The following is a 71,268-nucleotide window of genomic DNA, read 5'->3' on the forward strand; positions in this document are numbered from 1 at the left end:
GCTTGTTCTGGCAACTAACTGAGAAACCGATGTTATTCCATAGCTGTTGAAGATGAACCTCACTGCCTTATTTTGTACCCTTTCTGCTTTGCGAAGATTAACAGCAGTGTAAGGATCCCAGATGATATTTGCATAGTCCAGAATTGGAAGAATAAGGGTTTTATATGCCAGGAGCTTAGTGTCACTTGAAGCATGACGTAATGATCGTTTTAAATAATAAAGTGTCGACATTGCTTTGCTGGATATGGTATCAATATGTTTGTCCCAATGGAGGTCACTGGATATGATAAGACCGAGGTATTTGAAATCTTTGACCCGTGTTTATGTATTACCATCGGCGGTGTAGTTAAAAAGAAGAGGGTGTTTTTTGTTAGTGACAGACATAATAGCACACTTATTATAATTTACGCACATCTGCCAGGTATTGCACCATTGCATTATTTTACCTAGGTCAGTGTTTAGTTTTAGTTGGTCGCTGGGGGACCAACACAGTCATCTGCGTACAGTCTTATATTGACGTCACATTGGTCTACAACATCATTTATAAAGATCAGGAATAGTAACGGGCCCAGTACTGAACTTTGTGGTACGCCAGAGCACACATTCAAAACTTCTGAAGTAGTTTCTTTGTATATTACATATTGCTTACGACCCGTGACAAAAGAACTAACCCAATTACAGAGCTGGCAATATTTTAGTAGGTCCGTGAGTTTAATGAGTAACTTTGGATGGGAGATCTTATCGAAGGCCTTCGCTACAAATGAGTAGAGTACAAATGAGTACAAATAGTACAATAGAGTACAAATGAGTACAAATGAGTGTACTCACGAGTGAGTGCGCCGACCTATGCTCCCAACAAAATGTCGCTTTGCTGGCGTGCTGCTGAAGCCAAGCTATGGTGGCTAGAAGGGCCACCCTTCTAGCCACCATAGCCAAGCGCAGCGCTACATTGTCAACAATCCGCACACTGAGAACGTCTAACTCACCGTGAAGAAAAGCGACACGGCCCTGCGTTTCCCCCTTCCCATCGGGAGGACGGAACTGTCTTTCAAGATCCCAACCCCTATTGTAAACAATAGTTGCCAGACAGGACGGCCAACAGTCCGATGTCGACGGGCGCAGAGCCGAGCCAAGCCCTTAAAAAAATCCTCACTGGGGGCCGGAGGGGGTTCTGCCCCCCCGTAAAGCCGTCCGGGGGGGGGGGGGGGGCACGAGCCCCACTGCCCCCCCGTAGTTGGCGCTTCTGGTACGACCGACGGGAAAGCTGCCCACTAGCCCGATTGCTTGGAGCGGAAGACAGCTGCAACATAGCCCTTGTCCCTCTCCAGAAGGCGCTGCATTGCCGCACGCTAACGGAAACCTCCCGCGACTGTACGCAGGGAATTTACTCGTGCCTGCTGGATGAGCAAACTATGCAGGATGAGGGTTAAGCGAAATAAATTATATGCGATTTCAAAGTGGCGTGGTCGCCTGGCGCCTGAAGGAAAAGAGAGGGATGACAGGCGTCCTCCGACATGGTAAAAATTGAACTTACTCAGCCTTAGCGCTCGCCCTGTGTAAGTAATAAGTATCCCTCTTTGTGTCCCCGTTTTGTTGCGTTTTTTTTTCGTGTCGAAGCCGTCGCACCAACTAGCCGAAATTTTTACGTTGGACACCCACGTACTGCCAGTGGCGGATTCCGAGTAACGTCGCTGGGTGTTCTGGGATTGTACAGAACACGCCGTAGGGGTAGCATTCCGGACGCAGTATTTTACTGCGCATGAAACCCCCCTCGTAACGATAACATGCATGCTTTCAGGGCACTGAATCAGAAGGCACATTGGGGAAATGATTACCCTCCCTCATTTCTCCCTTTCCCTCCTTGTATCCACCGCTCCATATTTTTCCTGCAGCGTGTGTGAGTTAGTCGGGAGTATGACCTCGACTCTCATGATGTAACTTAACGGGGTAACTTGCGTTGGCGTTCTCGGTTCACATTCTGCTACTTTTAGGCTTACAAGCGTCCCGTGGGAATCGCTTAGGTTATCTGCGAGCAAACCATAGTTGATGTCTCGGGCAGTACTCGTAGTGTCAGGTGGTTCAAGCAAAGGAAGCGTTACCGAACGCTCGCAGTCACACCGTTTTGGCTTTCGCATCTTTAGAAATTTTAGGGCTGCATTGGATGGCAATAAATTTGATTTGCAAAAATCACGCACTTTAAATAAGTCATCATGTGAATGTTCTGATTTAAATCTGGCGCCATTTTAGGGTCGCTGTTCTTAAACTTGAATTTGAAAGCATCACATCGTAAATTTTTATGACATGTAAAATTTTTGTGCCTATTAACTTTTATTGGTTGTTTATGCCCACAATTTGTATATTAGGCTGCTATATTATCTCTAAAAGCGCTAAATCTAGCCTCGTTCTCTCAACCTCATGGCAACATTGGTCAGCCTTCATAAATGGCGAGCATGGTGGCCGCACGTTCGCACGCAGACTCCAGCATAAATGAGAGGCGATTGCGTCCTATTTACGGTAAGCGGCTTGTTTCGCACAATGTTTTTCGTAGCAGATATCTGCGTGCGATGCCACTTGCCCTGTCTCAGCTTCGGCGTCAAAATTTCTTCCCTGTACAATGCCTCAAAACGTGCTGTCCGGGCCGATCACGATCGAGCACGTTACTGACTGGTTTGTTAACGGGGCCTTTCGCTTATGGGCGTTGCTTCTAGAAAAATAATTCACACACGTAGTCGCAGTTCCTGTGTTCGCGATCTGGTATTGTGCAGACGAGCCGAATGTTTTAAGTTTTGCAGCAAAACCGCGGGCGGACGCGTTGGTGTGGTCGTGCACGCAGCGTTATCGCCCTGCTTTTGTAATATATTGACAGATTGCCTGGACAATGGGAATCACAAGAAAGCGCTGCAGGAAGCGGAGAAGCTTCTCAAGAAACAAAAGGACTTTTCCTGCGCAAAGGTGAGGGAATCGGCGCGCCGCTACATTGCGGCAACCGAAACTGTTTTCTTCCAACGTTTACGCCGCCGGTGCGAAGCGTCTCGTGTTTCTAACATTACGTAAGATCTGAAGAACACCAACGATTGATTTTGACGTCAAGTAACGCTTATTCGCTGTTTTTCCAGAAAGCTGCATCAACTAGCGCGTTCCCTTCACCGCGCTACGCTTACGCTTGTTGTCAGAGCATGCCGCATGAATGGGGTCATTGAAGAGGAGTGCCATTTCTCTCCATGTGCTTTTGACCTTATTATTTACCGGAAAGTTCTGGTAGGAGCAGCTTAGACGAGCTTGGTGGGTGTTTGGTCTATTGATGCGAGATGAGATTAAGGCGCTTTACTGAGCTTAGAACAGTCTTAAGAGAAAGTAGTTGTGCCTGCTGCTTTGTTGAAGAGAACCAAAGCAACTCTTGTTAAGCTGTACACCTGATTTTACCTCGGTTACCAAGCCTCAAAGTGCATGCGTAAGGGATGTAGTGTCTGCCTGAGGTGTCTAGACATGTAGCAAGCTTGCTGTGACCTGTCTGCTGAGGTCGAAGATATGTGCGCAGTCTTCTTCCATACATTGATTCAGCACTACTACTGTGCTTCCCTTCTGTTTTCTTTGGTGTAGAAACAAGGGGGTTCGAGAGCTGACGCTAGCAGTGTTCATTCAGTTGCGTCATATCCTTTAGTGACTAGGATTGTTTGAGATTACAAGAGAATTAGGTGCAGTAACTCTATTTATGCATTTTTGCGGTAAATTGACGGCAGATTATTTTTAGGAACATTTTGTTGTAATTTTGGCGGCAATTTATTTAGGTGCGCAGTCCTTGGTGGAGAAAATTGCTGACTTTTTTTATCGCTATTACCCTTATTATTGTTTTATTGGTGGGCTGAAGAGGGCAGTGGGAGCATTGTTGAGTGGCAAAAGGTACAGCATTGCCCCTCTGTTGTTCCGCTCAAATGATATCTGCTGTCTTGCTTTACACATCTCAGATGAGCGAGCATGAGGACTTGTTTCCTAGAATTAGCCTCTGATAGCCCAGCCAACTTTATTCTTGCCTCAAAGGACCCTTTTCGCACACACAAAGTGCAGCTACTGATGAGCTTCGAAATTTCCCGCTGCGCAACATCAGCGGTGATGGCATTGGCTGCCAAGATGCCAAAAAAAGTATTGCTTTTTGCCTTTATTTTTTTTCTAATTTGCTTTTAGTAAAAGTAATCAGTATGTTTATATTTATGCGCATGATCTACCACAACCAGAGGCTCAACTACAATTGCTCAGTCCTGCAGATTGGCTAGCAGCAGCTTTTGTTAGCGGCAGTGTGAACTTCTCCTCATGGTAAAAATTGGGCGGTGTGAGGAAGTTGCTGGTGCAGTCGCCATTTTGCACACCTTTTTATCTAGCCGAGTTGCTTATTAAAGGGGCCGCGAAGAAGTAATGCAACCTTGTTCAGTGTGAAAGAACTAGCCTTTCGTCATTTGCTCAGCTTTATTTGAGCCATGAAAGTCGTTTCTTGAACTGAAACCAAAAAAATGCGAGGATTATTGAAAAGCTTACAAATTTTACGATACATGGCATCAGCAGGAACACAATAGAGGCCAGCAGTAAAATATTCCACTGTTGGTTACTTTACATCCTAATGCGAAATTCGTGCGCAGTGCGAACTGCAGTCTTCTCCGTCACGGCGCATGTCTGCTGTGTCTCAGGAAGTGATCGCGTGCTCAGCGAACGTGTGATGGTGCGCGCTACTGTGCTGTTATCTTGCAGCGCGTTGCTGCTGTTGGCAAGCACGTTGTTGCGAATTGTGTTTTAACGTCACCTGCTTCAGATGAGTGGCGTACGGAGCAGCATCTGGGGAAAGTGAGCAACGCCACCCAAGGAGCGCCCTCACTCCTTGGGTAGCGTTGCTTCCCTGCGATGATGCATGGCGAAACTGCGAGGGGAGGCTGTGAGAGAGGTGACACCATTGCTGCATGTGCCGTCCTCCCCTTCACACTTTCCCGAAACACTCCTCTGCGTTTTCTTTCTGCCTTCGCTGCTTCATTCATTCAATTGGTTAAGTGGATGCCAACGGATGCCTACGCCGCCGCGAATCCCAGGTACCGGGCGTCACAGGGCTCCATCATCACTGTGTTGACTTCGCGTTACCATTCCAGTGATACGATCAAACGGAACTACAGGCCCCACTACAATCTCCCAGTCCTGTTTCTTACTGGTGGCTTAGGTTAGCGGCTACCAGGCGCACCAATAAGATTCTGCGATGTCATATAGAAATGCCTGTAGAGTCACTGGATAGTTGCCACTGCTTAATCTGTTTTCGTTAGTATCCCGATTATTGTTAGATGTTTGGTGTAAAATTGGTGTCGTTATATGGACGAAGCAGTCATTTGAATGAACCAAACTTGTATTTTGTCTTCGCAGCGCCTTTGTAGTATGTGCTAAAACTGGTACGGCTTTAATTCTGACGTGGCAGTCTTCGGAATCGACTGAATTTTTCTTTGGGGTCCCTTTGCGTCTTACATCTCCCCGTTTCATGTCTAGGCGCTGAAGGCCCTCGCCCTGGTGCGCCTCTCGCGGTCCGACGAGGCCCTGTCTTTGCTGCGAGAGCTTCAAGTGGAGGCCCCGACAGATGACGCCACTCTGCAGGCGATGACTCTCTGCTACCGAGAGATGGAGCGACGTGAGTGTGGAGGACGATTGCCGCCTCGCTTTTTTGGCTGGGTTATCCAGCACTGCAAGCGGAGATTGGAATGCGGAGCGTGGCATAAAGTATTGAAAGTGGCATCTCCGTTTTACCTCAAATTGCGGCAGCAGGAATAAGAAAGATTGCAGTATATTTTTGTTAAAATGACACTTAAGTGATTTGTAAACACTGTGAGGTTACTTCCACAGATTGTTGTCTGGAGTTCCTAGGCCATGTTTAGACCGCACTCAGTGCGTTTACGCTACTTTATTTAGTAAACAAAAAATCAACTTAGAAGTGCTGTCCTCCCCTCTGCAACCTCCTTGCCGATTTCCTATGACGTTTCGTACGACGTTCGAGATGGCTTGGCTTGACTGTGCTACTCCACAACTCGCTGACCGGTCGGCAGAATAAGCAGGCCAGCCATCGACAAGTCGTTGCAGTTTGTTAGCTAAGTTGGAACTAAGCCACGACTTGATTTGAGCCTGGAAGAATGCGCCTTTGGTTTGTTAGTTTGTAGACTGTGTCAAGCTTAGTAGAGTCTATAAAGTAAAAAAAAACTCCACGCAAGTGCATATGCGATGCTTCGTTGACTGATACGCTAGTAGGAAAGTTAAGGTTAATTAAAGGCAGGAGAAGAGTCAGTGAAGTTAATATAGGTACTAAGCAATAAAAAACAATGAAGATATTATTGTAAAGCGCAAAACCAAGTCGTGGGAAGCGCTTTTTGCGCTGGGTGAGCTAGCACAGCGTTCAGCAGCATGACCACAGATTTTCGATCACTTTTGCTGCCTGAGGAATGCAGTCGCTAAACATAAGATATTCGGGGGGACGCTTACTTCACAAGCATTATTTTAAAAGTAGTCAGCTTAACTTTGGAATGCCGAAACTAAGAAAAATAAACAGGCTATACGATATATTCTTTGTATTTTGCTCTCCGACAGCACTGTGGCTATATCCGAGTGGAATGAAGCACTGGGTGCATTGTTTTGCAATGAGCATGTTTGAATCCCTGATAGGCTTGCTTTTCTTTTTTAGTTGACTTTTTTGTACTTATGTAATGTTTTCCATACGGAATTCGCCATTTTGCACTGCAACCTTCAATGCTCCCCGAGCGAGTTGGCATACTGCGTGCAGACTGACACTGACGCACTGGCGAGTTCTCATTGGCGGGATATTGACGTGAGCACCAACTGCTTGCGAGCCCAGTGCCAAATCAGCCAACTCTCGGCCTGGCGTGAACATGCCTCTAAAGACACAGGGGCGATCCAGGCAAACTCCAAACGTGGTAGCGAAGCGCCTCGCAGTTGAGCGTCTCTGGTGACGCGCAGGGTGCTCAGCCACTGCGTACGCCTCAGCTAGCCAGTGAATGGTTGCAATTCCAAGCTGGGCTGGCGGGCTTATCTAATGCATTCTACAGGCGCTAACGTGGCAGAAATGTGGTGTGCCGATTCCTGAGATATCGGGAACGCCCAACCAATGACGACGTCGGATACCAAGCCTGTTGTTGCACAGAACCGAAACCGAACCTGGTCGGAATTTCAATTTTGGGCATTGTCCAATCACATTGCAACGCGAATATGTGTCACTGCTGTTAGTGGTTGCAGCTGCTGCATAGGTCGCACGGTATTTTCTTCTTTCAGGATTTATAAATTAAATCCTGCTTTACCGACCAGATAAACGATGAACAGTGTGTTTATCAGAGTTTGTCTATGCAAGGAAAACGAAAGCAGAAGTTTGACAAATTCACTTCTGTAACTTGGTTATGATGAAGTTCATGGTTAACATGAACAACACTTCTGCTCTCTTGGGGAGTTCAGAATGTGGAGAGCATCTGCTTAAGGTGGATTTCTGATTATACGAGCAAATTTTCATGGTTTCTTGAAGTTCACCTTAACGGGAGTCTATTGCACTTGATTTTGTTAGTGCTTAAGCCTGTTTTGTGCTGCAGTCAACACCCCAAAAGAAAGGGTGGGGCAGAGGGGGACTGCGGAAAGTTCCCCATGCACCTTCGCTGGATGCAACCCCTCTCCCACGTCACCTACCGTTACGCTACAGGGCCGTCTTTCTCAGAACTCCTCCCCCCCTCCCAAACCCAGCGGAGCTGATCGTGGAGGCGTACGAGCGTGCCACCCAAAAGGAGCCCTCGAATGAGGAGCTGCTGTCGCACCTGTTCATGGGCTACGTGCGGGTGGGGCGGCCGCGGGAGCAGCGGCACACAGCCCTGGCGCTGCACCGGCTGCGCCACAAGAACCCCTACTACTTCTGGGCCGTCATGAGCCTCGCCCTGGAGGCCGCCCTGCCCGGCACCCCGCCCTCCGACCGCTCCACCCTCCTGCTCCTGGCGCAGCGCATGGTGGACAAGTTCGCCCGCGAGGGGCGCATCGAGGCCGAGGCCGGTGCGTCCCTTTTCTCTCCTCCTCCTCCTCCACCTCCTGTTTTTCTTCCAACATCCTCATCACCATCCAACCCTTCCTCATACTCCTCCTAATCATCATTGCGATTTTCTTCCTTGTCATCTTTCACCTTTTCACCATGGATATCGACCTTTTCTTCACCTCGTCATTGACATTATCTTCTTCCTTATCGTCCTCATCATGGTCACTCCTCCTCCTCCTCCTCCTCGTCATCGTCATCGTCGTCGTCATCATTATCAGCCTTGTTTGGCCTATGTCCGTTCAGTCTTCCCAGTTCCGTGAAATTAGGGGTCTAGCAGGGAAGGCCTCGCTTAACAGGGGGCCATGCCCAGATAGGTCACTCAGTGTTGTCTGATCAGTTTACGAATATTCCAGGTACGGCTTTCTTTTTTTGTAGTTTCAGGAATTGATAGAGCGCATGTGTGGGCAATGTGAATGAAAGTTCAGGTATCGACCTATGTGCTGACTGACAGTCTTTGACTTACCTTTTTCTCTTCATCTACAGCTACGTTCTATAAACACATTTTTGCTACCTTTTCACTTGTCGTACGTGCTTAACCCAGCCCACTGCCACATTTGAGTAGTGCCGAACACTGCCCATTCTGCACCGTTCAAAAAGTAAAAATTCGTCCTTTCGCTGCCCTGGCCTTGGTCTTTTCCCTCTTCTCGAAAGTTGAAAAGTGGCACAAAGTTTTTTATTTTTTTATTTTTGCAGGTGTTTCTACTGTAGTGCTGACTGCTTTCTTCTAGCTAACAGCCACCCCCAAAGTGTACTCATTCACTATTCAATCAGCATGACATGACCTTATTGCAGCTCTGTGTGACTCCCTCATTAGCATCCTGTGATGGAGCAGGGCTGATGGCAGTGTGTTCTGCTGTCTGGCCAATCCGCTGATCGTAGACCCTACGTTGGCGAATGCCTATCCCCACCTCCTTCTTCCAACTTGCAGAGGTGCAGCTGTACCTGCTTGTCTTGGAGATGCAGGAGAAATACCAGGAGGCCCTGGACGTCCTGCATGGGCCGCTGGGAGGTACGGCAGCCCTCTGTATTTTCTGGCTGGCCCGTAAGAGCCCGTTGTAGTGTGCACTGCAAGCTGAAGAGTTGAACATGAGGACTGTAGGGAACCCTCACTGGGGTGAAAGTGTACATCGCGATGGAAACTTTGTTGCGCTTGCTTTGTTATGAAACTTTGTTGTTCTTGATTGCTTGCTTTGTAACAGTGGAGCTGTTTGCGCTTGAGTTCCATCCGTGCCTGTCGTCGCTCATAACTTGGCACAGCAAAGTAGAGAGAAGAAAAATTCTAGGCCAAGAAGTGTGAGGGGAAGTAATGAAGAGGAAACGAGCCGAAGAGCAGGTGTGGGGAGTGCGTGTCGCGGCGCAGATGTTCAAGTGAAAAGGGCCGCGTTGGGTATTGGCTGCGCCTAGTGATGACAGCTCTGACGTGTGGGTGTTCTAGTTGAGAGAGACGGCGTGTCCTTCTTGGCACTAGAGTCCAGTCGACCGATAAACAGGGCAGACCTCAGAAAAGTCAAGTTATAGCTATAGTGAAGACCACCAGCTTTGCTGTTTCCTCAGTCCTCACATCTCAATTGCCAAGGTGGCCGAATATTTTTAAGGAGCGTTTATGCTTCAACTGCGCCGTTTGTTTCTTGGGCTCCCAAAGCTTTGCGTCTGCAACCTTATGTGTTGTAAAAGAAAGACAAAAAAAAACTGGTAATCTCAAAGAAAAGGCATTAAGATTTGTGCTGGGAAGAGCGAGAAGTGGTCTTGGCAAGGCTGCGGATGCTAAAGATCTTGCAGCGTATGAGATTGTCTGAGATTCATATATAATTGCATACTTTTTTGCAGGGGGGTGACTTAAAAATGGCGGAAAACAAGCTGTTTCTGTCTTTTAAACTTGCATTCTCACGCCATTTGCATTTGTCAGGTTCAAAGAGTCATTTTTTTTTTTATCTTCGGGGTGCGCACTCTTTGTGCAGTTGTTTAGTGCATAGGTGAACTCAAAATTCTACTTGTGTCTGTCCAATTTTATGCAAATGTTTTTATATCTGCACGCACTCAGTAAAAATGTAAAAAGGCAGTCCTTGGGTGACATTCGCGGCTTGGTCACCATCTGCTTTACAAAGTCCCGGTGTAGGATGTTGTATCTAGCAAAGTGGCTTCTCATTCTGTTTTTGAGCGGGTTACATTGTATATAGTGGAATCGCGTTAAACTGTTGGAATCTCGTTAAACTAAATAAGCCATAGTTTGTTTTTACATGTAGTTAAGCCAATCCCGGACTTGGTTTCCCTTTAACCTAATGCATTCGTACTTTCGTTGCATCCCCATCAGGTACAGCTTAACGAGGTTTCACTGTATATGTAGCTAAGGGCTTTTTGCAGCACTACTTTGAGATGCCATAACTCACACGATCGAATGCATCCGTTCTCCCTTCCCAGGCTTTTTGCAGGTCTGTGTGGTCCCTTCAAACGCCTCACCTTTTTGCATAGTCCTACTTGTTTATCGATATCGCACGCCAGGATCTCGTCGCCCCGTAGCTTACCGAGTCAGCTGTGCGTCAGTTGTGAGAATCCTCAGTTGCTGCTCCGGTGGTGTGTGTTTGCCTCCCCCTGCAGAGAGCCTGACCTCATATTTGGAGTTCGTGCCTCAGCATGAGGTGGAGCTGCTCACCAAGCTGGGCCGCTGGGACCGCGTCAATTCCGTCTGCAAGTCCCTGCTGCTGAGCAAGTATGCCCCCCCCCCCCCCCCCCCTCCCCTTTCTTTTTGAGTGTGGAGCACTATAGGGGCTTGGCTTGTCGTCATATCTTGTTCGAGGTCACAGTATCTAGCTACCATGGTAACACGTAATCCAGTGTCATGTGCCCAAATAGGGGTTTCATAAAGATCACCGTTTCCCGTAATTGGGATAGAACCTTGGTCCCTCGTGTCACGAAGCCGATGTCAATTTTATTGCATTACACAGGCACACGCTACTCATAAGCAAAGTGCTTTGTGTTGCATTGTTGACACGGAGGATGCTGTTGCTAGGCTGCAGATAAGTTGATTAATTGATTGATTGATTGATTGATTGATTGATTGTAGTGTTTAACGCGCCGACGCAATGCAGGCGATGAGGCGCACCGTAGTGAAGGGCTCCGGATTAATTTTGATCACCTGGGGCTCTTTAACGTGCGCTGAAATCTCGCACACGGCGGTTTTTGCTTTTCGCTTCCATCAGAAAAGCGGCCGCTGCGGCCTGGAGTCGAATCCGCAACCTTGTGCTCCACAGCACACTGCCTTAGCCACTGAACCACCTCGGTGGATTAGGCTGCAAATAAATACAGTGTAGACCATTTATAGCGTAACCGCTTATAGTGCGGGACCGGATATAACGCGGGTTTTGGTGACCACCGGTTTGCCTCCCATAGAACTCAATGCATAAGCATACCACTTAAGATGCGGTTGGCCGAACCACAATACCGTTTATAGTGCGGTTTTTCGGCGGGTCTGCTGATCGACCGGCGCAGCTGGGGCATCGTTTTAGGGTAGCAAAAGAAAAAAAGAAATGATGAAATCGGCCATCTGACGCAGTGCACACCCCTTGCTCTCCTCTAACATCGACACGGAAGAAAAAAATAGGCACCCTTTAGTTCGCGCGTACGTGATAACCACAGCTGACCTTGCTTGCACCTTGGAAGATAGCGACCGACTCCCCGTCCGCGCGTGGCAAGTTGTTTCTATTAATCATGAACCGCATGGCCCGTTTTCGCACACGAATTGTGCACCTCGGCGTTGCGCGTGCGTTTTTTTCATGCTCGCGTTTACGATTCCGCGCTCGCGGTGGCTTCTTCGCGTGACAGTGGGAGGAGCCTGACAACTTGCACCAATGGTAAGACGAGCACCAAATGGCGGGAGATTCGAAGCGCCCTGAGCCGGCTAGCCGTGTCAGAGGTGTTTAGGCTGAAGTCCCTTGATCAGATGAAGGCTGTGGTATTTTTTGATGGGTGCTTTCACAAGCAGCGTGGATGGCAGTTTATATTCAACTTTGCGGTCACATTATCAGCCCCTTTCTTCCATGAGCATCTTTGCTTGCGCCTCGTGCGGCATTTCAGAGAGCGGTTAGAAGTTGTCGCTGGAGCTGCCTGCACCGCTTCATGGCCAGTGCCGACGCCATGTTGCCGCCTCTTACTGCGCCGCACACATTACGCCAGTTGTATCCGTGGCGGCGTCGCCGCGGCTGCGGCGTGCGCTGCACGTTTTCGCTAGAAATCGCTCCATGCGGTTCACGCTTTAGAACATTGTCCAGATAAGCCACCGCTCTTTCCGAACAAGCAAGCCGCACGTAGGTTTCCACCACCAGTACGTTGCGCTGATAAGCAGCCGCCTTCGGCATCGTGAACACAAGGTGGGGTAAAAAAAAAAATCCCGCTGGCCTTTCTTATCATGTCCTGCGGCATCTTCATAGACGCAAAAAAACACAGCTATGGTCTTTCAAAACACAAACACAACGGAAGTTAAAGCGGCACTCGCCGTTTGTAAGACCGCGCTTTTGCAATGCGAGACCCTGCAGCAGCGGCTGATGTTAAAAATAATACGAAATGAAGGCCCTGCCTTCGTTTTTAGGTGCTGTGCGTTTGGGTGATAAAAATTTAGGATGACTTGAGAGGTAGGTGGCGATTTGGTTGAATTCGCGCACGTTTTGGTTATAGTGCGGATTTTTGCGGCTCCCGCGACATACGTTATAAGCGGTCTACACTGTACACCATAACACAAAATAAAAAAAATCATAAATTTAACCTTAATTACCCCAACTTAATGAAAACTCAATGAAACGTCTCTTATAGGCATTCTTGTTGGCCGCGGCGCCCTCTCTTGACAACTTTTGGTATCAATGCTGGGTTGATACTGAAACTAGTCAAGAGAGGGTGCCACAGCCCCTGTGGTGAATCAGTGCTCCTTACTTGACAGCTTTCACGTTGAGTGTAACTGCTTTAATTTTTTTCAACAGCACTCGCTGTGTAACGTGTTAAATGGGAATCAATGTGCCGCGTTTTTGGGACTGTGGCTTTTCTTCTGCGGAGAAGAAAGGTGTTTTTCTGTCTGTGTGTCTTGCACGTATGTTGATGCAGTGGCATTTGGCATGGCCGCCATTTCTGGGAGCATTTTAGGCTGGGTCCGCGTTTGCCTGCCTTGTGGGCACTGCTCTTAGGGAGATCCCTCAAGGGAATCCAGGATGGGCTCTGGTGCTAAAACTAACATTTTCCTCCTCTTTCTATTTCTCTTCTCAACGTCCAGCCCAGACAACTGGCAGTACTTTGAGAAGTACCTCGACAGTGTGGAAAAGCTGCAGTCGTCCGGATGGACGCCCCCGGCGGATGGCAGGTGAGTTGCCCAACGCCGTGGAATCCTGGTCAGCTCTGATCCATCCTTTCAGATAGCATCAAGCGCCCAACGTTTTTTATCATCACTCCCGCACTTGGTGCTCACTGCAGTCATGCACTGCTGTGGCATTTCCTGGCTTTCATTTAAAGGAGTACTGACACGAAATTTTCGTGTTATGTGTTTTTTGTTGCTATCGATGGACAATTAGGGTAACGGAGTGGATACCAAGAGATGGGTCTAAAAGAAGAGGAAGGCGATTAAGGGGGGACGCGGCTTTTAACTTCGGAAAAATGACCAAAACATCGTTTTTTTGAAACCCGCATATTCGGCTTCTATGTTTCCTATTCTGTGCGTCTGCCAAGTTTTTACGCTGAAAAGCGTCGCAAAGTGGCATAAAAAAATACTTTTGTCAGGCGCGGTGACAAACTATCAGCGCAAAAGGGCGAAAAAACAGCAATTTTCGGAGCGCTCTATCTCCGCAACGGTGCCACCGGGCGCGGCCATTTTGATATGGTTAGATCGGCCGAGCGATCGTTTTTCCGGTTCCGCTCGTCTCTTTTATCTTCGTTCATTCACAAACGCACAAACGGCAGAAAAGAAACGACGCACAAACGAAGCTAGAAATAAATGCTGAAGCGCTATTGGTCCTCCGGTCGGGGCGCAGAACGTCGACCCTCCTGATTGGATGTCGCGGGCGCAACGCAAGATGGCGGCCGCCTGAGCTGCGGAGCGAGCGGATTGAGTTCATTTTCGCCGCTTTGCTCGGCTGAGTTTCTGTTCAATCTGTGGTATTCAACACGGACGTTATCGCGATGGGAATGCCAGAGATAACGAGCCAGATTACGGGAAGTTGTGTGGCTCGAAAGGCGGAGGTCATCGAACGCTTCGTGGTGCGCGTGACTCTACCGTCGCCAGACCCCGGAGGGTGACGCGGTGTGCGCGCTTGCGATAGCGGTTCGTGAAGTGAACTTTTAGTCGGATTTGCGATGTTTACACGCTTAGTTAGTGCTGTGTTTTGACTGTGGGCTCGCTAGCCTTGAGAAAGAAACGGTCGACGCGTCAAACGCTGCGGCGCGCACGGCATAGCCGACGCGCATTGGAGCATCACATGACTGGGCAACCGGTTACGATTGAACGCCAGTAGTTGTAATTAATGCCTGCGACGTTAGTTTTAATCTTAAAAGCGACCTGACCAGCCATATCAGGTATAATCAAAGCTCGATATGTCGCGGTAAGCGTGCGCTGCGATGCGCGCGAGCCATATCGCCTTTCTTGCGCAATGTTTCCCGTGCACTTGTAATTTTCATGCAAACAGGTTTGAGTTAGTAATATAGGAATAAAATATGCTCTCTGCGTTAAAAATGTACATTACTGTGGCAGCATTTAACAGTGATTTTTTTAGGGAAATTATTGATACCATTGCTCAGGGCATACTGGCTGTGCTGCGAGGAATATTGGATGCCTTTAATGTCAAAAGTGGTAAAAAAAAATATGCTCTTGCATTGAAGTTGGGAGTTATGCAGAATACTCTACCAAGCTTCAAAGTAGCTCATTTTCAACCTTGTGGTATGCAAACTTTTGGCAATGAACACCTGCACTATGAGTACTAAGTTGCTGTGCCAGGCAAGATAAAACATGAAAAAAAGCCAAAAATGTTCAAATTTAAGTTAAAAAAATGCTTAACTTGTTGCCATGGTGACAACACTGCAAAAGGAGGTTGTCCAGTGCGATACAGCCAACCTACTTTGCATTGAAAGCCCATTGAAACCCATCTCCCCTCCGTTTGGTTTGCAAAGGGGGGTATGTACTCTTCACGGAGGAGCTGAAAATGATGTTTTCTGGAAAGAGAAAGGCTGAAAAGGCACTCCAATTTCAAGGCAAGGCCTTCCAGAAGCCCCATGTTCAAAAGGACATGAAAGGCTACAACCGTGACGACTTTTGATATGTGAAACCTATGTTGCAACTTTGGAAGCCGTTTTCTCAAAACATTTTTTTTTGCCACCTGTGTCGCTTGTCCCAGGGATTTCTTCGTGACTGCTGGGTCTATTTTGATTCCGTTTCTTGCATTACATTCCTTGATGAACTGTTCAGGTCGTGACACTTTTAGTTTTCCAGATTTGTTTTTTGTGATTTTTTTATTCAAATAATCGTTCACAGTTGACATGCCTGTTGCACATTAACCTCTAAAAAAATGAAAACTAAAAAACATTGTGTTGTAAAAAAAAAATTCTAAAACTGTCACGACCTCGTCCATTCATTTGAGAATGCAAAGCACTTCGAACAAGTTTTCTATCGTGTGTTATAAGCCGCTCAAGCTCGGTACAAGCGGAACAGAAAGAAAATTTCATACATAAAAAAGTTATCAAAATATTAACTTCAAATTTTTATGGTGTTATCACAGAAGCATTTCCAGTTGCTGTGCCAATTTTCATCAAAATCCACAAAGAAATAAAAAGGTTGATTTTGAAAGCCACGTCCCCCCTTAAATGATCTGATGAAGGGATGAAATATGAAACTTCGGGGGTAAACTGGGAACTTGAGCAGTGCAGGACAGCAGCGGTTAGAGGTCAAGGGGAGAAGAAGCCTTCGTCCTGCATTGGACCGGAGGAGGCTGATGACGGCAGCAACAATGATGATGATTATGGATGCCTGAATGGATGAAAGCTTAATGATTATGGATAAAAGCTCAGCAGTCATAGAATGGCACATTAGGTGGTCGATGGCAGTGTAAATAATTATTTACGGCCTTGTTGATTTGTATCACTTTCGGTTTTGACAAAACAAACACCATGACGGCCACGATGACAGGAGGGCGCTCTTGACATTACTGTTCTTGTCGCACACACCCAGGCAGCGCAACGTCAGTCCCAAAACTGACGTGATACGCAAAGGAGAGCAGCACGCGCCAATAGCAGCCAGCGCCTTGTCTATGTCACGGGAGCTTTGACGTTCGGGGCGAGGCACTCAACGTGTCGTGCTGATGCGAATGTCAAAGGGGTATCCATTCTGAGCATTCTCGTGTGGGCAAAGATGACAATTGATTTAAAATATTTTATACTGTACGGCTATGGTTGAAACTTCCTGGGAGAAATCTCCACATACAAGTGAAGCTTTTTACCTAGCATTTTATGTCAGTACTGCTTTAACACCGTATTTTCACGCGTTCAACCCGCCCTTGCATATAATCCGCACCCACACTTTTGGTTCACGAAATAAAAAAGTAAATATCCCCGCATATTTCATGCACATTTTATACCGGAAAGGCTGGACCATAGCTACTAAAGCAACATGGCACATTTGTTGACGCAAACAAACTTACGTATAGTTTGCATATTCAATACATTCTCTGCACGATTTAAGCCACAATCACTCATTGTCACTCTCTCACTGGGCGTCTATGTTGAGCTTGGGCCACAGCCGTCACTGTCATTTACAATATCATCTTTAGTTATGTACATGCTTTCTGTAACGCAGCATTTCTTAAATCTCTTGCGAACTGTTCACCTGGATTCACCTTCCATGCCTTGATTGATCCTCTTACAAAGCAGTGCAAAATCAGGCCTACGAACGCGGCCTGTTGGAATTGAGGGATAGAGAGACCTTCAGCCATCCATTCAGTGTAAAGATTCTTGACATGTGCTTTGAATGGTTCATTCAGTGAAACATCGATAGAAGTTGCCACCTACCATTCTTGTATGAATTCAGAACACAATTATTATACAGCAAAAAGCTAGAAGTTAGAGACAGTCTACAGTAAAATAAGCATATAAAAATAGACCAGTGTGGCGTCGAAAGCCACCGTCTCATTTCAAACCAAATTCAACCCACAGCTATCATCATCACGGTGTGGAGCGGTGTTTTCATGGTGTTTTTCAGTATTGGCACTCGCACTATTCACTCTTGGATGCAGCTTCTCCTTTGCAGCGAACTCTGGCCGAGTTGCCCACTATTTTTTCTCAGGTTATATTTTTGAGCTCTGCGGAAAATGCGCACTATCAGTGGGATAAGCGCAGCTTAGTCGCTATTGCTCCTGTAGGGACCTCACGGCAGGAATCGCATTTCCATGAAGGGGCACTTAGGGAAATACTTCGCATATAATTCGCACCTTTACTTTACCGCGAAATTTTTGCATTTTCGGGGCAGGTTAGAAGCGTAAAAATATGGTACCTCCTTCCTTCGCTTTCTCCCCCCAGCTGTTTTTTTTTTTTTTTTTTTTTTTTTGTTAGAATCACTTTGTATGTCTGCGTCTCAAGTAGCCAACAAGCCGTTGTTCTGGTTGTTAAGCCCCCTATTCTTTTGTGCTACTGCATGCTTTTGTGCTACTGCATGCTTTGTGCTACTGCATGCGTGCTACTGCAGGCGCACCACTACCAATTTGTCATATTTCCCTCACTGTGCAGATGGTAACTTCAAGTGGAGAAGGTTTGTGTTCGAATGAGCCAAAACGAAGCCGGTTAAGCGCAGCTAATGTCTTGCGAATGTTTGTGATGAGACATTTTGGCATTGCGAGCGAGTTTTTTTAATAAGAAAAGGTGGGTTTGAATGGAACGTTGGCACTGTAATATTCTCCCTAGTTGCTGCCAGCTTGTTTTGAGTACAAATGCACCCTCCCATCATTGTCCCTCAAGAAGAAAGTATATGACAACTGCATCTTACCGATACTCACTTACGGGGAAGAAACTTGGAGGCTCACTGGAAGGGTTCAACTTTTAAATTGAGGACGACTCAGCGAGCAACGGAACGGAAGATGATAGGCGTAACATTAAAGGACAAGAAGAGAGCGGAGTGAGTGTGGGGGCCCTGCCCGGCCCACAAATGGACGTTGGCAGGGCTTGTAATGCAAAGGCAAGATAACCGTTGGTCATTAAGGGTAACAGAGTGGATCCCTAGAGAAGGCAAGCGTGGCAGGGGGCGGCAGAAAGTTAGATGGGCAGATGAGATCAAGAAGTTTGTGCGGATAAATTGGGCACAGTTGGCACAGGACTGGGATAATTGGAGATCCATGGGAGAGGCCTTTGCCCTGCAGTGGGCGTAGATTGGATGATGATGATGATTTACCCTCAGTTAAAACTATGCCGAACATAATAGTGAAGCAAAGTTCAAACTTGGGCTGGTGCCTCGTAGGTGTTTTGAAATCCCCCCCCCCCCCCTCCCCTACCCCAAGACGGCCGCCGCGAGAGCAGTCTGTCTTGATTTTACCTAACCGGCCAAACCGCTTCCGCTCACTGACTAGCCAGCGTCACTATCAATAATTAACAGTGACTCTGGCTAGTCAGTGAGTGGAAGCGGTTTGGCCGGTTAGGTAAAATCAAGACCAACTGCTCTCGCGGCGGCCGTCTCGGGGTAGGGGAGGGGGGGGATTTCACAACACCTACGAGGCGCCAGCCCAAACTTGTGCATGGAAGGCACTGCCGAATAATGACTCGCCGCTTGAAATGATGCAGAGATGTTCTCCTCCTTTGATGATGATGATGATTGGATGCTTATGACGCAAGGCCAACTGGGGCAAAGAGCGCCAAAACAGTGGTTATGTATGAAGGATGAAGATCTAAACACTAAAATCACTCAACAAGAACGAAAGTAAAATCAGTGAATGCCAATGAGGATGGCTGGTGTAGAAGGCCAGGTTGTGATGTGCGTGGTATGAAATTAGGTCCAAAAACTTTACCTCTGCTAAATATTAAAAAACACGCTGGAAAGAAAGCATGGGATCGTCAGAGAGGAAAAGAGTTGGATGTAATGAGATGTGTAGTCTGTAGTCTGTACAGTTGCGGGAAGTGCTTGCGTCGTGTTGTGTGAAGTGCCTTGCATTGAATGGGTACGTGAACTACGGATAGGGCCTCTCCGCACCTGTGACACAGAGGTCTTGAAGACCCCGTGAGCAGGTAGGAATGTGTTGCATGCGTGTGGCCTATCCGTAATCGAGCCAGGGTAACTTTATTCTGTCTGTTGTGTGTGTCAGTGGTGTTTGCTTCCAAGAGGAGTGGCTTTATAACGTGTAGTTTGTTGTCTGCCTGTTCATTCCAGTGTGCTTGCCATGTTGTGCGAAGGTGTTTTCTGATGTGTGACTTAAGGTCAGTGTAGGGTACAGTTGTTATGTCAACTGTTGGATGTTCTCCTCTGCCGTGCAGTGGCGAGGAGGAGGCCCTGAACCCCGCAGTGGACTACTCCTACTCCATGGCCCTGGCGTTCATCAACTCGCTGAAGGAGCTGCGCAAGGGTGGCCTGCTCCGAGGTCCCTCCATGGCTCAGGTGGTCGTGCTGGCTAGGGACAAGGCCAGCCCCGACGTTCTCGGTGAGCATTCAGGGGAGGCGGGATTGGCATAGTGGTGAAGCACTGTGTCTGAGTTGTATGCTAATTTCATAGCATTGCATAGCCTTACTTTTAACAAAAACACTGTATATTCAGAAATACAGTTAAACCTCGTTATAACGAAATTGAAGGGGCGCCGCGATTTGCTCGTTATAGCCAATATTTCGTTATAGCCGTAGCCGACATTTACTGCAAATAATATGCATAGTAATTACCTTAAACAAAAAGCGGGCGAAATAGCATCTTGCTGCACGGCGATAGTCAGTAAAATAAACACATTCCGGAGGTAAAAAGGAAAAGTCACGAACCTACTTTATTGCAGTTCAAAACTCGTATTTCAAACAGACTTGGCTACGAAGAAGTCCGTAAATGGACATTGATGCACTTTCCTGATGCGAGCGATTGCTCCCTCAGCTGCGGCCGCTACGTTCACGCCATCTTCGCCGCCCTCGTGCGTGCCGAAGTAGCGACGCAGCACGTCCACCGCATCAGCCTCCGACGCCGTCCTTAGCGCTTCTTTTCAAGCCATGTGCAACAGCGCTGACGATGGACTCTCGGTTGCTCACGATGCACGATGGTGGACAGTGTACTCGTCCACAAGTCAAAGTCTCTTTGCCACCTTGACGGGGTGCACCTTCCTTCGCGCCCTACGCGACGGCTTTTATCATAGCCGTGTTCTGTTCAAGCGTGATAGTCTTTCGCTTTCGCTTCCCGCCTGTCGCACTCGCGTTGTTGTAATCACGCCGGCAGTACGATAAAAGATATGCCAAAACCCACGCACACACAACTACGCAGCGACGCCGGCGATACGAAAAGAGGAGGGGGGGGGGAGAGGAAGGCGACGCAACCGCGCGCGCCGTGTGCATTGGGGTTCTTCTCGGGCTCATCGCGGATAGTCCGCGGATTCCCCGCGGATTCCCCGAAGCCATAGGGATACGTGGGAAAATCGAACGTCGAACTGCTTCTCGGGGAGCCCGCGGTGAGTCCAACACTGTTAATCGAAGGGCCCCATTGTCTGCGGGCGCAGCGTCCGCATGGCGCGCCAGCCAGCTTCGCGCGCGTGGCGGGAGTTTTGAACTGCTAATACAGTTGCCGCGTCACGCACTGTCTCAAATCCGCGTTGCGCACTGTTGTAAAATTAGCTCAAAATTTGATTTCTCAACTAAATTTGTTCGTTATATCCCGTAATGGGGAAATTTTACCTCGTTAAAACGAGGTTTTAAATACATTGGTTTTTATGGGGACTTTCAAGGGGAATTACGATTTGCTCGTTATATCCATTATTTCGTTATAGCCCTTCTCGTTATAACGAGGTTTAACTGTACTCTTTTTGTTGTGTAGGGCTAGGTACAATTGATTTGGGCCATTGTATGTTCTTGTTCACATTATTGTTTACATGCTGCTTCTTTTTTATCGCCTATATTTGTCATTATTTCACTCCCCACTTTAATATACTCAACTGAGGGTATTCACTAGGGATGGACGAATATAGATTTTGAGGTTCGAAGCGAATTCGAAGCGAATAGTGATTTGGTCGAATAATTTCGAATCGAATAGTTCGAATAGTGCACATTGCAAATCACTAAGACAAATGAGCAACTTGTGACCTGACTAATGTACACAATTTTTTCTAATAATTAGAACTCACGTAGGCACAGCATTGTGTAAAACTATTACCAGTTGAACATTTATTGCAAAATCTTACACACAGCTTTCCTTTGCTGTATTCACAAGTTTTCATGAAGAAACGCCTGTTGCGCCACATGCTCTAGGTGCAGCAGTTTCCGCCGGCTGCTCATTCACAAGTTTAGGCGCCGCCTAGAAACTCGCAGAGTTAAGCGCCGCCTAGAAGCTCCGCTAAAAAAAGAAAAAAAGAAGTATTGTAGCCACTAGTATCCTCGGCCGTAGCCAAGCAAAGCGCAAGTGGCTGGTCGCCATTTTGAATAGGCTCGCTTAGTGCGGCGTACTGCCGCGCTGTGCGAGCCTATTCAAAATGGCGGCATGCCTATTCAAAATGGCGGCCTGTACAAGTCTGCTGGCTTGGTGCCGCTATGTTCGGAGCGGTGTCGTTTCAGTGCCGCCTTTTTTTTTTAACCTAAAGTGTGCTGGTGGCCGAGAGCTTCGTCGAACCTCCAGGCAAGGCAGCAACTCGGCAGTGCCGGCACTGATAATAGAAATGTCCGCGTCGGTGGGTCTTGAGCCAAGCCTGGGGTAACTCTCGGAAAGCTTGATTGAAAAGCTTGGCTTTTAGCTGCCTATTCGGGAGCATCGAATAATTCGAAAATATTGAATACCTGCATTCGGATCGAAGTGAATAACGAATAGAGAGCTATTCGATCGAATATTCGACAATACAGCTGAACCTCGTTATAAGAGACACTGATGTAAGAGACAAATGGGTATAAGAGACACTATTCACCCACATGGTTGGCTGCCCTATCTTTCCCATTAAATCGACCTCTTTTATAACAGACATTGGATGTAGAAGATTGGTTATAAGGGACAAGTCATCCTTGAAGTTTAATCAATAATCTCGCTTGAAACAGACATTTTAACTTCAGATGCAGTGCCACCAGTCACCAATTTCAGTTGCTTCCACTGTGGAAACACAGGTGGACGACAGACAGCTGCAGTCGCTATTTGTTATAACTTCAGCAAACACAAAGTGGTTCAGTCAGCTATGAAATGACAATGAGAAGCCCTGCCAATGGAAATGCAACTGACAGAAGTGGTTGAAGCTTACTGCCATTCATTGGATGGAGTGCGATCACACATGCGGGCTCTCCTACTCGCGTAGCTCCCAATCAAGAAGCACTGCAGACGTCGAGTCCTGCAAGCGTAATGAATAGCCTGAGCACACAGCGGAAGAAACTGTGCGCTCTGGCTATTCATCAGGCTTGTGAACTCAACATCTACGATTCATCTTCCACAAACAAGGAAAGGAAAAAAAGCTTGTAGAATCGGTTGTAAAAAACAGTGTAAATACAGTCATGAAGCAAACAAAGTTTCATAAATTCTGGGACCAAACAATAATTAGAATGAATCTTTTGAAAAATGCTGTGGCGTTCTTTTGAGCTTATTTTAGTCATACGGTGCCCACATTGAACTAGGGTCTGATTAGTAAGTGAAAACATGGTACCCTGCTTATAAGAGACATCTCGTATAAGAGACAGAAACTGCTCCCCGGTACGTGTCTCTTATAAAGGGGTTCAACTGTACCGAATATTCGCCCATCCCTAGTATTCACAAATAGAGAAAAAAGAGACGCAAAGATCTGAGTTACATGATTTAGATGTGTGGCTCTTAAGGGGGGACATGTTGCACTCCGGAAGCACTTGGCTTGGAATTGGTGTTAATTGTGGTTGGGTGCTGTTGAAAATTAACCACCTCTGTTGTTTAAGGGGGTACTGCTTTGCTGTGTGTATATGTCGACCCAAACATTGTTGCGGGGGTATCGTCTGTGGTAAGATGCAGACCTCCTTTTTTTGTTTGTTTTGTATTGCTGGCAAAGCCTTCATTCCTCGCTGCCTCCCCCTGTCCTTATTATAGCATGGTCAGCCATATGAGAGAGGTGTTCTATACTACCATATTTTCTCAATTCCAAATACCTTCCTTCCCCCTTTATTTATTTATTTTATCATTTTTTTGCACCCATAATGCCTTAGTTGAAGGGGGCAGGGGTGCCTGCACTTGAAGGACATCACCTTAAATTTCAGGGCCGTTCTGAAGTGTTCTGTTTGTAACAGTAGGGGGTGGGGGAGCTTAAATTAGGGGTGTTGCTGCCTCAACTCGACAAAATATGTAAGTGGACCCCATTCACTCAGAATATGGCAAGCTCACGTGGTTGTTGTAGTAGAAGTGGTCAACACCATTTCTTTTAGTTTGTGTCTACATTATTTGAATTGCACAGACATCATGCATCTCTTCACTGTAACTCCTACAAATGTTGAGAATGAACAGTTCTTTTCTTTTTTGCTTGACACGAACATTTTTTATACTTTGGAGGAATTCAGGGCTGATCAGTGTGTTTACACCTAAATGCCGTGACAGATCCTCTTCCTGCGTTTAGCATATTGAGATACTGCATCAAAGAAAATTTGCAGGAAAAGTTGTTTGCTGTGTAAGGAAGAGTGCAGCCAGTGAATATCGCGTGGCACCTGCCAGGAGGTGGAAGTACCTGCGCCAGCCGATCGCCGGAGCGTATATTTGTCGACATTGAGCGAAGAGTATCATCAGCTCCAATGACGCCCCGCTGATGGATACAACACAGTTAGCCGTGTAGTGGCCGCTTGTCTTCTGACGGGATACTGCCAGCTGTCTCGGCCAATTTCTGAGCACTGCTCCAAGTTCTACTCTTGGCCATCAATGGGCCCAGCGTCACAGGATAACATTACAGAGTATCGGCACTCTTTTCTCCTGTTGTTCCATGCCGCTGCCATGATCACTGGTCAGTTTGCGTTACGTGACATTTGTTTACAGGGCAACGGTTCATGGATGCCGCAATTTTGTTTGTGCGTTTTAGTCGGTCAACTCTGCTCTGCAACTGTGCTCAACTGACGTCATTCCGAATGTACCGTATAATGCGGAATATAGGTTGAGGCGGAATATAGGTCGACCCCCTTACCTTGTAGCTGAAAAATGCAAAAAAAAAAAACTTAGGTACCAACCATTGTTTTATTGAGACTATAACTTGTTTCGTCTCAGATTACTCATTTAAAACTGTCTGAAGTATCGTCAGACGACTGCTTCTGGCTCGCTGTCGCCCACACAGCAGGTCGTCCTCGGTGCAGTCCAGGGAATTGCTTATGCAGCACTTCTTAAACACTCGCAAGACCATGTCATCGTGAAGCGAGCGCAAACCATGGGACACTCGTGTGCAGACCAGAGCGGCATCCAGTTTGTGCAGGCGGTCAGCAAACATCTTGGGGTATCCATTCGTAGAGACATCGCACGACGCTAGCGGACAAAATTTGCCCCTTTGTACAGCAGCACAGGTGCACAGAGCAGCGCCCATGAAACAAGGCCTTCCGAGTGTTGCATACCGAGAGCTGCCCCTTCAGCTAACGCCGCTAGCAACACTTCTTTTGGTGATACCGAACTGGCGCAAGGCGGACACATCGTGGGCTTGGGAAAATCCCCACCTTTTCTTTTAAATGCTGCTGTAAACTGGCGCCAAGTGCCTAAACTCATTTTGAGCAAGAAGAAAATAGCACGCACACATTCGCCGACAGCGAGAGAAGCAACAAAACAAAGATGGCGTCGCTTCCGATTGATGGTGGTGGCGATGGTGCCTTTGGCGTTTGGATGGGCTTGATGGGCTGCCCGGTCGCCAGATGACAACTGCCAGTGACTGCAATATAGGTCGAGGGGTGACTTTTCGGCAAATTTCTCTGTAAAAAATCTCGACCTATATTCCGCATTATACGGTAAATCAGGTACTGAGCTTCACAGAATTTCGGCTGCAGGAGTGTGTCCGGAGATGTTGGTTCGCTGCCTGTTTGGCGGTGTTGTTTACAAATGGCCTGGTCAAAGATAGCATGTAGAAAAGCACTTTATATTTTGGAAAATAGCGAAGGCATTCATATAGCCATTGCAGTGGGTTGCACGAAATCGCGTGTGTAGCCTCAGTCTAGCAACAAAGTGGTTTAAAAAGTAAAGTCAACAAAGGCGCGAAATCCTTACCAAACACTGCCGACCTCTCCTTGTGGAAGCGTCAGCGGCAACCCCATTCGGTCTTCTGCTTTGCAGCCGACCTCCTGATGGAGTTCTTTGAGCGGACAAGCCACAAGCCGTCTTGCCTGCTCGATTTGTCGTACATCATCAGTACGTGTGGCTTCTCCAACCAAGATGTTGTCAAGGTAGGTGGCCCTCGAAGATTTAAGGGTGGACAAAAAGAAAATGCAGACGGACATAAGGAATTTCTTCTCCCAAAAATAAATTTATTTCTTTAATTTTGTGTATGTTTTGATGATACAAATTTTGGATTATATGAATATTTCACGTGACGCAGTAAAATTCATATAATTGAGATTGTACTGTATGTCTTGCTTTTTTTTTGAATAAACAGTGGCTGAAATGGAGCTGATTAAATCACCAAAGGCCAGGAATTTGAAATCGAACTAAGTTGTATTTTGTCTTCATGGCCCCTGTAAGCACTGGACACCTGCCCTTGTCTTCTTGCCCGTCTTTATTACCACTTCAGGTGGCGCATTGTGTTTGCTGCTTCACGACAACTTGCCTTTCTTTCTTGTTTCAGCTGGTCGACAAGATGGAGGCATCGCTGCAGGCATCCTTGCCCGACAGTTGGCAAAAGCCCCCCACTGTGAGTGCGGCAACAGCGTTTGGCAGGCCTTGGCAGTGACGCAGCCAGGATTTAATTTTGAGCGGGGCTTTTTCAAAAGTTTGGAGCAAAGGGCTGGGGGGGTCTCAGGGCTGAGCTTTGAAATGTTGGGAGTGGGATAGCCACAAAGTGTAGCAGGTATTGTGCAGAGTTTTGGCAGCGATTGAGTTCGTTAAAATCGCGTCCTGTCACGTCTTGCAGTTTTATTGGGGGAACCAGAGAACGATGCTTTTTTAATAAGGTAATATCATCCCTGAAGGCACTTCTGATTATACAAACTGTGGCCACTCAGATAGACAGCCTTGAGCTTTCTGTGCACGATCTGTTCTTTTTTGATCAAGTTTCGCACTGTCACGGCGTCCTGATTAATGTTGCAGGCGAGATGAGGGAGGCAGGAGCAGGTTCTGTTTTGCTACACTATCGCACTGGTTCGCAAGTGGAAGCCACTTACGGTGCTTGTCGTCGTCTCTGTCCCCTCTCTTCTTCTGGGCGCAGCTGGGTGCCATGCAGCAGCACCTGACGGTGTGCCAGCTGCGACACTACGTGACCGATTGCAGCGCCCTCACTCCCGAGGACCGCCTCCGGGTGGCCGAGGGGCTCTTCGCCAGCTACCTCAACGGCCTCCAGTTTGGTGCGTGTGCGGACTGCTGTTTCTGTAGTCATGACACATTTGCGGGGGCTCACAAACGAGAGGAGGGAATTGGGAAGGGGGGAAACAGTAAGGACCGGTTTGGGTAGAAAGCTTTCACGTCTTGTTCCACCCCATCTGAGCCGATTTGATTGTTGAGTGTTATTAGCACCGAAGCTACCCCTGGTCTGTGAGGTGCGCCAATTGCAGAGAGGCCTCTGGATTAATTTTGACCACCTGGAATCTTTGTAACGTGCGCCAAAATCTCTGCACGCGGGTGCTTTAGCCTTTCACCTGCATTTGAGAAGTGGCCGCTGTCGCTGGGAATCGAACCCGCATCTTTGGGGTCGGCAGCACAACACCTTAGCCAGTGAGCCGCCGGGGTGAGAACCCCATTTGCTCGCATTGGCTGCTAGGAGGAGAGAAAAGTGCAGTACCCAGCGAGCTGTTCTCCCCAGTGCACCCCAGTTGTGACTTTGGCCGACAGGGCTTCGATTAGCTGCAGCAAATGTAGGGCAGACTGCAGGAAGAAAAAAATTGAAGGAAGCTCGCACGAACGTGTAAGAGTTGAAGGTAGCGAAGCTGTACGCCACCTTCACGACCATCACGGCGGTTTAACTCTTTCAGTACGGCGCCATAGGCCATCGGACGCCGGTGTCCGATGATTTCAAACGTCCCGCGAAAGCTAAAAACGGTGCTTGGTGGACAACTAACGCCATCTGGCGTATTTATTGACAACTCATTTTTCGATTTTATTATGTTTCGTTGATATTTCACGTGCAGAGACCGCGCCAAGAGTGAAATTTGAACCCGTGGTAGTGGCGAGTTGTGTGAAAATGGCGTCCCGCTGTATTTATAAACAAAACGGGCTTCCTATCTGACGACTGCGGCTTTACATTGATGTGTAGGGTCTGGACAATGTTCGGTAGAGATATTTTGCCAAATGCGCCGCGTCATATTGTGTTATTACCTTCATGATAGCCTGGCACTCATGTCAGATTACCGCTACGGAGCGATGCGGGACACTTCTCAAGAGCGCTGGATTTTTTTTTTCTAGTTTTTTACCCCTAAAGTGAAAAGGATTTTGTGTGAGAACACAAAAAAGTGTGCTTGGATGCATGACCGACTTACACTCGAGTGGCTTCGAGGAGTGGCACAGCCGTCAGTTCCGCTAGTTTGATGGGCCCACAAAAATACAAAACTTGGTGTACAGCGTTGATATATATATTGAATCATAGCCAAGAAATGTAGGAACAATTTGTACATCTTAATGCTTTAAACAATTTTTAGGCTCATTACAATCGCCTATATACTTCTTTTGTATACTTTTTTGTGCATTTTTTTCTAATTATTTGTCTAATAAACTGTAAGTAATTGTACCTTTCACAAAACTGCTGGTATGTGTTTGTAAGAGCAATCTATAAGCTAGAGTTACATGCATAGCAATGCTAAATATGTCCACTAGCTCAAGAGAAAAAAATAGTTTTGTGGAAGCGCTCCAAATCGGCCGTTTTTCCGCCGTAACGAAAGAATTAAGTCTACGATTGCAGCCGATTTGCTTCTTCTTCACTGCCACAATAACCTTTACTCCATCATTGTTGCTATAAGTGTGACCTTCTTTCATTTTTTTGGGAGTGATAATCATTGGACATCACCTTGGAGGGGCGTACGCTGTGACACGTTTGTGATTACGAACAAGTGTTGCCACAATTACAGCAAATGCTAGTCTTTCTCGTTCCGAGCAAATGTTACCTTGATTACGGCGAATGTTAGAGCTTTTTTTGGCCCACCTTGGCCAATCTCGCTAAGTGGGTATGCTTGGCTTGACAAACGTGCTCAGGGGACGCGGAGCGGTCGTTGCGAGGCATGCACACATGAACGCTAGGCATTTTTTTGTTTTTGGTAATTGCCCGGCGGTCACGCTCGGCAACTTCTTGGTATTTTTAACTGTGGACAGGAAAAATTACAATTTGTTAAACAGCTTTGCTGTTAGCTGCAGTGAATTGGTAGTTGGAATGAAGGAAAGTGGCGTATCAGGGATCAAAATCTTAAAAAAGAATGATTTTGGCGAAGGGAAGAAATTTGTCAAGGCTTCCAGTTGGTCTTGCGGCTCGTCGTGTTTTGCGTCGAATGCGTCCCACTTGCAGCAAACCACACACTGCTGTGCTTCTTAATGTAGCCAAGTGCAGCTCTGAGAGCACGTACTTCACGATCGGGTGATCGGGAATTTCGTGTGGCTTAGTGAACACCAGGAGAAGCACCTGGTAGTTGTTCTGGTAATCCCTATTCACTTTTTCCACCAGTCACTCCCTTTTTTATTTTGGAGTACTTTTTAGCTTAGAACCAACCCACTCAGTGAAACATTTAAGTTTCTTACGCAAACACAATGCAGCAGTCTTTGATAATCGCTGGCTTTTTTTCCTTCACAACCACCTAAGCAGATGTACAGGCCTGAGGAATTTTTTTGGCCAGAACATGGGTTTTTGCGGATGTGCCTGCTGTTACAGCTGCTGCCATTTTGTCGTGCACTGGAATTTCACACCGGGTGTACGTTGAATGGGGAAACAATTTGTGGCCCTTGCTTAATTACAATTGTGTGCAACTTGTTAGTCGCGTGTAGGGCAATGCACAAGACATGCGTAACGGGGGCTTTTTCGCTCTTGAAGCAAATAACTCGGATACTTGCAAAAATAAAAATTACAAGCAGCAGCCACAAACACTGCAGTGAGGACTCAGTTGGCCACTTACTGCTATAGCAACACCTGCAACAGCTCCTTTTGTTTCTATGTGCATCACAGGGGATGTAGGTTTTCCTCCCATCCCCCTTCTCTTTGTAAATGCACCAGGCTTATATCGAACAAACAGCGGAAAAGAGACGGGACATAAGAAGGATGAATGATGACACAACGCTGTGTCGTCCTTCATCCTTGTTGTGTCCCATTTATTTTGCGCTGCTTGTTCAATATGGTCACTATGAACCAGCTAGCCCAACTTGCCATCCACACTAGGCTCGTGGGACTTAGATGAGGGAGGGAACCAGGGTGGGAGGCGCCCTAGCCCTAGAGGGCCTGAACCTTCGTCAAGTGGACCAGCTTCCACTTTTTGTTTGTGCCGCCTTCCCAATGTTGTTTGGAAAAAATAAAATGATTTGATTCGATTTGTTGAGAGAGAGAGGTGAACTTGGGCTGCGCCTGCGATACGGAGAACTGACCATTGATGGACTGCCAGGGTAATCAAGTGGCTACCAAGAGGCGGGACTACTTAGATCAAGGACGAAGACTGATTACCTGAAATTTGGGGCCAAGAATCTATTTGGGCAGCTCAAGATAGGATCAGTTGGAAGTCAGTGGGAGAGGCTTTTCTCCTGGAGTTCACATAAAACAAGGTGGTTGTGGTGGTGGTGGTGGTGGTAGTAGGGCCAATTCTGGTTGTGACGATAGTGGGTTGGTGGTGATAATGATGGTGCTGGTGTTGGAGGTGATGATGATGGTGCTGGTGTTGGAGGTGGTGATGCAGAGTTGGTGCTCTGTGCTTGCAGGGGCCGACCTGCTGCCGACGGACTTCCAGCCTTCAGATAACTATGCCGTCCTGGCTGCCTGTGTTCTGCTGGAACACTGGCAGGAATCAGGTATGTGTGGCAGCAGACATCCAAGATGGCTGTTGGCTTTTTCGGTGCATCTTGGCCGGTCCGCTGCAATGTATGCCGAGCACAGAAACTCATTTCGCAAGCAAGACAATAACCTTGCTATGAGCCTCGAAATGGGCGGCAGTGATCATTTTACTTCTTGGTCTGTTTTAGGCAAGCTGATTGCCATATCTATTGATTGTGGCACGCCGTAGTGGAGGGCTCCGGGCTAATTTCGACTACCTGATGATGTTTAACACTTGCTGAAATCTCGGCACTCGGTCGTTTTCACTCTTTGCCTCCATCAGAAAGGCAGCCACAGTGGCCGGAATCAGACCCGCGTTCTTGAGCTCAGCGTCTGATTACAACTCATAATGCCATCTATGTAGTAGAGGAATTTTTTTTTTTTGTCTACGACAGGATAAGCCATTTTTCATTGAACGTGTGCAGAAGATGTGGCAAGCCTGAACATTTGGGTGCTGTGTTAGCGGTACTGTATTGTTACGGAAGGGGGTGGGACAAACGAGAACAGCACTGAAACAGCAGACATCTTGGTGGTACATCTACTTGTGTAGCTTCTTTGGTTTGTCCCTCCGTCTGAAACACTGCAACGCAGTTGATCCGGCGTGAAGCACCAATTGGTCCCTCTTTTAATGCGTTTCTTTTTCATTGAAGGTGCTGGGAATCTATAACGCGACCCTGGCCTTGTCTTGTTACCCCGTCATTTTTACATTCTACCAATCTCCTTGTAAAGTAACCTGCTGGAGTTTCTAAGGCTTAAATGTCGCACCCCGGTGCAGAAAGCTTCAAAGTGGGTCACTTGAACTTGCGCATGTGACACTTTGACACCCAGGTGGTCTAAATTTGTGTGCAGCTCGCCACTATGGCATGAAAAAACCCTGACTTTTAATTAAATCTGGACTTGGTTCAAATAGAAGGCAATCTCACGGCTCGGGGTGACATTACCCCTCTTATTGTCTTGGTGGTGTGCACAGGGGACTGCCGGCTGCTGCTGAGGCTGCTGGTGGCCTTGGAGCAGGCCCTGATTGTTAGTCCCTCCTGCTTCCAGATCAAGCTGCTCCTGCTCAAAGTGTACGCCCGCATCGGTGAGTGCCGCTGTGGCTGCACCGTTGCGACATTGCCCTCTCCGGTGTGATGAGCTTGCAAAAGAATTTATTCCTCGAGTGTTGGAGTCGCCTTGTCTTGTTTGGACTGAGTGAGCTAAGCCACCTACTGTTGGGGTTGGCAAGTGACATGAAGCTTGTATCTGGTGTTTGCGTGGAGCTTGCAGGTGGTTGCATTGGCCATCTGTTTGTGGGGCAGAGTCCTCCCGGTGGGGGCAACAAAGAAACTTCTATGTGGGCGCATGTTTGCCAAAAAATCCCGGGCCATCTTCACTAATGTGAAAACTGGGGAGGGGCGAAGCATGCAGTGCATAAGTGTATTCTTGGCGCCTTGGCGCTTTTGCCAACGGAGATGAAACCATTGAGGGGTACAGGTCTACTTGTTTGCTGTTAAAGTCTCTTGTCTTTGAAGCACGAAGCTCTCTAGCACGAGGCAAAAATGAGTGTCCCGGTGTTTTTTAGTACGTGCTACATTCTAGCGCAAGGCGTAAGCGAGTTTCCCGGTGTTTCAGTACCGTTACTTCATGAGACGAACGACGATTACGATGACGATGACAACAGGAGACGCCAACAGCCCCAGCCCCTAAGGGTCTTCCCCTAAAAGAGCTGCGTGTTATTTTACAATGCGTATGCAGTCTGTACTTCTACTACTCTGACTGTACAGGAGAATGCATCAGTTAGTTTTAATTTGAGCTTAATTTTTAGTTTCAGTTATCTTGAACGATGGTGTGATGCATCGCCATTGCGTCTCTTATTGGCGCAGGGGGTGCCGGCCCATGCCAGCACTTTGCCGAACAGCTCGACATCAAGCACATCCAACACGACACGCTTGGGTAGGTGGAGATTGCTGTTGCGGGGCCTTTTTGTTCTTGAGTAGTTGACGGACAGTGTGTGCCTTTCTATGCTCCACAAGTCAGTCCCCATGTTTGTGATGTGCAATACTTGACTTCCAGGGCTGGGCTGTACATTCCATCGTATTCATTTCATAGAGCCTCCTCAAACCCCTGAAAAGTGGTTTGCACCGATAACAGCAATTTGCGGAAGTTGAGGCCGGGTTTCGTCGGATCAGTGTTGTCTTAATCTGTTCACCTTTTCTGCGACAATGTATTGCTTTCTTTCTCTTTTAAGGATGCGTCTAGTAAAGTTCTTCTCATAGCACACACATCAGGTGTAATTTTGCTACACAAGATAGAAGAAGCCGCTGTTGGGACAAAATCGTCAGGGTTTTGCCCCTAAAGAGCTTTGATGTTTCACGTTGGCAGTGTGTGCAGCAGGAAACATCCAGTGACAATTTGAAAAAGGGCGTCCACAGCAAATTTCAAAGAATGATTGTATTTATTGAGTAGGGCTTATTGGCCAGGTGCACTGCAAAGTAAGCTAAGTTCATCCTTGAAACCGCCTGCACTGCTTTTGTGGTTGCAGCTACCTGATGACGCCGGTGTACCTGAAGGCAGGCCACTACCAGGCGGCCAGCGCGAACATGAACCTGGCACTAAAGCTCTACACGGGCAACTACAAAGATGTATGTCATTTGTTCACTCATCTAATTCATTGCGCTCTCTTCCCCTCTTTCCATTCTTTTTGTCGTGTTACTTGCTGGAATCAGTGGGTCGTTTTTTTTCATTACTGCTTCACCATCGCAGCTGCTAACAGAAAATTTGAAATGTTCTTGTGTTGGCTTTTTTTTTTTCTCTAATCTTGCCATTGCTTTGCATTCAATTGCAGACGACAGACTACATCATTGCCTGCTACAAGTACGGCTCATTTTTGAAGGTGAGTAGGGTGCGGTTGGCTAGACCACCGAAAAAAGAGGTTGGAGAAAGCCAGGAAAAACATTTTTGTTTTGTTTTTTACAAGAGAATCAGAACGGTGCCTCCAAGGCGCGTTCCCCCCCCCCCCCCCCCTCCACTTCATAAGATGTTGCGTTGGTTGTTCTGGTGGGACAAGATAACAACCCCCCCCCCCCCATGTCTGTGTGGAGCAGCAGCTGGGGGTTATCTTATCTTAGTGCAAGTAGACGTAAGGCTGCTCTCAGTCTAAAAACACATTGCAAAGAGCCCTGGATGAGCGTGCTGTTGTGACGAGCATGTTTAGGGGGGATATGGCTCTTAAAACAACTTCCTTTAATCTTTGAGTACACTCTGTGAAACTTGTTAGTCTTGCTGCTTTTCCCACCCTTATTTCAATAATGCCATTATTCTTTGCATCAATGAATAAGTTCCAAAGATAGTTAGAGATAATTAGCCATTTGTGGAGGAACAATAGACAAAACAGTGTTAGTCATAAAACTGTAATCTTTATATTTTCCAGTGCTATGAACCCTGGTGAATGCAATACGGCGAGTGGTTTTTTGATGCATCGGTTAGGACTAATTTTACAGCTCATTAAACTTGGGTATCTGAAATGGGCATTCGAAATGGTTCCCTGCCATTGGTGCCACCAAAGTTTAATGAGCTGTAAAATTAGTTCCAAGCGATGCATCAAAAAAACCGCTTGCCGTATTGCATTCACCAGGGTTCATAGTATTGAAGAACATTAAGATTACAGTTTTATGCACTCTTTTGTCTTAATCCTCCAAAAATGGCTAATTAACTCTAATTATGTTGGGAACTAATTAACTGACTCAAAAAGTAATTGCTTTAAGAGCAGCGTCCCCCCTTATTCAGGGAAGCATGGGACTTCTGTGCCCTTAAAACTTCAGATGCGAATGCTAGGCTAGTGCGAGGCTGGAAGAGCTTTGGAAAGCGTCCTTTTGAGAGTTGGGGTTGCAAGGCGCCTTGACTTGTTTTTTGTGCGACTTGATTGGTTTGTACTATGTGCTGGGGATGGGGCGAAAGCAAAAATTACCTTGAACTTATAGCACGTTGAAGCCTTGGAATATGCGAGGCTTGGACGTGCAGCAGCTAAGAAAAAAATGGGTGGAAATCTGCGAGACCCCAACCGTTGTTTCATCTTGACGCTTCTGACCCTCTAGGCTGTGAACGAGATTGTGGGGCACTGGTGAACTTTTTTTTGCGATGCTGTCTCGTTCTGTTGTCTTGCTAGGTCCAGGAGATGATGGAATTCCGCGAACGGCTCAACAACTCGCTTCACTTTGCCACTCTGACGGTGGAAAAAATGATCCTCGAGCTCCTGCTTGAAGCCAAGAGGTGAGTCCACTCAGATGCTGTCAATGGAAGGGCAGTGAGTTGTGGCCGCCGCCTTATTTTTACTTACTTGTCTTCTGTTTTCGGCGGTCATACTAAAGCCATTAAATTGCGTACGTCGAGGCTTATTTGCCAGTGCCTGCTGTTTGCACGTGGGTGAAAGTTTGTGGGTGACGGAGCTGGCTTCTCTGTTGGGACTGTGGCGTGTCTGTAGATAAGTGACCAGTATGTAATGTAGCCAAGATGCGGTGCATTTTTCTGTCAATCTCCCTTTATTCTCTTTTGTTTCTTTGTTCTTTTTGTATTGCAGCCAGGCGAGTCTGAAACAAATGCTGACTGCCATGGAGATCGATCCTGTCAATGGTGAGTTTCTTCTCGATGCCTGGTGGGATTGGACGCAGGGGAGGATTCTTGGCCTGTAGAAATTTTTTCGCTAAAGCATGATGTCAGTGAAGAATCCAAAGCCATGACATGATGCTACCTGTGACCAGACTTTGTGGGCTTCGCTTTGTGTACGTTTCCCTCCATAATTCCACACGACTACGTAGCTGGACATTTAGGGTGGTAAGGACGGGCATTTACTTTACTCTTATTGATTGAAATGTGCCTGGAGCTCTGGGTCTGAACAGCAGCAATATTGAGAATGCTGTAAAATAAATTTGATGAGATTCAAGACTCAAAGCCAGCCGTTCCCGTCAGTCCTTAACACGACGCTATTGAACTTTGAACTGTGGTTTGCTACGTAACCAGCCCCCAGTCCTGCGAGAGCTTTGGAAGTGAAAATAAAATTAAATGAAGGTAGTGTTAAGAGTATCTGTGCCAGATTTGTGAGCATGACGATGATTCAGAACACTCACTATTTTGCTTATTGTTTTTGAGTAGTGAAAAATACCTGCACGCACGTAGAGATTTTTCTTTTTTGAGCTTGGTAGATTTTATTTGTGGTTACGGTGTTGTTCCCCACGTGGTGACCCCGTGGCTGAAGCATCTCACCATTGTTTGTAAAGATGGCATGTTGCGTTTTATGGTTGCAGTTGTATTCTTGCTACATTCAGACTTAAAAAAAACACCATCGTGTATGATGTGTTGGTGTTCACAACAAAGTCCTGGCAGTTCTGGGTTCTTGTTCAGTGGTTTTTACTTCCTTGGTAGTTGTCCAGTACAATTTCTCATCTGTGGTCTGCATTCTTTTCACTTAACTTGCCCATTATAAAGACGAAAGGAAGTTCAGCGAGACCAATTCGGTTTCGGGCATTTATCTGCAGCGTTCTTGCAGCTTCAGGAAAATGTGCGAAATTCATTGTGTACAGTTTTTCAGGCGCACCTTGCCTACTTCTTTCTTACTGCTCAACATTCCTCCGTCATCCTCTGCACGTTCGTCTTTTGAACTTGCCGTTGACAGCAACAGGCGTTTACTCGAAAGGGGGTAGTAAGAGGAAGTTCTCTGTTTTCCTCATCTAGTTTATTCATTGGAAGAGTGCGTTAAAATTGGCGTCATTGTTATTTGGTCGGTGCAGTCCTTTTCATAAACCACACATTCTGTTGTCATGGCCCCTTTAAAGCAGTCTGCTGTTGCTCTGTATATACTCTTGCGTTCTTAGCCGAGGTTGATGCCAAGGTGTGAACTGCGTTGTTATGTTGTTGAACAAACTGACTCTGTGTGGTGGTGCGTTTGCGTGTGTGCAGACAAGGTGGATTGGAGAGCCCTGAGGGACAACAGGGACGTCCGGATCTTCCGGGAGTGGGGAGCAACTCGGAGGTCAGTTTTCTCTTTTTAGCGAGCCTGCAGTTACAGCTTTGAGCTTGCTATTGCCTCCCAAGGTAGTGTGCGCCTTCTTTGCTGCCATCATCATCCCAGTTTGTTTCACAGTGAATGACCTAGTGGTGTACCGGGTGACCACTTGCAGAGGCTTTGTGTACAAGATTTTAGTGCAGTAAATTATTGCCTCATTTACGGTAGATCAGTTGACTTTAAGAGTTTTTGCAGCTCTGTGTCAGTAAGCATAGGCACCAAACTTGGGTACTGTGACTGACACTTTTGCAGTGAGGAGGCTCGTGGAATTCTTAGTCACGTGACCTCGCGTTGCAAAGGTGACAAAATATTGCAGGAGAAAATTCTCTATGAAAAGTTAGAACAGAAATTCTGTAGTTAATTGTTCATTGTGCTGTGTCAGCCTCCCCCCCCCCCTTCCCTCTCATCATGTCCTGTTTTCACTGGTATAGGAAGGTGGCCAAACTAGTTGGCCATCTGATGTTTTCGAGAGGTGTCTTTTCTTTTTCTTTTTTTTTTTCAGTAAAAAAAATAACCACTCTTACTACCAGCTGTACATGTGCTGACAGGCAGTTGCAGAAATATTTCAAAGGAAGTTTACGTACCCTGTATTGGGCAAAGTTTTTGGTAAATTTTTTTTGTGTCCACCTAAGTGCTGCTGACTCCCCTCATAACTGCTCTAGAAGTACAAACAACAACAAAAAGAGGTAGAGTAGCTGGAAAGAAAATGGAAAAATGCCTGTGCATTTTGTTGGAACTTCATTCATCGTGACATCTGTTCTAAAATCTTAGTGGAAGCTGTTGTAGCGAGGCAGTTATCTTTTTATTTGCTTATTCTTTTGCAATTCTTTGCCATAGTCGTGTGCTGCAGTGCGTGCAGGGTCATTTCAGATAAGATCAGATCATTTCAGACTTCGTTAATGTTTCTTGGCTATTCTATTCTCCTTATCTCAGAAGATATTCTGCCCTTTCTACAAAATAAATAAGGGAAATCTGCAGAAAGTCACAATCGTCGTTTTATGTCTCAGCTCCTTGTGACGAGCATGCTTGACAAGGCTCTTTTGCTTTTCAGTGATCAAAATGATGCGAGTTTTTCTAATGGCTCACGCAATTAAAGTAGGAGGAAAATATCCGTGGAAAGCTTCATAAAACTCGAAGAAGGTTTTTTTTTTTTAAATGCGCGTGAATCTGGAGTTCCTCCGTTTTTTCTTCGAAGAGTACACGTTTAGCGGTGCGCAGATTGTTTATTTTCATTCCAAAATTCATATAAAAATTTCAGTTTTGCTTCTGAATTCTTTGTAATACTATCAATAAGTAACAGTTTGCCTTTGGTACAAAAAAATTATCAAACGTCTGCACATTCACTGGAAGTTGCTCTCACTGTTTCATGTCTCAGGATCTTGTGAAGACCTGGCCGACCAAGCTTTTTTCTCGCGCTGTAGGCGCGTCAGGAACAAAATGATGCAACATGTTTTTAATGATCATTGAAGTACATTCACAGGTTAACATCTGGGGAGAATTTCAGCAAAATCGAAGAAGTGTTTTCTTTTTTAATAAGCCTCTGAACTCGGAGTGTTTTAGTTTTTTAGTTTTTTCTTCACAATTGTGCGCCATTTACTTTTTAACCGTAGTGTGCACAGACACGATATTTACGGCCCTTATTTGTGCTTGCCAGGAGCAGCCCTCACTCAAATTGTAACGCTCTAGCTCCATTACTTACAATAATACTGGCCTGCAAAGTACACAACAAAATGCGCTCTGAGCAAGATTTGGAAATTTATTACAAAAAATATATGTTCTTCTATCCAACGATATTTTGAGCGCGAAATGTACACCAGGCGTAGATTAAGCATAAAAATTACCATTCCCGCCTGATTAGTATATTTTTTGCTAGACGTTGCTAAATTTGGCCGCGGCGCATGGGCAGGTAGCGGCCGGGGTCCACGCGGGTGGGTTCCAAATTTTTTTTCAGTCGGCCAAAATTTTTTCCGCCGAAAATATTTGTGAATCCGCACATTACATACATGCGGGAATGAGGTAAAAAAATTTCAAGTGAATTGAAGAGGTCGACCAGCCATGCTTTGTTCGATCTTATCTGAAATGACCCTGCAACTAATGTGCAAAGTATGAATAGTAAGAACTGATGTGTTTCAGAAATTGTGTATCATGTTCGTAGAATATTTTAATGGGGCAGTTAAAGCAGTGTTAAAATGAGTTGTAGCACAGCAGTCTTGTTGTAGTTATCACCTCACCTTAGATTGTTTTTTGCTGCTGTTATAGTTGGAGCATAGCTTTTATGCGTCCTGTGGACTTTTTCTCACGCTTAGCCAAGTTCTCTTCTTGTGTTTCTGCCTGCAGAAAACTGCTGGCGGAGTACCTAGAGAAGACTCGGCAGGAAGAGGTGAGTGTCTGCACTGTGGGAATCGAGTGTGGGAATCGAGGTTCCGTACATGGGTGAATGTTGGATAGGGTTGCGCGTATATTGGAAACTTTTGAATATCAAAGCAAATAATGCAGTATTCGCGTTGTGTTTCAGTTAGGTAACTGCTAATGTTTTAAAGAAGCTATGAAGACAAAGTATAAGTTTGGATCATTAAAAAAAATGAAGGAAGTTCAAACTAATGCGTAAGACTTGAAGGTAGCGAAGCTGCACGCAATCTTCACGACCATCACGAAGGTTTAAGTCCACGATTCCAGCCGATTTGCTTCTTTGCTGCTGCAACGACCTATACTCCATCATTGTTGCTATAAGTGTGAGCTTCTTTAATTTTTTTTTTTCTAAGTGATAATCATTGGACGCCACTTTGGAGGGGCGTACGCACTCATGTCTCTCTTTGGATCCGAGCAAGTGTTTCCACGATTATGGCGAACGCTGGAGCATCTCATTCACCCGCCTTGTCCCTCCATCCGGCGTCGGCGTCGTCGTTGTCGGCGTCCGCCCCTCCCCTATTCTCCTCGTTGCACCAGCTTCGCTCTCCGCCGCTCACCCCCTCTCCTCTCCGATAGCGAACACACTCTCGCGAGGGGCATTGGATTGGCTTGGATTTGGATTGGATTAAGGTGGATTGTGTTGGATTGTGTTGCGTCATAGCCGCGGCAGACGCACTGGCGCTGGCGCGTCCCCCCACCGTTACGCGCGCTATAAGACGCGGTGCCTGCCGCTCCGCTCCATCGTTCCAGCGCCGCTCCTCCGCTGTCCAATGTTGCAACGTGAACCCCCTATGCGTTACATCTACACAGGGGTTCCCGCGAGGGGAGGCGAGTTTTTTTTTTTTTTTTTTTTTTTTTTTTTTGAAAAGGGGGGGGGGGGGGGGGCAATCTTGGCCAATCTTTTTAAGTGGGTATGCTTGGCTAGACAAATGTCACCAGGTACGCTGGGCTGTGGACGCAAGCCACGCACACAAGCGCTCGGCTTTTTTTTTTTTTTTTTTTTTTTTTTTTTTTTTCCCCACCGGGCGGGTGCCCTAACATCAGCACCTGGTCTACAATAAAGTTTATTCATCATCATAACTGCTGGGCCATCGTCCCAATCTTGGCCAATCTCTTTTTAGATGCGACGCTGAGAGGAGCATCTCTTGCCGGCGGCCCTGTCCTTCCTGCGTCGTTGTTGTCTGCGTCTGCACAGCTGCATCTCTCCTCCGCTCACCCCCTCTCCTCTCGCCGTGATAGCGCACCCTCTCCCCCAACATCTGTGGCGCGCGCAGTGCGGCGCGCTCTCTCACTCCGCCGGTGGGTGGCGCTGCGCGCGGCGCAAGCGCACAGTGTGCACTCCTTCGGGCGCGCTGCCCATATAAGCGGAGTGCCGTGCTCCGGCCGGTCTCTCAGTCGACGGTCGTCCACGCTACGCTTGCTCTCTCTCTCGCATTACCCGACGATTGCTCACGCAATTCAAGTAATCGACCCAACGGAAACGCACAATGGAACCCCCTTCAGCGTCGCATCACACCAGGGCTCCCGCGAGGGGAGGTGGGCGTAATTTTTTATTGAATATGCTTGGCTTGACGAACGTCAGCAGGGAACACTGGGTGGCCATTGCGAGGCACGCACACACGAGCACTAGGCATTTTCTGAGTTTTGTTAACTGCCGGGCAATCGCCGTGAGGCCCACGCTCACGTGCACATGCTTGGCAATTTCTTGGTATTTTTAACAGTGGACACAAAAAATTCCGGCTTGCTTAACCGCTTCGCTGTTAAAATGCTGCTTCCTCCCAGTGGCAATACCAGCTTTATTGGAAACTTCTGACAAATAACCGAAATATTGAAAAAAACATGCGAAGCAGTGATGACAGCCCAGCCACTTTTTACCAATTTTGCAGTGGCGTCACAGTCTTATTTGTGCAATTGGCAGCTTCCAATTGAAGCAACTACCAAGAAACATGACTGGGCTGTTGTAGTGGGGCCTCTGGTTCTGTTCGAGTGTATCACGTGCAGTTCACAAACTGATCACTTTGTTTTTGGTGCTGGCCCGTATACACATCACTGCTTCCCATATTACATCTCTGTAGCGCAAACTTCGATGGTTTTTGTCTTTTCTGTTTGAATGAACATCTTTCATGGCTGTAGTGGAATTGAGTGAGTTAGGAAAGTCTCGCTCTTTCCAATTGAACAAAATTGTGTTTTGTCTTTGTGGCCCCTTTAGGGTATTTCAGAATTCACTTCTGCAGATGTTTTCAAAGTATTCCAAGGTTTAGAATTGCTCATAGCTCTATGCCTTTTCATAATCTGTTCCGGTAAACCCAGCATGAAAATAACCTGCACCCTGTGTCAAACAGGTGAACTGCCTCGCTAAAAAACCAGGCCATCTCCACAAACGCGAAACTTGGGGAGGGGTGGAGAATGCAGTGTATAAGTGCTATGTGATGTGGTTTCGATGGATGATGTGGCTTCAAAGTTATGATGAAGCGTATAATGCGGTTTCGATCCTGAGCGCTCTGTGTTCTAGGCCTTGGTGTTTTGGCGTTTTTGCCCGTGGAGATGAAACCATGGGGGGGTAGAGGTATACAAATTTGCTGTAAAAGTCTCGTGTCTTTGAAGCACAAAGTGTGCTTGCCCGAGGCGTTGGAAGACGAGTGTCCCAGTGTGTTCTTTTAGTACGCGTTTTTTCCCATGCAGCTCAAACGTTCTAGCGCGAGGCATTGGAAAACGAGTGTCCCTTGTGTTTTACTGCCGTGACTACATGAGACGTTGACAGCCCGATCCCCTAAGGTGCTTCGCCCCTAAAAACACGAGCCAGATTCAGCGTTGACAGTGAACTGTGGACAGAATATGTCAAACTAGGCACACGGGACCAGCCGCAAAATTGTGCATCTTCTTTCGTTAGCAGCCACAGGCCTCTGTGCAATGCTCTTTTGGTTGCTCTGCTCGGCTTAGGGCTGAAAGACCAGAAAAAGCGGGCTTTTTAGAGCAATGCTGTTTAGGAAATTGGAATTTTTCGTGTCCACAGTTAAAAATACCAAGAAATTACCGAGCATGCGCACATGAGCACGGACCTCCTGGCGTTTGTCAAGCCAAGCATACCCACTGAGGGGATTCACCAACATTGGTAATAATAATAATACAAAAAAAAAAACCTTAGGCGTTCGTTGTAATCGTGGCAACACTTGCTTGGAACGAGAGACAGGTCATAGTGTACGCCCCTCCAAGGTGATGTCTAGTGATTATCACTTCGAAAAAAAATGTAGGATGCTCACACTTATAGTAACAATGATGGAGTGAAGGTCGGTGTGCCTGTAAAGACGTAAATCAGCTGCAGTAGTGGACTTAAACCGTCGTGATGGTCTTGAAGGTTGCGTTCAGCTTCACTACCTTCAAGTCTTGCGCGTTAGTGTGACCTTTTTTTTGGGGGGGGGGGGGCCTGTTATCTTTTCTGCCATAAGCCAATCCAGCCTATGCATGCTGACAGTTTGTTGCACTGGGGGCCCTGTTGCCCATTTTCCTGGTGAAATCGCGTCGAAGTGCACAGGGGTATACTTTTGTATTGTTTTCACTTTTATATGACAGGGATGCACGCCAATGAAAGGTCCTGCAGTGACGAGGTGCAGGGGCAGTTGTCGTGCTTAAGGCGCACATGATGGGTCTTTGATAAAAAACTATTTTTGCAGTTATGATGATAAAAAGTTGATGACATATCTAGTTTTTCAATGTGATTGTAGGTATAAAATTTGCTTTTGTGCAAAACGACTACATTTAAATTTGTTTGGATTTTTATATTTGGTTTCTTGACAGCCTTTGTAAAAAAAACTGCTGGAGTGATGCAGCTGAACAAGGTGCCAGTGAACTGTGCACAAACCAAGGAGTGCAATGAGACTTTCTGTCTTGTCTGTAGCAGAAGTTGTGACCATTTGAAGTTCGGGCTTGGAAGGCAAAACCAGTTTTTCTGCTTCCCACCTTCACCTCAGCAGTTTTTTTTTTTTTTTTACAAAAGCTGTCAACAATCAAATATAAAAATCCGCATAAATTTGAATGTACAGTAAAACCTCATTACAAGAGACACTATTTCAAGAGGCGCTTGGTTATAAAAGACAATTGAATGAGAACAGTTTGGTTGAATCTCCTATGTTTGCCACGTTAGCAACACCGCATACAAGAGACCTTGGTTACAAGAGACATGATTCCTGGGTCCCTTGAGTGTCTCTTGTAACGAGAGGTTTTACTGTAATTTTTTTACACAAAAACAAATTGTATATATCTACAATCAGAATGAAAAACTGCACGCGTCCCCCAATTTTTATTATCATAACTGTAAAATTAAAAGTTTTTGATCAAAGACCTATGTGCCCCCATGTACTCGAGTACAGCCACTTGTGCTGATAGGTGTTGCAGTTGAAATGTGGACAGGTCTTCCTCATACACTACTACCCTCTTCCCTCGTGTGGCATAGATGGTGTGGCTACGGATGCGGAACCTCCTGCTGAGGCTGCTGGCGGCCTGCCAGCGGCTGTCCCAGCCCCCCGCACAGCAGCAGGGCCTCTCTGCCGGCACCACCGCCGCTTCGGGGGCCGCGGGCGACCACTCGGGCGGCAACAGCACCGACGCCAGGCCCCCGCCGCCAGTGCAGGCCAACGGGGAGCGGCCAGCCGGCACGGGTAGTGCCGAGGGCAGCGGCAGCCCCCTGGCCACGGCTGTGTCCCTGCTGGATGCCCTCAAGGAGGTGGCCCGGGAAGCCGACGACCTGCCCACCTACCCGCAGGTCAGTGCGTGGAACGTGGTGGCATTATTGACCTCAAGGGCATAGCCTAGCTGTATGCCGAGCACAGCTGGGCTGGCCGCAGGAACTGGGAAAAGGACTGCGCCTTCCCTCCGATGGGGGCGAGATAGCACCAACAGCCACCCTTTATTTCGTTCCACCAGCACACACATATAGTCTACGCTCGTTACAGTAGATCCAGCAACAACGGTCTAGCAGACCATTTCTGTTGGTCTGTTTAGTACCCATGCATTGTAAAATCCACTCCGCTCATAATGGACCTAGCTATGGCGGACTATTGGGTACAACAGACTTAATTGGACGAAAATTGTTTTGGCTGAATGTTAGTAGCAGACTTTCGTGGTGCCACCACCTGATAGGCTTTTCCTTTGTTTATTTTATCGAGGAAACTACTATAACTGGTAACATTGTCAGCGTAGAATGGGTCGTTGGCGCAGCCAAGCCCCGCCAGTGCCAGTGGCCACGTCTTTTTTTCTGCGACCAGCAGTGGGTAGTTGATTTCACTGTCTGATAATCTAAGCGTAATTAACACTGTCGAGCATGGCAAAAAAACAGGCCGACATTACCAGTAGTACGGGGCTGTCTAAGCAGACGGTCCAGTGGACCACCAAGAACAAGGACGCTGCCGAAAAACGCAACTTCTGTGAGATTGAAGAACAGTGCTCTCAAGTACAAAAAGTGGCGCAGCCGGAGGTCGAGTCTGCCCTCGTCACAGTCTTTTATGTAATAAAGAACTCAGGTTCAGTGAAGCTTGGCATTCATTAATCCCACATGCATCGTTCTGATTCCTTTTGATGTAAAAGGTAAGGAATTCCTCAAGCAGGGGGATGGTTCCTATCCATTGTGTGCAATCTGCCATCACCCGTGCAGAGCCCAACTGGTCTAACTTTCGATTTCACAGCTGTCCTTCATCATAAGATTATTTCGTATCAGCTGTTTTACTGACAGGACTAAGTTCATTAAAAATGCGGAAGCTGCCTGGGGGAAACATCAGGCAACGACCTGAAATGTTTTATGAATGGTCTTGGGCAAACCTGCCTCGTCCCGGAAGGTTTGAAGAGGGCCTGGCTAATTCTACTGGCTATGACTTATATTTATAGCTGGTTTGTAATTGCTCCTAGTTACAGTGTTGCTTTATTTGCTCAGCTTAGCGTACGTCCCTGCACTCGACCGCATGCGACCTTTTCGAAGTGCTAAACTTTGAAAACAGCGTTAGGTGATTGTTTTCCTCTGTATCAATGCTTTGCAGAAATGCTGCAGGCATCCCACTTTACGCTCATATACCATATACCCCCCTTCAGTTACTGCATACTTGGGGAAAGAGTGGACATTTTTTCCCGGATTGAATACAACAAAAGGTGGCAACTTGTGTTTGTCTGCCGTACAGCACAACGTTACCGTGAAGCGCTTCTACTCGTTGCCTGTTGTCAGGAAGCAGACCTGACGCTCTCCTTTTTCAGTGGCAGTTCTCGTGCTCGCTATATCGAACCTGACCGCCGTTTGGTCGGTGTTGCCGATGTGGCCGAGCAGAAACCGCTCCCGCCTCCTCAGGTCCCCGACTTACCGCCGAAACTCTAGCTGCTTCTCGTCGTAGGTCTCCAGGATGTTTTGCAAAATGGTTGTGCAACGCCGGATGCTGTGCCCGTTCTACTTCGTAAAGTCCGTGATCCACATTTTGGATATCCTGAACTTGCTCAGCTTGATGGATGATTGAGACATTAGTGACGTCCCGCGACTTCATTTTGATGTCCTCATATGGCACTCAGGCTTTCCTTCCCCTATGTGTACATCCACTTGAGAACTTTCTCCTCAACGGCAGGGTACCATCCTTGCTCTGTCTCGTGAAATGACCGACGCGTACCAGCGCAAGCGAGTATCCTGTCTTTTTGTTGCCGCCACTGGCAAACTCACTTCTATGAGACGCTGAATTCTCGTTCTGCAGTGACATTGTTACCGTCCTCGGCATACAAGGTCAGTTTGCGCTTGAATGCCGCGCTGTATTGGCGCCGAGCTTGTTGTGGAAGCATTGTTAGTTCAGGAACGGTCACCAATGCCTCAACCCTGCTGCCTGCAACACAACAAAAGAACGGTTTGGAATCTCAACCATCCAAAATGGCGAGCGACCCATGGGACTGGCTAGATAAGGCGTTGTAGTGGCTCTAGCCGGCTTCAGAAACGACTTCTGAGCCGGTGGCAAATTTGAATTTTTAGCGGGTGGCAGAGACGACCCGGGGTCATCTTACAGGTCGACTCCGTGTATAAGTCAACCCCTCTAATTTTGGAAAGTCATTTATTAAAAAAAAAAGGTCAACTTATACGCGGCAATATACAGTACATTGTCTTTGCATGTGGCATGGAGCAAGTAGCACCCTAGATTATGTTGCACTGAGCCGCTTCGATTCCTTGTTAATGATGTCAGCAGAACATTTGTATGAGATGGTGCAAGAACTGTGTGGTGTTTTCCTCTGCAGTTGGTACGCGTGTTTTGGCTACTCTTTTCAAATGTGCACCTAGTCGAGACGCCATTTGAAACAACTTTTTGATGATGTCAGTGAATCACTCGGGTGATATTTTGTCCTGATTAGTGACTGCTGCCCTGCTGGATTCTTTCAGCACAATCCTGCTTTACTCGGATAATTTTGTGTTAGACAAGCAACTCCATGTTTTTACCATAAATATACTTGCAGATGGCAAATTTTAAACAGATTTTTACGAATGTCATGCAAGAGGGGAAAGGGGCGAAAGGAATTTCGCAATATCCAGCTTTACCTGGACATGATAGGGGTGCACACATGCACATGTGCACTCGTTGGTGTATGTGTATGCAGTTTAGCGTCCACATGAGGGGACACGCACACACACCTGATCACGTCACATCGTGTATTCTTACAGTCTCCTACAAAAGGGAAGCTATGTGAGCCACTCATGTTGCCAGTTACCGCTTCATTATAACAGCGGTCACATTGGTGCTCTGCTGTTCTGCAGCCCTACCCGGTGCTGTGCCCCCAGCCTGGCCGGCTGGGTCCCTTTGTGTCGGGCGGCTGCCTGCGAGTGCTGCTGGCCGCCTTCCAGTGGGTCGTCGACCTCTACCGGCTCACGGAAGGTGGGGCCTGCTCTGCTAAGCGGGGGGCTTCGTGCCGCACACCAGTAAAGGATGGAAGCTGGATGCTCATTCACATGTGTGATTAACTCTTTGTCAAAAATATTTTGAATGTGAAGCCATGAAGCTACGTAATGCGATGTAAAATAATGTAATATAAGGTAAATAATGTGGCCATATTGTGTCTGCACGCACTTTGTGGCTCCTATTGCAGTGGAACGGTGAGCAGTACATTGACCTGTGGCTTGTGCTGCTGTTTCAGAGTTTGGTGCCGACGCCCCACCCGATGCCAAAATCAAAGTTGGGGACAGCCTGGCCCCTCTAGTCAAAAGTGAGTGGCTGCCGTGCTTTCTCCAAGGCTCTCTTGCTCTATACAGTGTCCTCACATGCGTACAGAATGTAGTATCGGCTTGATTTTTCAATTGTAATGCATGCTTAGTTTCTGCAGGGGAAGGGGGGGAGGGAATGAATTAATCGGAAGACTGCTTCACAGCCCAAGTGTATGCATGGTGCATTAAGGCCGTACCTCTGAAATTAAAAATTCATTTATTTCGTCGTAGTAAAAAGGAATTGTGGAGACATGTAAGCACTCCTTATGATGAGTGTCCACTTGCCAAACGTGACCTTTCATTATCATCATCGTCCTTTTACCTCTGAGTCGTCGTCGTATTCTTCCCTCAGTTGCCGTGACTCGGTACACTCCCATGCTTACGTCGCCAAGCAAAGTGGACATGTAACGTTTTCTACTACCCCAACTGCTACTGCTGCAATTAGCGTGCTCGTATTACTGCTGTACGCCTCAGTACATATCTCCTAATACCTCTGCTATTTGGGCATTTCAAAGGTTTCCCGAGGGCCTTTTAATCAGTTGTCTATCGAGTCCCCCATTGTAAGTGCATAGTTGGTGAGAGTCCCCATTGTTGGTGAGAGTTCAACTGTCAAGTGAGACTTGCCGTGTAGCGCAGGAACAACACATGTTTCGAAGTCGAAGGCCGCAACGCATTTATTGGGTACACCTTTGGTCAGCTAGAGTAATCGAGCTATAGTGGTGGTGCTGCTGGGGATGCGCTTGCGTCTCACATGTCAAGGGCCTCAGGGTGGAACCCGACGTATCCGGGTTTATTCTCAACCCAATCACTTAACTTTGTTTGCAGGATTTACCCTGAGAAATTTGGCATCAGTCCAACCATCCGTTAGCCTGTTTTTTATTCTTCGAGTCTTTTGGCGATTTTGTGTGCTCTCTTTCTCTTGGCTGTGTTTCTGACCTGCCCAGTTTACTACGGGTGCTTAAGAAATCTAACATGCTAGTGTTATTTTGTTACCCCTTGACTGCAACTGCCAATTTTTCCTCCTTTTCTTTCTCTCTCTCAGGTATGGTTTCCAAGGTCTGGGATCTCAAGATCGACAGCTTACACTCCACACACGTTTTCCTAGAAGCAATCACCAATGCCACCGAGGTAAGTCTTTGCAACGCTCTGTTTGTCCTTCAATCCTGGCATTCACTCGCTGTCATTGTGGAGTCTTAGGACATGTAGTAGTGGCAGGGAAAGTGACAAGTGACTTCGAACAGGAAAGAAGAAGACCTTTTACGCATTCTGTTTCGTCACATTTGGCCCACCATTACCGCCAACGGTTGAAACTCGTCTAATTCATGGTCGCGGCGACCACTTTTCTGATGGAGGCGATAAGTGAAAATGCTTGAGTGTTCGAGATTTCGACGCACATTAAAGATCCCCAGGTGGTCAAAATTAATCTGGAGCCCTCCACTACGGCACGCCTCATCACCAGCGTTGCGTGAGCGCATTAAACCCCACAATTGATCGATCAAGAAACTCGTCTTGTTGTGTTCAAAAATTGCCATAGCGGCTGGAGATTTTTTTGTGCCACTTATGTGCTTTGCAACTGATAACTAGCTTCGCCTGCGCATCCAGTGATTGAGCTATTGTATAGCCCAAGTAGTCTCTGTTCTTACCTATTTTCAAGGTGCGCCCAGTGACCATAAGAAAAAAAAAAGAAAAAAAAAAGCGGAGAAATTGACACATGTGCCGAGTGATTGTAGAGCTCCAGTGTCGACACAGTTTGATGGGAAAAGTAGAAATTGTGCCTCAAAAAAGATTGTGTCACAAAAACATGTCGCACAAGTCCTGTGCTTCGCTGTGTTTTACCTTGAAGTTTGCTCATAAGACCACAAAAACTAACAATAATTTTGTTGTAGACAGTGAAAAGGTAAGCTGTTCCTAATGCTGTTTTGCTTTTTAACAAGCTTTTTTCCTACTTCTGCTCTTCACTTTTGACAAACATAGCAGCACAGTACTGAGCGCACAGATTGAGCGCCCACTTGTGGTCATCACAGTCTCATGTTTTGTCTCCTTATTGCGGGAGTAATTTCTCAGTGGCTAAGACATTGTGCTGCTCAGGCCAAGCACACAGGTTTGATCTTTGCTACGGTAGCTTTGTTTCTGATGGAGGTAAAAAAAAGAAAAATTGGCGTAGCTTGCACTAGTGATGCAAGGCTGGAGAAACAGCAGAGATGGTGGCCCCTCTCCATTCGTTGGAGGTCCGACTGTTGCACCGCACACGGATTTTTCTGAACTTGCCACTGGAAGTTCTCCGTGATTGGCAGGCGGGGATCAATTTGTCCGCAGCCGTTCGCACCTCTCCCAAAGTGGAACACGCCAGCACGCGCTAGAACTGGCAGCAACCAACCTGTGTGTTAAAGGAAGTGCCTGTGTGTTAAGGTTTTGGCCCACATTAAATATTCCTGGGCGGTCTAAATTATCCGGAACCCACTGGTACGGCACGCCTCACAGGCCAGGTGTAGCTTCGGCACTGAGAAGATTGAATTACATGGGTAGCAAGCTAGGAAAAGTTGTGGTAGGTTGTTATCAGGGAGAAGGAATAATGCGGCTGTAGTGAAATTACAAAATTTAGGACTGTCCTGATGCCAACCACGCATTGGAGCATATTGTAATCGAAACGATTGGTGGGCACTAGCACTTCTCACGGGTGTTTTATAAACAGACAGTTTGACAGCTCGGCATACATTGTAGACTCGTGTGAAGTGGCGAGTAGTTTACTAAGGCAACTATTTTCGCTGCCACAGCTGCTTTGATAGGAACTTTCACTGATCCTATCAAATTTCAAGATCTAGTACACACTAACATTGCATTTTAACTTAAAGGTGTTGTGCCACCAAATTTGTTGCTCGTGCATTCTTTGTTGCAAACATTTTATATTTTCTTAGAAAGCATGATACATGCTCTCACAGGCATATATGCTGAGTAAAAAAATTATTATCACACGATTCATGTGAACAGGATTCGGTTTCGGTTTCTGGGCGCCGATTCAAGCAGTGACGTCACAGTGTTGCGAGGGCGCTCTGCCACGTGTGTCTACCATGCGGCGCTGCGGTACGTTGCGACTTTACTGCGGCGTCTGCTCCCCCACATACGTGCTTCACCACGGAAGTAAACACGCCGACTCGTCACGTCAAGCCGCGACAGCTCCGACGCGGATTCTTTGTCTGCATCCTCGGATGCAGACAAATGAAAACCATGGATATGCAAACCATAAAAATGCTAATAAAAACCGCTCAAAAAAAAAAAAAAAAAAGTTGCCCCCGCCGCGAATCGAACCAGCAACGTTGACCGGGCAGGCGCAACGCGCGAGACCATTGAGCCACCGAACAAACGGTTTCACAATGCGATATAGCCGGTGTACTAGATGGAGGCCCATCCTTGGAGTCGTACGTCGGTGTTTACTAGCTAGTTTACAGAATTCCTGACTTGTAAACTCAAATTTCTTAAATAGTGCTTGCGCAGCAAGGTTCCGCGAAGCCCCCGCAACAGCTTATCGCCATCAACTCTGCTCTTTTGTGAAAGCGCTCGCAAAAATAAGTGTGCCCGGCTGCGACTGCGATTTTGCACTGAAGGGATAGTGCTTGCCGTACTTTGGTTTTACGTTTTACGTTAAAAACCTTTGCCGATACTGATCTCTTATTACTCAAATTACCCTACGTAACTCTTCTTCTGCACGAAACTGACCTTATATTTTCTACAGGCGAGCCGATCGCACACGCATTCCGGGGTAGCGGCGTCGCCGAAGAGCACGACCGAAGCGTCAAACGCCAAAATACGGTTCGCATTAGCGCTAGTGTTGAGTTGTATGGGCTTCATGGAACTTACTGAGTTTATTACACTCCAGAAACTAACAAAATAGAGCCGCGTTCATTGCAGCACGAATGTTGTCGGGGTGCAGTTCTCGCTTCTTGGACGATTCCCGACGACGCATCGGGCGACCAGTCAGGTGAACGGTTTTTTTGGCGTCTTCGGTCGGCGAGTCAGTCACACTACGGCGACTTTCCATCGGCCGACGTGTTTGCGTCGCCGTCGGCGTAGTGTGACAATGTGGTCTGGCAATTTGGCAGTTGGCCGATGGTTTGGCGTGGCGTCGCGTCGTCGTCGGCGTCGTGTCGGCATAGTGTGTCTGATACGACCAAGCGACCAAACAAACTGTGGTAACTGGAGTTCACGTTGACGTCACTCGAGTCGCTAACGTTGTATGACGTCACAAACTTTGTTATGCTGGCAATTCACTGACGTCATGGTTAGTGGCGCTAGCGATGGGTCCCGATTTCCAGAAGAGCATTTAGGTAATTTTTAGAAGCGAATTAAAATATATATTAAGCGCTTGCTGTACCCAGCACTTCGTGTTGAGGGTCGTTGCATGCAGAGGAAGCTTACAGCAGGCTTTTTACAGAGTTAAAATTTGGTGGCACAACACCTTTAACTGAAGTCTTTTTTGTGTAGGTGTGTACAAATGTCTTTAACAGCCGTCAGTTGTATTTGCTGTACGCTTATTTCTGTTTTTGCTTTGCAGAAACTTGTATCTCTATTTTTTTTAGTGTGCAACACCTGTCGATGCCCTTGTTTTCGCATTGTTTTCTTGTTCCATGTCCCCTACCCCCGATGCATAATACCTTCCCTGTGAGGGCTTTTAAGGGTATTCTGAATAAATAAGAAAAATCATGCCAAATCAAGCACACTTTGGTTTTTAGTATTAAATTTGGTATTTAGTATTAAATTTAGTATTAAATTTAGTATTAAATAATATTAAACCTGTCTTTTGAGTCCGATTACGCAGAGCTCACCTGTGCGAATCGACTCCCCAGTTTCAGTAGGTGTGTGGAGAATCGGTCTTGCTCTCTGTGCCTTCCTGCAGGCGATGGGTTGGTGCAGCCTGGTGGCAGCGCTGGGCAGCCCCTTTGCGCGACCCGCCCGTCAGGCGGTGCCCAAGAAGGGCAAGAAGAAGGCCAAGGAGGCGGGAACCACCGACGAGGTGGGCACGACTTGTCGGCACATTTCTTGCGCGCTTTGAAGGTGAAGGCCTTGCGTACGATGGGGATTGTGACGGGTACTATTCGTATACACCTCCACATGCCGACATTGCAGCCACACTGTTCCATCGTCCTTACGCCACCTTAATCTGCCCTGATCAGTCAAGTCAAGTCAAGTTTATTCGACATCGAAATACAGATATTACTACGATATTACTATATCTATTTTAATTCTGCTTATTCTATCTTAATCCACCATAATCTATCCAACTCCACTCTGGTCCCACTTTAATCCCACCTTAATCTACCTTACTCCACCTTAAATTCCTACCTTAATCTTAGCCACACTTTAATCCCACCTCGTTCTACCTTAGTCTATCTTAGTCCACCCATTGATGCCCAAAACTTTAATGTCTTGCTTAAGATCATAAAAAAAAATTTATGACCCAAAGGGCTCCCGGCATCACAAATATGACATTTTGAAAAAAAAAAAAAAATTGGGTTTTTTAAATAAGATCAGACGGGATGAGGTATTGCTCCTAAGCAACACCAGGCACTTGCTGCTTCATATATCAGTCCAACAGGAATGCTGCATTGATCAGCATCTGCATGCTCATTTTATGGTTCAAGGCGAGACCATAATTTAGTTTGTATTGCTATAATGTGTGATAACAACAAAAGTGCACAACTTTGCTTTTCTGCCTTCTAGTCCAGGTTTAGCTTCAGCGCGTTAATCCCTATAATCGAGAGATTCACGCGAGGTGACTGAGAAAAAAAAACGTTACCTATTATTGTTGATTTTGGTTCAGGAGCAAAAAGAAGCCTTGTGGCGAGTTAAGCCTAGTAAACTAGGAACACTTCTGGCTGCTATGGAGGTGCCCACAACAGCACGCGATAGCAGTGCCACACTTCCCTGTAGTGTATGAAACTATGCTGTGGCCCCTAGATGCGCTGCCCTCTTGTTGACGCACCAACGTGTGTGCACGCAGGCTCCCCAGAAGCACTTTGTCGCCCTGCTCGGGCAGCTGGAGTCTGGCGTGTGCGACCTTCAGGCGACCTTGGGACGGGCGCAGAGTGACCTGCTGGCCTCCCTCATGGCCTCGGTGAACCTCGACCCCGAAGAGCCCTTCTTGCCGGTCAGTTCCGAGCCTGCTTTCGTGCATCGTTTGAGGCGTGAGCTTCTGCGCCTCTAGCTTCCGGCTGTCGTAGAGATTAAAGAGGAACTTTAGAAGAACGCTGGTTCACATTGAATGCATTGGACCTCAATAATAAAGAAAGGACTAAGGGTTAGCAGGGCACGAGGCCCTGAGGACAAAATACAACTGTTCAACTTGAAAGAACTAGCCTTCGGTAACTAACTCAGCCCCATTCCAGCCATGAAAGATGGTTTTCTGACTAAAAGAAAGAAAAACACGAGAAATATTTTTAAAATTTTCAATTTTCCACTGCTGTGATGTGGTATGGGCAAACACTGAAAACAGTTATCAATGTGTTAGCTGCACATTAGGATTCGAGGGATACATTCAAATGGAACTACAGGTTTTCCCACTCAGTTAAATCCAACCGCCATACAATTTAACCCAGGTGCCAGCCAATTTAATCCAAGCACCGCCTAATTTAATCTGAGGAACATATAATTTAATCCAGCTGCCAACGAATTTAATACAAGTGCCAGCGAATTTAATCCTGTCGCCAACCAAATTAATCCAGCTGTCTAAAGGTTGTTCAGGAGTGTTTTGTGCAAAATTGGGCGCAGCTTTGCGGACTTTGTTACGCGTGTTGGAGGTGAAGATGTGGTGTTTCCTGATCCATTATGTGCAAAACATTTTATGCGCACTAAGTACTAACACGCGGAGACCAGGAGAGCGATCTTGTTTGATCCGTTGGTTCTGCGTGCTGATAGTTTGTGACATCGTCAGAAGTATTGTCTGCTCACATATTGTTATGCCGGCAGACTTGCCAATGTATTGTAATGGGAGCAGACGATATTATAATATGGAAATAATGCTTTACACTACATAAATGCATTCATTGATTGAAAATCAGAACGCTAAGGGCATTTAAATAATGTGTTTTCATCATAGGAACTCCTGAAGGCATTGTAACGCGAGGAGCAGACAATACTTGTGACATAAGTTATCAACGGCACTCTCGCAGATGATAGCTTACAAGCTTACAGCATGCAGCACACCAACGGATCAAAAAAGACTGCTGTCTTGGTCAGCGCGTGTTAGTAAATGTCCACTAAGCTGTGCGCATAGATATTTTGCACATAATGGATCAAGAAACACCATGTTTTCACCACAACACACGCAACAAAGTCCGCAAAGCTGTGCCTAATTGCGCACAAAACACTCCTGAACAACCTCCTACCAGCTGGATTAATTCGGTTGGCGGCCAGATTTAATTGGTTGCCGCTTAGATCAAATTCGCTGGCGCCTGGATTAAATTAGCTGTTGCCTGGATGGCAATTGGATTAACTTGGGCGGGAAAACCTGTAGAAGTCCCATCACAATTGCCCAGTCATTTTTCTTGGCGGTGGCTTTGGTCTTTGGTGGCCACCAAGCCCACAATCACCCAAGAAATTGTCATAAAGAAGCTGGGGAGTTACTCTTTTTTTTTTTAAATATTTCCATTGTTTGCTTGAAGTTTGCGACAAAATTGAGACAAAGCAGTCCGTTTAGTGAACCAAACTTGTATTTTGTCTTCCTGGTGCCTATAAGGTAGGCAACAATCGAGTTGCTTGTATGAAAGAACAAGTAACCGAGGGTTGGGAAATGAAGTAATGCAGGAAAACCGGGAGATTAATAGTGAAGGCAGAGCCTCGGTGGTAAACCTTGGTAGTGGGAGTGTGTTCATATTGGAAACTCGTTGAATATCAAAGCAAATATGGTAGCACTATGCAAAGGCTTCGGATGTTTTCGAAGAGTTTTGAAGGTCGAAGAGGGAAATAGACAGTTGGTTCAATGAACTCCAGATACAGCAAAATAGAATTCCTAATGGAAACAAGAGATGCCTTGCAAGCTATACCGTTGTCAAGCACTCAATTTAGGTGCATCTTACAGGAGCGTACTTGGATGTCTGGAGAGAAACTTTGGTCATGCAGGGCTGGACAGCAAAAATGAAACATTACTCGTATCAATGACAGTGACAGTGGGACGTGGGCTAGTGACAGTGGGGCTGGGCATGAAACGATGAACAAAAAATGACTCCTACTCCAAAAAAACGACAGTGATAGAATCGGCGTTCAAAGCACTGCTGAAAACGGCATCACCGCAGTTATGTACATTGTTTCGTATATTCTTTGCTCCAGGAACTGTGTACAGCGTCACTGGTTTGTGGGCTCATTTTTTAAGTTTTTTGCTCTTGTCGCTGTTCTAACGGCCACAGTAAACTAAACATACTCCAAAAAAGCAGTGGCAACCTTTTGTGTCGTCATTAGGGAGGTTGTAAATTGGCTCTAAAATCATTGTACAAGAGGCAATGCACTTCTCTTGTTCCATAAATGCACTCCACTCTGCCTTGCGTCTTGCTTAAAGTGCACTTGCAATGAGTGACACTCCCTGTAAACACACCTAACTTGTGTGCTTGACCCAGGGGTATTCGGTGCAAAATGTATTGCACTTTGGCAACGCTGCCGAAAATGCTGAGTGCCGTTTACTGTCATTTTCTGCTTTCCCCTTTCCTCTCGGCACTTCAGAGCTTGGCGTTTCTGTGCAAAACGGGTGCAGTGTTGTTCCTTTGAAGGCTTTCTTTTGTGCTGTAGGGCATCCCCTCACAAAAAGAAAAAAAAGGAAGGCAGCTCAACCGGGGAGGAATCTTCTTAAGCTTTCATCTGGGTATTTGTATCAGCCCCTGTTCTTTCTTTGCAGGGCACTACTGAGAAGGAGAAGCAGCAGGTGCGACTAAGGATTGAACAAAGCTACGCCAACTCCTTCAAGGAGCTGGGCTCCATGCTCGACTCAAAGCTCAAGCTGCTGCAGTCATTACGAGCCTAAATGATGAAGCCCGAACCACAAACGTTTCATGCATCCGTTTCTCACGTCGCTTGACCACCGTTTCTACCATTTTTGTGAGCTCTCGAAGGGGGTTGGCCGGGAGTGGAAGTTCCAGACATGATGACCACAGCATCGTTGATTCGTGGACTCCTCTCACCACACCTCCTACGCAGCAACGCGAACAGAAGACTAGGGCTTCATGAGCACTCGCGCTCTGAACGTTGTTTTTGTTTTCTTTTTTGCATCCCTGAAGTTAACCTAAGGCCCGCCCTTTGATGGGAGCAACACTGTCTTCTTTGGGCGATGCTCGCACCAGAGGAAAAGGAGCGGGCACAGTGCAACACCTTGCAGCACACCCAGGTGTGTTACCACCAGGCTGTGTCGACTCAACTATGCAGCTACAAAACGCACCGCCGTATAGCCGGCACGCAACTGACCAGTGCTGCCGATTTCATTCGTTGTTGTAGTCCCATGCTTCGTTCGCTGCTTGTACCAACGAGGAAAGACAGCCAGGTGTCAGACGCATTGCCACGTTCAAGTCGCATCTGCGCCTCGACCTCAACGCTCACTGTCCCCCATGCCTGTTTGTCCACATCTTCACCTTCGACGAATACCCCTGGAGTGCACTCAAGGCACCACTATTAAGTGCTCTTTAAGTGCTCAAAAGCAGTTGACTGCAGTAGCGCGAAGAACGAGATTCAAAAGAGAATACATCATCACCAGAAGCCCGCTATGCAAAGCCCCCCCCCTTGCAACAGGGCCCTTCAGAAGACACGAACAAGCTGCTGTGTCGACTGCCAGTGACTGTGGTGTGAGATCAGGGTAATCGTGGCAGTGAAAGAAGAGGGGGGGGCTGGTACCGATGGAATTCCAGCAAGCCCCCCCCCCCCCCCCCGCCTCCCCTGGTTGTTTATCTCTCCCTCATAGTGTGTTGTGTAGCACGCAAGCCTATGCCACCAGCATGCCACATCTTCTTTCCGTGGCCGTGTTTTTCCTTTTTTTTTTTCCACCCTGGCTTCTTTGCTTCTACTTCTTAGGGACGACACCAGCTCTCTCGGTTGTCGTGCTCACGCGCTGCAGTGGTGGGCGAAAGAAGAGAGTGTGTGTGCGTGCTGCGGCGTTTGTGCAACTGTTGACTCTGCCCGTGTGTGCCTTCTAGGATTGTGGATTGCAAGTAAAATTTTTATATTTTGATTGCGTACTCTTGTCTGTGTGTGTGTGCATGTGTTATGTTACTAAGTGTTACTACAAGGCCTACGGGTGATAGGCTGAGTAGAAGTGTGGCTGAGCCACCGTGGCATTTGATGCTGAATGGCCTCGACATCAGCACGTATGTTTTGCTAGATGAAATGTCTGAGTGAAGGAAATGATGGCTTCTCTGTAGTTACCCTTTAATGGGCCCTGAAACACCCATTAAAAATGCAGGGTTCGCACAGGTCCTTCAAAACCTTGAAAACCCTTGAATTTAGAAGTGTCAATTTCAAGGCCTGGAAAGTCCTGGAATTTTTAAATGGTCCTTGAATACCCTTGATTTTTCCGGAGGGAATCAATGCCCCTGCCTTTTCACAAGAATTTAAAGTGTTTGTCATGGTTTTAGGTGTTAACAAATGTAAAGAAACCTTGTAACAATCCAGTTTCAAAGTATTGCGTGAGATTACAAGTTTGGTGGATTTTCATTATTACAAGGCAACATTGGGAGCAGGCACTTGTCAATCTAATCCATATCATGATACAATCCAGTGAAAGTCAGCTTCTGTTCTCTATCTTGCATCTTCCATCTAGTCTGTGCTTCATACGCTCCATCTACGTTTGCTTTTACGTGCAAATAGTGGACGTGCACATAGTTCATCCTGCCTTGGAGCAACACTTGCTGCAGCTGATGCGCTTGCTGACAAAACAGGAAATGCAGGCAACATGACCTAAGTTTTGAAATCAAACAGCCTCAGAAAAACAAAAAAAACCTGTAAATACCACCCATGAAATAAAAAAATAAAGCTGGGGGAGCATTTACGAACCCGTTAGCACCTATCTAAATGTGCACTAGTGTGCTTCGGTATTGTGCAATAAAAAACTCTTGCATTGTGTTGGAAAGGTTATAAATAATCCCAGATAAAACATTAGATCGGGACCTTGAAAATGTGTTTTCTGGTCCTTGAAAGTCATTGAAAACCCTTGAATTTTTGCTTTTGAAGCCTGTACGAACCGTGAAATGTTGTATCGGCCGTAATTAGGCAATTCGATTTGAGTTGCGGAAGGAAAAATGCCTACAATGTTAATTGTTCACCAAAGCTTGGCGTAGAATTAGTTTGGTGTGGCGTGGCGAGTCATTAGGCTCAATGCTGGGGCTTCCTAGTGTTAGGCCTAACAAGAGCCCGTAATTAGGCAATTCGATTTGAGTTGCAGAAGGAAAAAATGTGTACAATGTTAATTGGTCACCGCAGCTTGTCGTAGAATTAGTTTGATGTGGCGTGGCGAGTCATTAGGCTTAATGCTGGGGCTGCCTAGTCTTAGGCCTAACAAGAGCCATAGCACGCAACCGTGGAGGTGTTTTGGCCAGCGCTATCGCAGGAGTGTTTCTTGCAAGTCAAAAAATTTGCACAATGGGACCGACATAGCATTTTGTGCACACACTCGCTGATGTTGGGGTCAGAGACTGATGCCACAAACTGCGCCGTGCCATATGATGTCTGTGGTGCAAAGACCAGGGGCAGAAACCTAATTCTCACAGTGCGCACATTCGAGGTCTTGAATGTGCCCCAGATAAATCGGCACTTTTGACACTTAGTGCTGGTACCCCGAAACAAAAGTCCACCGTCCCAGACCCGGACCTATTCATCAATGAGCAACCCGTCCCAACTGTGCCTCACTTGAGAATTCTTGGACTTGTTATCCCTAAAAATGGCTCTGGGCTCCACACAATCACTCCCCTCCAGAAGACTGTCAACCAGCTGACACACATAATTCAGCGCGTCGCACATCGACGATAGGGCCTCAAAGAACCTGACACGCTCAAAATAATACAAGCAGTACTCATAAGTAGAATCACCTATGGAACACCGTACTTGGCCCTTAAAACGAACGAAAAAGCCAGATTAAATATAATTATTCGCCAAGCCTACAAGACTGCGCTCGGACTACCCTCGAAGACATCGACATCTAAATTATTACAATTAGGCGTACATAACAGTTGGGAGGAGTTACAAGAAGCGCACCACACTTCTCAGATAGAGCGGCTGAAGAAAACGACGACGGGACGTGCAACTCTTCACCGATTAGGTTATACCACTCCACCGGTTAAAGATCAGAAAACAAGCATACCTTTGAAGATTCGACAGCACATACGAGTGGCCCCAATACCAAGAAATATGCATCCACAGTACAACAAGGCCAGAAGAATTGCCAGAGCACGAGCCATGTCCGCCAGATATGCAAACGACCTAAATACCTGTTATGTGGATGCATCTCCTTATCCGCACCATCCGGCCCACGTAACTTGTGTAGTGAATGGACGGGGCCAAGAGATCACATCCTGTACCGTCAATACCACAGCGATTGATACTGCCGAAGAAGCCGCGATAGCCCAAGCCATCATCACTGCCCAATACCCAATCACCATACTTACCGACTCTCAGGCAGCGTGCAGAAATTACTTACAAGGTCGAATTTCTGAAACGGCACTTCGTCTTCTTTTAACAAGACAGAGCATTCCCGAAGTTTATATAGTTTGGGTGCCAGGACACGAATCCCTTGAGGGGAATGAGGCGGCTCATGCCGCTGCCCGCGATTACATACACCGGGCCATTTCTCTCACGGGGCAGTCACCACCTCATCCACCTAATCCGCAACCTCTCTTGCGCTACACAGATATATTGGCGGACTACCGACTCAAACGGCAAATTTTCCCCATTCCACACCACCAACTCGCAAGGGATGAAGCAACAACGTTCAGACGACTTCAAACTAACACGTATCCACACCGTACCCTTCTTCATGCCATTTATCCGACAGATTATCCAGCCACCTGCCACTACTGCCCAGCGCCCGGTACCCTATACCATCAGGTGTGGGAGTGCCAAAAGACACCGGACCTGCACCCAATCCCCAACCCCTCTATACAACAGTGGACGGCACGGTTGACCAGCAAGAACCCTACGTTCCAGCTTGACCTGGTGCAAAGGGCCCGCGCAGCCAGCCGCAGCCAGGGGATCCCGGACTAGGGATCCCCTCCACCGGGCGGGTGCCCTAACAACTGCACCTGTTGTTTTAATAAAGATTTGTTTCATTCATTCATACACAGTGCGCATCACCGCTGGGAAATTCGAAGCAAACATCGACACCTTTAAGTCTTGCAGCATTCTGTTTGCAAGTTGGTGCTGGTCGGGTACTTCTTATTACACCTAGCACCGTTTACTGGTTATCTTCAAACACTGCCGCAATCACCTTGATCAACTGCTAAAATGAGCCAGCTGTTGCATAAACGAATCGCTTGCTGAGGCAACCTTCCTTAGAGAATTGGCCCCCAGTAGGGAACTGAGCAATGGGCCCCCAAGAAGTTAAGAGAACCCAAATGCAAAATGCTCGAATGAGACGAGTTTCGGAGGAGGGTCTGATCAGCTGGCCATGCTTCTGACAGAAGAATACCAATAGGTATTCGTCTGACTGAAAATTATTATTATTATAACTCTTTATTTAGAAGGGCTGGGTAACTCGAGGTCTAGTCAGGGATGGGGAAGGCGGTGAAGGAGGTGCGGACGTCTACATCCTCTTGTGTATACCCGTGGTACTTGCAAAACTCCACGGCGACATGACAGTCTTCTGGGCAAGTCCGGCCCAGAGGAGGCGATGCCCACTCCTGGAGGGTCTTGATGTTCGGCGGAAGACGGGCTCTTCTCCACCCGCGAGCTTTGAGCACTCCCTCAGCATGTGCTGCACTGTGACTTCGTCGACTCGGGTCACGATGGTCATCCCTCTGGAGTTGTCAAGGGTTTCTCTCAAGTGTCTTGAGTGCCTGGGGGGTCGTACATATGTCCGCCACTTTGCAAGCTCTTTCTCCGTAATGGTAACCCTGGCTCTTAATATATTTTGTGTACCAGAACATGGGTCCCCTGGTAAGTCCTCCCGGCAGTGGTAAAGCCCCCCCCCCCCCCCTCTCTCTCTCTCTCTCGGGAATTTTAGCATCCCTGCGGATGTTTCAACACCGCTTTCAATGACAGTCCCTAACGCAGCTTTTCAGGCTGATCGCCAGATCGCGCGTGGCCGGGCAGGTACTGGTGCCGGGTCACCCACCAGCCTCTGCGGCCTGTAAGCGTAGAGAAATGTAGTCTCAGATATCGGATTAGCGCTTTCAAAATCACCGCAGTGACAATTTTCACCACACTAACACCCACTTCCTCGCATGTGGAGAGAGAGAGAGAAACACTTTATTCAAGGGCCCTGTTAGGCGGGGTGGGTGTCTCGTTGCACACAATAGTACACAACGAGACACGACCCCAGATCTCGCTGGTTGGTATGTCGGGAGGGGTTTCCAGTGTGAGCCTGTGAGAGTGAACGTGTTCCCAAAGTAGGCGGCCTTTTTTTGAGATTGTAGGATCCCCACGGTGCATGTTGGGCGTTAAAGTCGCCCACTATTATGAGGTGGTGGCTTTGTGCCTCTCTGTTAGCTAGCGAGAAAAGTTTGTTGAAAGTGTGTGTGTATTCTTTGGGGACGCTTCATATGTTGAGCACGTGTAATTGCGGGAGGATGGAGCTTTGGGGTAGATGATGACCATGTCGTGAGGGATAGAAATGCTGTCAAATTGCACTCGCTTGGCTGGGACACTACGGTGCACTAAGATCGCGGTGTACGAGTTGCCGGGGTCTTGGAATGATTGCAATGCTAGCCAGCGTGTGGACCAGGTTCTTGTAGGGCTATTACTGAGGGGGATTGGTCGGATGAGGCAGTTAGCATTTGTAAGTTGGCGCGCTTCTGTTGGAGGCCGCGACAAATCCTCTGCCAGAATAATAATTCTTTATGGTATGGGGGCATCTGATACTGCAGCTACAGGAATGTTGATAGTGGTCATTATTTGCTGGAGGGGGCTATGCACTTCCGCTCTTATTGCCTCTATGGTTCCCTGCATGGCCGCCTGATTGCTAAGCAAGGATTAGTGGAGATTAGTATACCCCGCTTTTTTGTTCTTCCAGGGTGTGTTCTAGCCTCCAGGCTCCCAAGACGCGCTTCTAGCTGCTGAGGTAGCTGGTCCTGAAGTTCATTCTGGGAGACAAAACAGGCTTTCCATTTTTGTGGCGGGGAAGTTGAGTTCACCTGGGGGGAGGGGTAACTGTGCGAATGATTTTTTAGCAAAATGTTCTCGCACTTGAGAGCAACGTTTTCTTGTCTGAGAGATATGTGATTTCAACGCGGATAGTTTGCAGTTCTCTAAGCACGTCTGCTATAGAGGTACCTACAGGGGGGTTTGGGGAAGCGTCTGGGAGCTGGGAGGGGCGCTTGAGCTGCTCAACTGCTGGACAGCAAGCCAGGCGATGACTTCAGGAGTTGGCGCTGGGGACCAGAGAGAATCCTGCTGCCTGTTGACTTGTGCGATGCGGACTTGCGGTCTTGGGCTTGTAGTGGGGTGAAGGAGTCAGGTAGCGGAGGGCGGCTTTGTGACGCGGCTCGTGCGTAGGAGAGCGTCCGTGGTTTGGACTGGTAGCGGCGCGGGCAGTCCGCCGAACCTGTAAGGTGGCTTCCTTCACACACTATGCAGCGTGGGTTGCAGGGGTGATTTTCATGAGCGTTGGTAGGGCCACAGCGAGAACAGCAGTGTACAGTTTGTTGCGAAGCGCACACGTCCTCGCGATGACCTGTTTTTCTAACAGCTGGTGGATGCTTCGGTTTTGCACTGGTAGGGTCTGCAGCGATAAGTGGCGGCCCGGTACCGAACCCAGTAAGGGGTACGTGAGGTCCATCGAAAAGTATTTGGGACACGTTGGAGCTGCTCAGTCGGCGGCCGTCGAGGATTTTTAAGTGGGGGTTATAGTTTACGATGCTGTCAGCGATTTGTTCAGGAGTGTCCGTTTCTGGGATATTGAAGATGATGCCCAAGGAGGTGTCTGCTGGGGCCGGGACGTGAGCCGCGACGTCGTACTGATGTTTTCCAATGAGCAGGGAGGAGATTCTAGCATACTTCATTGCACGTGCCTCCGAGAGTTGGATTTGGCCATAATGCGTATTTGATCCTCACCGTTGGATTCAACATTCGCGTGCTGTTGGATTATATCCGCCAGAACCACAAGCGATAGCTTGGCGAGGGCTAGTCCACCTCGCGGACGCAAAACAATCTTGACATCGGTCGCAGGAAGGGGTTCGACTGGAGTTCTTCGACACAGGGGCTTTTTACGGCCTTGGCGTAGAGAGCTTGCAGAGGTTGCGGGGAGACTTGCCTGTTGGGATTGCTTTTCGGTACAACGGAGGGCTTGTTGCTTGCTTCGTATAGTTCTCCAGCCCGGTTGAAGCAGTTCGTCCGAGGGGATGGGTTCACCGGCAGCTTCGCTTTCCATTGCGGTTGGGCGGGCGATGTGCACCCGGTAGCAGCTGCCCGCCTGGCGTGCTGGGGATGAGTTCAGCCGTGGTGTTAGGCCTGGTTAGGCCTAGCAGTGCGAGCGGCGTGGTCCAGTCTTCCAAGACTTGCCATTTCGAGTTGGCGGGGTCGATGACCATAAAAATTGTTACCCAGGGTTCCTGGGGCTTCCGGTGACTCTGTGGCGAGCTTAAAAGTCGTTGGTCAAGACGTACCGCACTTAAGGCAAGTAGAATACGAAGCCATTGTGGAGCGCGAACTCTTGGTTTTTTCTCGCGTTGGGAAATCCTTTTTCGCGACAGTTTGATTCTGGAGAGCGGCGAAAAGCTGTTGCTGCCACGGCCGTCGCCGGTTCGAGCCACTGCCGGCTTTGTAGATCGTAGCTCGAGCCGCTTAGTCAGCCGTGAGAGCAGGTACTGCCAGCGTGCGCGCGGGACGTTTCCGCGTGCAGAAAACGCTTCATAATTTCCTGGTTTATCCATTTCTTGCGTATGACACGCGTACCCGCAAACTTTTCTCAGCGGTCATCGTAGACCAGTGTTAATCAGAAAAACGAACCGGAGCTTTCGCTTCAGACATGGCCATGCGGACTCTCGCCGACTGCGAGAGTGACGCAAGGAACGCAAGCTCCTCCTGGGGCTAGTTTTGGGGTACCCGCTATTTCTGAAAAGTATATATCATAAGCGCTCAACGCACCCCCACCCCCACCCCCCTTCCCCAGGACGGCTTGGTTCTGCGCATGCGCGGTACGGCGCCCCCTTAGCCACTGAAGAAACTAGAGCGTTGGAGCCCCCTATTCTAAAACTGCCCGGTAGTTTGCCATTGCTTGTCATGTCGCTAGGCCTAAAGCTAAAACTACCTAACATTGGAATCCCATACCCGGACAAGAGCTTTTCTGGCGTGGAATCCCTGCAGATCCCGGGATAGATACAGACCGACATTTACCTAAACAAGTCCAGGATACCTGAACTGTTCTCTCAGACGCATGCAATTAATGCGGAAATCATTCCAACTTATTTGAGGCAACGTGCACAGACCTGCCTTGGGACTTGGTTCTTCCATCCCGGAGCGAGGAGATAGAGAAAAAATATACACGCGTCTCCACGAAGTGAATCATGACGAGTGGGCGAAGCACTGGGGATCGTTCTTACCGTAAATGCATTGCCCACTAGCGTATGTAAATGAGTGACAGTATATACAATTCCAATCCAATCCAATCCGATACAACTCCATTTAATCCACTCCCCAATGCTCCTCGCGCACTGTGTACACGGAAGCCAAGGGACAAGCCTCGGACAAAGCGAGGTCCTAAGGTGCTTCGCCCTAAAAACTTCATTCGTCCAAAAGTAGAGAGCTGTGGGCACTCTGCCGTGTTAGCCAGCCAGGAGATCTTGGTTCCTGGCGGCTTCTTCGCGGCCATTTGGACAAAACGTCGCTTCATTAGAGGATCGGAGCTGCGCTGCAGGGTCTCCCAGTGCTCTGCATGTGTGTACGTCTATGGGGAGCAGCAGAAGAGTCTGTGGCCTATAGGAATGAGCTAGGGCACCGCCCCTGGACGTTCGCAACGCCACTTTTTTCAATAAATCTCTCTCTCTCTCTCTCTCTCTCTCTCTCTCTCTCTCTCTCTCTCTCTCTCTCTCTCTCTCTCTCTCTCTCTCTCTCTCTCTCTCTCTCTCTCTCTCTCTCTCTCTCTCTCTCTCTCTCTCTCTCTCTCTCTCTCTCTCTCTCGCTCGCTCGCTCGCTCGCTCGCTCTCTCGGTTAGGCCATGCAGAAGTTAGAACACATACGCGCTGAGGTGTATTGGCCAGTGATGACACCTGGGAATTTTTCGTTTCGTGCGAGTCCCGCTGTTTGCACGCAGGGTTGCATACCCACCCCCGTGAATATGGAAAAAATATTTCTAGCAAGAAATCATAATTTCCGTCTTCATTTCTGACTAGATTATTAGATTCTAGCTGGAATCGACAGCTTACAGAGATATTAGTCTATAGCTAGAGACGATTATTTCCAGCTCGCGTTTTTTTTTTAGCTGGACTGACAAGTGCTAGCTGGAAGTAGATCTCAATCTAGCTAGAAATGAATAGAAACCAAATTTCTAGCTAGAAATTCTACCTATTTCTAGCTAGAATATTTCTTGCTGTAAGAACTTTCTGGTTCAAAATACAGAGGAGAACATACCCGCCTCACCCGGTGGCACAACAATCACGAGAAAACTATCCCGCTTAGAGTGGCAGAACGCACATATCGCCATGGGGCCTGAAGCATCTGCACCGTCGGCGGCTGAAACCTCGGCTGTAGAGAATGGTGGCCGCCCACGCCAGTACAACGCAGATACCCCACAGAAAAACCTGGAAACATTAATCACAGGGCATAACTCGAAGTATGCCCCAGCGGCGTTCAGCTGGGCGGTAAAGGAGTACTGTAAAGCCCGCTTATATCGAACACGGATATATCGAATTAATGCCTATATCGAACCCTTGTATAATTCTGGTAAAAATTACACGCAATTAAAACTTTTTATATCGAATGGGGTTTTGCTCACAATGGATATATCAAACTCTCCCGCGCGGGATTTTTCGCTCTCCTTAGGCATGCGGCAGGCTTTCCCGCTATACATCGACGCGCAGCGGTGGCGAGCTCGGGCGCGTACAAACCAAGGAGGTTTAACCTCCTTGGTCCAAACCGGCCGTGGCCAGCTCCACGCATGCATGCCGTTGGAGCCGGAAGCGCCACATTGGGCGCTGCGGGCTGCGGTGTCACCCAACTTCAAGTCCGCGCCACTCGCTACCCGCACTTGCTCGGTTCGCTGGGTTCGCCTAGTGTCACTAAATAAGGTTTTTTAGTGACACTAGGTTCTCCGTTATTCGCTTGTATCCATGCTTGTCTCCTCTCTGTCGAAGACGCTGACGACTCCGTACCGCTTCCGAGCACGAGCGAAGCCGTCGCTGCCGTGGCCCTGCTACGGCGATACTGCAGTGCCATTGAGGGCAGCGGCCTTGTGCTAGTCGGCTGTTTAGATACCGTGTAGCAAGCAGTCACCAACAACGTGTTGTGCTCTAAGAAGCTCACGCAGTTCTTCCGCCCCAATAAATTTACGTTTTCTTTCCGAGAAAGTGTCGTATCAATAGTGAACTGCAGGGTGGTAAGAGCTCAGCGTTAGCTCGTGACTCCGTCGGCAAGATTGCTCTCATATTAGTTTTTTTTTTTGCTTCACTTTCTATATCGAATTTTTGCTATATCGAACTATTTTGCAATCCTCGCACTGTTCTATATAAGTGGGCTTTATACTGACACCAAATTGTTTTCTCCTTTTTTATTGCTTTTATCCGTGCATCATGGCCTCGCAAACCCGGAAGAGCACTTTAAATGCTTGAGAGCGCGATAATTAATTACATTAACGGCCAGCTAGAAAATCGCCGCCCGTTTCGGTTTTCCGCGCTTCCAGCCAGGAGGGCGTGTACGTAATCTAAAAACGTTGGACACAACCACGCTATGAACACCGTTTTGTGCGGACGTCAAAACGCTGCCGAGGACGGTGGAGGCGATGTTTCGACCGCACCGCTGCCCCAGCTGCACTTAAGCTGCCTAAAGGCGTTTAGGCCTATCATTGCGGCGGGTATATGATGACCGAACTGAAGAGCTCTGTTGAACCACGCTAGTAAACCACATTAAAAACACGCCAGGACTAGACAAGTCCTTGTAACCTTAAGAAGAAGGCAAGCAGCTTTTCGACACAGGCTAGTTTGTCTATCAAAAAAAAATTGCTTATATGGCGACTTCTATTGCGATTCTGAGCTATATTATCGGCTCCTTTTCCGCTTGTGGCACTTTATTTTTGCTGAGACTAGAGTGAACTAGAATAAGGAGAAAGAAAATGTGAAAGCGGGTTTTCTGATCGTCTGCTAGCTCATTTAGCTCCTTTCTAGGTGCATTGTCTGATCGTCTGCTGCACCATATGGTTCCTTCCTACGGTGAATCTCAAATGCGTGTTTCGCTCTGCATACCCCAGGTGGCGCCGTCGTTCCAAGTTCAACTTGCGCTGGCTCGCGCGTCCAAACCAGCCGCCATTTTCCCGTAGGCGAAAATCGTTTTTATTTATTTTCAGAATAACCAAGTAAGTACCGCCGTTTTCCCCGGTGTCAAACAAAATAAACCACAAAACGCGACCTTCGTGTAAATTTCGAGCGCGAACAGAGAGGCGGTTCGCTCAGGAAAATTTTTTAAAGTGTTCCAAATATTGTCGCACCACCCTGTATAGCTCCATCAGTTCGTGAACGCGCAAGCACCCAGCCGTCGCTCACCGGGCCACGCGTTTGTAGTGACGCCATGATCTAGTTTCCGGCGAGCGTTGGAGGCACACGCCTACATCACTTATTTCCGCTACCACGGAGTGATGTCACGCCGATGCCCATTTGCTGAGGGTCGGTCCGCGTGCTATAACTGCTGTTCCGTCAGCGCGATAAATGAGATCAAATTGAAGTGTATTCCACGCGTCACAGGCCCCTCATATTTCAGCCAGAGCATTCTGTGGAGTAAACGAAGCGAACTGCCTAATAATATTAACACCGAAAATTGGTGTCAGCACCCCGTTAATGTTTCCACATTCATATCCCGTAAGTACATACCTTCGAGCTTCTCGTACCGAGCTTTCCTTGCACCGAAGATGGTCTCCACGCGTCCTTCGTAGCACTAACTGTAGGAATAATTTGTCGCACGACATATATACATTTATACATTTGAAATCCGCTAGCGTGCAACTTTTTCTTAGATATACCTAAAGAAATGCATAAAAGTATTGTCGCAGTGACAAGCAGTTTCCGCATCAAATGGATGCCGTCGGTGCGTGCTGTGTGCCCTGTGAAGCCTGGCATCTTCAGAGCACGGCGCACCGTTCGGCCGCGTACATGGGATCCCCCTGACTACAGTTGAACAGTTCGGCGAACATTGGCGTGTTCATGACGGCCACGTTGCACTGCAACCGAGCCGACAGGGAAGGGTTGCTGCGCGAGAAGTTCTCGTCCAGCTGCCGTTCGCAGAGGCGGTAGCAGTACCGGATCAGAAACTTCATGTCCACTTCGTCAGGCACGCCGAAGGCTGGCTCCTCTTCCTTTTTGTGCACACTGTAGTTTTCGTGGCCGGCGTCCAAGGCAACTTGGAAGGCAGCCGTGGAAACGGCAAGGGAGTCAAGGGGCAGCTCTGAATCCTGGACTCCACTCTCGAATGATGGCGATGAGTTGAAGGCCTTGATGTTCGTCGCCAGGCACGTCTTGACCATACCGACCCTCGCCGTAGCAGCGCTGCTGTTTCTTCCGCACTCGCCGAGATCGTGCCGTCGACCGACGCAGAAGGGTCCACCGACGGCCTCCAGCATCGCCTGGGCGACAGCGGCACCGAGACCAGCGTAGTCGAGGAAATGGTCACCGCACGTGAACGGAGGTGCTAGCGCAGCCCGTGTCATTGAAACGCGTCGGCTGCTGTTGGTGTTGCCTTCGAAGAGCAGCGCAGAATCACCGAACTCGTCGAATACAGGCCCAGGCTTTGACGGAGCGGCTGCGTGGTAGCGGCGGAATTCCAGCAGGTTTTTGTATAGGTTTCCCGTATCCAGTCTACTCCGCAGCAAGGCGGCCATAGTGCTCGCTGCCTTGTCCGGCAAGATCGTCGCGTTTGGCGCTTCCACGAGCAGGTTGGTTATCTTGTCGACAGCCTGGGCGACGTCGTCTGGATCGACGAAGAGCGGGCTCTGGGATATGTGCTTCTTCAGAACCGTCCCGACGGCCTTCGCCACGATCGCCAACTCTTGCGAGGCTTCCGCCGCTTCTGCGGGCGTCGGCTCGGACGTCACGGCGTACCACGCGTCCCCGAAGACGAAGCGCACTAGCCTAAGGCACGAGGTGCTCTGGTTCTGAGCGAGTACGGCGAGCATTTCTTCGGGGAGAAGCACGTGCGAGAACAGGTAGATGGCGACACTGGTTTGGTCCATGCGTGCGAACAAGGCCGTCAGTGCTAGCTTTACGTTGCTCAGCCCTTTAACACTGACCGTGCTCGGTGTCTGGGAAGAAGGCGCTGAAAGCACGTCCTGAGAAAGCTTTCTCCAGTCTCGTTCTGTAAGATTGGCTCCGAGGCTGGCAACCTCCTCGAGAGACACGGTCTCTACGCTGCCTGAAAAGTCCCAGTTACGCTTGAGATCGCGGTCAGTCTCTAGGAGGTCGTGGACGCGTCGCCCAGTGTCATCGTCGATAACGTTCAGCGCGCTGGAGACAGCGTAGAAAACGTCGGCCATCGTGTTGTCGTCCAGAAAAACGGACAACGGCCTTCGGACGTTCAGCAGGAGCATTCCCGTCGTGTCACGGCGGAGGGCCACGAAAGACGGTAGGCCGCCTTCCTTGGACAGGAACGACAATGCCTTCAGTATTGCGAGGGGCGTGTCCAACTTGGCGAAAGCCGTCTCGAGGTTCAGTTTTAGAGCGGCGGGTATCACCTTCATGTTCTCTTCCACTGATATCGTCGGCAAGGCTAGGAACGACAGGCAAGAAGAATACAAAATGGCAGCCACTGCGGTGGGTCCCGTGGCATGCAGCCTTGCGCGGGAATGCTTGGGGCGCGGTTTCTTTTCGCCAATGCGCTTGAGCTTCTTGATCATCCTCCGCTCGACAGGTGACAGCCCCGGCCCGCGGTCACACACGAAGGCGTAAAAGTCCTGGCAGGCGACGTCTTCTCGTGAGGCCAGGAGTTGCCCGATGCGCGAAGACTCCACGGCGCAGGAGGCGGAAGCCCGTAGACCATCGTCCACGAGTACGCGTCGCTTGTGGGACAGGCCCAGGCCTATGGGTAGGCCGAAGTAGACTACGAGCACAGTCGCCACTAGGGTGGTGACGCCTGCGGCTACGGCACCAGCACGGTTCAAGAAGAGACGCAGTTGGGTCCTGTTCACGCGGCGCAATGGTCGGTAGCGGTAATTCACCTCGTCTCTTTCGACCGCTAAGGGCTGCATGACTTGAGGCCTGGCGTAATGGCGGAACTCGGAGCTGACGACGATGACGACGGTGATGACCCTCACGATGTGGTGCTAGGGAGGGGGAGGGCCAGAAATATGACTCATACCCAATGAAGGGGGATTGGCCAAGAAAAGAGCGCTCACTAAGAGAAACCTTCCTCGGAATTTAAACGCGTGTACATAAAAATTAATTAACAGCAGGTGCTCAGGGAAACAAACAACAAGAAATATGAAATAATCTTCATGAGAATAATACGCCGCAATAGAAGGTATAAAACAAATTTAAGTAGGAAAAAAATGGGGCAATAATTTTGTAAAAAGTAGAGGAGAAAAGGGACGGAAATAGAATGTGGTGAAGGCGAGAGAGAGAGAGAAAGTTCTTGAATGGGCAGGCGAGGTCAGCCAGGCCATAGCCGCCCGTTTTGCTACGCCAGATGGGGGTGAAGGACATGAATAGTAATGAACACATCCCCCACGTGCACATGACTGTTCAAACACACAAACACACACAATCAGGCGAACAGTCATTTACCCTGGAGTTTACAGCTCACTGCCGAGTCCACTGTTCCGGAAGAACGTTAAGAGATAAGATAAGATAAGATAAAAGTTTATTTCTGACAGCTGGGGGGCACGTAAAAAAGTGAAATTAATTCACTTGACAAAGTCCGAACCTCGGTTACAGACAGCGACGG

General features: G+C 47.7%; 1 protein-coding gene across 1 annotated transcript; it reads left to right on the forward strand.

Annotated features, from left to right (window-relative positions):
- The first annotated feature begins 2,418 nt into the window (after nt 1–2,418).
- On the forward strand, nt 2,419–57,217 carry Psidin (phagocyte signaling impaired). Its single transcript, XM_077678724.1, has 27 exons — nt 2,419–2,514; nt 2,867–2,952; nt 5,515–5,653; nt 7,756–8,055; nt 9,024–9,104; nt 10,691–10,802; nt 13,350–13,436; nt 19,568–19,731; nt 25,498–25,607; nt 26,006–26,071; nt 26,585–26,720; nt 30,256–30,345; nt 31,338–31,448; nt 32,230–32,299; nt 32,889–32,988; nt 33,192–33,239; nt 34,512–34,615; nt 34,923–34,975; nt 36,299–36,371; nt 38,742–38,784; nt 43,264–43,572; nt 46,576–46,693; nt 46,953–47,021; nt 48,062–48,147; nt 51,911–52,027; nt 53,015–53,161; nt 55,898–57,217. Exons 1-27 carry the CDS (start codon nt 2,442–2,444, stop codon nt 56,021–56,023), a joined length of 3,018 nt encoding a protein of 1,005 aa, XP_077534850.1. The 5' UTR covers nt 2,419–2,441; the 3' UTR covers nt 56,024–57,217.
- Nucleotides 57,218–71,268: the final 14,051 nt, after the last annotated feature.

This window comes from Haemaphysalis longicornis, unplaced genomic scaffold (assembly GCF_048455015.1).
Source record: "Haemaphysalis longicornis isolate Haplotype H1 unplaced genomic scaffold, Haemaphysalis longicornis Haplotype H1 scaffold_7, whole genome shotgun sequence".
Classification (NCBI taxonomy): domain Eukaryota; kingdom Metazoa; phylum Arthropoda; class Arachnida; order Ixodida; family Ixodidae; genus Haemaphysalis; species Haemaphysalis longicornis.

What these genes read in the sequence shown, in the direction of transcription:
- Psidin (XM_077678724.1), top strand. Translation starts at nt 2,442, where the DNA reads ATGGCGAGCATGGTGGCCGCACGTTCGCACGCAGACTCCAGCATAAAT. An exon ending in CTACCGAGAGATGGAGCGAC is followed by an intron (nt 5,654 to 7,755) that starts GTGAGTGTGGAG and finishes TCCCAAACCCAG; the next exon opens with CGGAGCTGATCGTGGAGGCG. An exon ending in CCAACCAAGATGTTGTCAAG is followed by an intron (nt 25,608 to 26,005) that starts GTAGGTGGCCCT and finishes TTCTTGTTTCAG; the next exon opens with CTGGTCGACAAGATGGAGGC.